Source organism: Akebia trifoliata, chromosome 1 (assembly GCF_017979445.1).
Source record: "Akebia trifoliata isolate Shusen 1 chromosome 1, ASM1797944v1, whole genome shotgun sequence".
Taxonomy (NCBI): domain Eukaryota; kingdom Viridiplantae; phylum Streptophyta; class Magnoliopsida; order Ranunculales; family Lardizabalaceae; genus Akebia; species Akebia trifoliata.
The window spans coordinates 19,720,067-19,781,264 of NC_141375.1; the positions used below are offsets into that span (position 1 = coordinate 19,720,067).

At 34.3% G+C, this 61,198-nt stretch overlaps 3 protein-coding genes across 10 annotated transcripts; 1 reads left to right on the forward strand and 2 right to left on the reverse strand.

Moving 5' to 3' along the window:
* Nucleotides 1–10,683: 10,683 nt before the first annotated feature.
* LOC147410851 (SAUR-like auxin-responsive protein family) lies at nucleotides 10,684–11,473 on the reverse strand. The gene has a single exon (XM_086447022.1). It carries the CDS (start codon nucleotides 11,308–11,310, stop codon nucleotides 10,939–10,941), a length of 372 nt encoding a protein of 123 aa, XP_086303148.1. The 5' UTR covers nucleotides 11,311–11,473; the 3' UTR covers nucleotides 10,684–10,938.
* Nucleotides 11,474–37,035: 25,562 nt separating this feature from the next.
* On the reverse strand, nucleotides 37,036–54,494 carry LOC147410852 (GTP-binding protein-like protein). The gene is made up of 11 exons (XM_086440888.1): nucleotides 54,192–54,494; nucleotides 49,364–49,552; nucleotides 49,165–49,218; nucleotides 46,193–46,303; nucleotides 45,249–45,311; nucleotides 44,841–45,095; nucleotides 42,994–43,140; nucleotides 42,879–42,906; nucleotides 42,476–42,546; nucleotides 40,452–40,511; nucleotides 37,036–37,361 (listed from the first exon to the last, which is right to left on the reverse strand). Exons 1-11 carry the CDS (start codon nucleotides 54,417–54,419, stop codon nucleotides 37,293–37,295), a joined length of 1,275 nt encoding a protein of 424 aa, XP_086297014.1. The 5' UTR covers nucleotides 54,420–54,494; the 3' UTR covers nucleotides 37,036–37,292.
* A 1,020-nt stretch (nucleotides 54,495–55,514) lies between these two features.
* LOC147410853 (protein SHOU4-like) lies at nucleotides 55,515–60,734 on the forward strand. Of its 8 annotated transcripts, none has more exons than XM_086440908.1 (7): nucleotides 55,542–55,880; nucleotides 55,974–57,352; nucleotides 57,620–57,653; nucleotides 57,987–58,124; nucleotides 59,479–59,663; nucleotides 59,739–60,321; nucleotides 60,431–60,734. In XM_086440908.1, the coding sequence occupies exons 4-6, from the start codon at nucleotides 58,092–58,094 to the stop codon at nucleotides 59,944–59,946; spliced, it is 426 nt and encodes a 141-aa protein (XP_086297034.1). In that variant the 5' UTR covers nucleotides 55,542–55,880; nucleotides 55,974–57,352; nucleotides 57,620–57,653; nucleotides 57,987–58,091; the 3' UTR covers nucleotides 59,947–60,321; nucleotides 60,431–60,734. The 8 variants fall into 8 exon arrangements, 7 of the variants coding, with proteins under 7 accessions (XP_086297070.1, XP_086297057.1, XP_086297067.1 ...); XM_086440926.1 differs by having other exon boundaries at nucleotides 57,235–57,352; XM_086440944.1 differs by lacking the exon at nucleotides 59,479–59,663 and having other exon boundaries at nucleotides 55,515–55,880; nucleotides 57,235–57,352; nucleotides 57,997–58,124; nucleotides 59,774–60,321.
* Nucleotides 60,735–61,198: the final 464 nt, after the last annotated feature.

Below are 61,198 nucleotides of genomic sequence, written 5' to 3' on the forward strand. Positions count from 1 at the left end.
CTGCTCGGACCCCGTTTTGATATGAAATTTGTATTTTTTTCAATATTATTGATAAAAATAAATTCTTTAGTTGGAAAATGTGATTTAATATTCAATGAACTCATATTGAGTTGATGAATATCAGAAAATGGATGTTTTATTGAAGAGATTGAAAATTGTAAAAAAAAATCGGAAAGAGGGAAAAAAAAAGGTATGAAACGGTAAAATGTCAGAGTCACACCCGAGGGGTGATGTCTGCATTTTACGTTGTTGTGTTGTGTGTAGGTTGGTGAACAGATATCCAGGGGTAATATTATTGGTTGCATGTTTATTTCCTTTCTGTTAGCGCGAGGCGTTGTTTACGTTTCCGTTATGTTATTTATTTTAGGCCGGGTGGCCACACTTGCATGGTAGGAAACTGGATATCCATTCTCAACCTTGTATTGTTAATTTCTCTTTTATGTTCAAATGAAAATAATATACATATGTAGCTATTTTGTAAGCTGTTAAAGAGTTTGTGAATGCCTAAAGGGATAGTGCGTCATATCATCCGGAGTGGTGTACTATCCTGGGATGTACGGTAGGGACCACCAAGCTCATACGTGGTATGGGACGCGTATGAGAATGGAGTCAAAACTGGAATCCGGGTTTATTCCTCTCTATCTTTACCAGTGAACTTGTAATGTAAAGGTGGTCGTATACGAATGGTTTGTATATTTGGGAATCACATGCACGCCTGATAGGCATAGACGAAGATGATTAGTCAGTGATCACTAACAATCTATAGTAGTCGAACGTTCTGACACATCGAAAAGAGACCCATTGCTTACGGTCACATCAAACGGCCAGCCTGAGCCGGATAAATGGTCAACCAAGCGTGGTAAGTGCAGCGACCGGCCACAAAATCAGGAACTAAAAGCCAGAGAGAAATTGTAACATCATGTCCCGACTGGGAGCGATCCAGTCGTGAATCCCAACACTCTAATTCCAATACTCCACCATTGTGTATTATGTATCTGTTGTTTATTTTGATATATAAAATGAAATCCATGTTTATTATTTCCCTTTGATCAATTAGATTTGTATAAAAAGATAATGTTATAGTGAGTACTGCTGATCGATGTAATGTGAGTTTTGAAATGTTTAGTTGTTCATCCCTGGCTATATGTACCAGTTAATCGTAATTTCTTCTGTAAAACTTTGATTATTTTAAAATGATTCAGTATGCTTATTCGTTCATGTTAGGAGGGGTTATTGGCAGAAATTGTTTGTTTTCCTTCTAGGTAACCATTGTTACTCACCCTTTCCTTCTCCATTTTTTTAGTTTCAGATTCAAAGCTTGGCGAGGCAAGTATAGAGTATGAATGAGGATCATCTGGTTGGTCAGATAGACAACCAGAATTCGTCACTTGGTAAGTACTAGGGCTATACCCCCTAGTGGTGTCAATTCCCCCAAATAGTTTTATAGATTCTGTCTTGAGTGTTAGGATTTCTGTTAGAGTGAGAAATTTTGTATAATCCTGTATTCTAGTTATTCTTCCGCACTCTGATCTTTCGTATGTTATTAGACGTATATAAGCTTCCGCTAGTATTATATTTTATATATGTATGCAGGATTGTATGTCAGTTATCAGGTGCAGGTTGAACGACTTGGAATGCTAACATAAACAGAGGAGACCATGCCGAAATTTCGAGGTGTTACATAATACCTCGAGATCTGACATGGGGATTTGTGTTAGCGTTCGGCGGGACGCCACATGTACAATTAGAGAGGAGTTCAAACTTTCTTTGATAGTTATGTATTGTACCCTTTGGATGAAGTGTTTTTAATTCTCTATGTGGATCAACACAATCCCGAGTTCCAAATTGAACACATAAGACTCGAGTAAACTGATCCCAAAGCATAAGTCCTATAGTGCGACTCATCCATCGAAACCACAAAAGGGCATCACTTATATGGTGAATCGCAGCCATCTGCATCTTCTGATTGTCAGATAATCCATTCAATTGTTGATATTGCTTGGCACGAAAAACCCAATCATCCAAATCATCATTTTCAAACTGAGGAAAATCAATTCGAATTGGTCGTCCATATACTGCTTGTTGCTCAAGATTGGGTTGAATTGGATGCTAATATTGAGAACCAATCAATTGCTGATGACCATGAAGTTGTTGATCAATTCACTCTTGGTGTGGCTGGTGGAGGAGGGCCAAGAACTTCATGCTATGGTTGTGCAACTCGTTTCTTCGGCTGTAGTGATGTACATTTTACCCATAACCCGAAAATCCAAAAACTAGATCGAAAATTAGGACCATACTCATTTGGGTTTGAACCGAATCGAACCTAGTAAAAAATTGTTCGAATTTGGTTTTACCTCCCAAACTAGATCTAACCCAAACCGATCAGAACTTGATTTCTGGAACGTTATCCTAAACCAAACCAGGATCGAAATATCAAAAATTAAAAAAAAAAAAAAAAAAAAAGTTTGAATTTTTAAGTTTTTCCCCCCTCAACGGCCAACCTGAACCCAAAAATTAAATTTCTTCTATGGGGCAAGATCAATTGATCAAATCGACACATGGCACGATCAACCAATCAAAATCAAAATTTTGACATTAAGGTGTAGTGATTCTAAATTTTTTTCTTCATATTATCTGTAATAGCTTCTCCTCCTTTTTTTTTTATTTTTTCTCTACTTTCAAGTAAAGTCTAATTAACTTCTATTAATTTTAATTTTAGTGTTAATTTTTATATAATGAATCTTCAAAATATTAATATTGATGATTTTCAAAATTGTGATGATTCTTAAAACTTTAATTCATTTACTTTCGGGATTAGTAATGAGTCGGAACCCTTTAATCCTAATCTCCCAAAAAAATTGAAAAGATTTTGATTAGAGGCATGGCAACATTTTACATTAATAGATGTTGTAAATCCGGACAGAAGTAAAATATAATTATTGGGATAAATTTTTTATTTATTTTAGTATAACTACTAGAACGAGCACAATGAATAAACATATAAAAAATATGTGTCCAAGAAAAGAACAATTTGATATTACTCAAAATCTACTTAGTTGATCAATTACAGACGAAATAAGTACATGGTCATATGATGTTAAAAGAATGCAATGAGAAATCGTTAAATTTTTTATCATGAAAGAACTGTCATTTCTAGTAATTAAAAAAATACATTATAAATAATTTATTTTAAAAACATAATTTACTAATTTTTAAAGTATTTCTAGAAATACGTTAAAAAGAGATGTAATGAAAATATTAAAAAAAAAGAAAAAATTAAAAATTATTATAAAATACACCTAAGAAATTATGCTTAACTTCTGATTTATGAACTTCAATTCAAGGTATATCATATAAGTATGTTACAACACATTTTATAGATGAAAATTGAAATTTAAATAAAAGAATTATATATTTTTCTTTATCAAATGCTAAACATACCGGCTTAGTAATTTTTGAAATTTTGTAAAATATTTTATTAGATTATGAAATTACTAATAAAATATTTATTATTATCTTAGATAGTGCTAGTAGTAATAACATTGTCGTAACTTACCTTAAATATGTTTTATTTGATGAACCAATTTTAAAAGAATTATTACATGTTCGTTGTACGGTAAATATTTTAAATTTAATAGTACAAGATTATATTCATTGTATAAATAATATTTTTGAAAATATTAGAGAAATTATTAGTACTATAAGAGTATCACATATTAAATATAAACGATTTGATAAATATTATGTATTATTCGACTTACCACCCACTAGATTATCATTAGAGTTGTCACATCAATGGAATTCCACTTATTACATGTTACAACACGCGATTTGTTATAAAAAAATCTTATAAAATGATTTTTAGAAGACACATGTACTGAAATACAACTAGTAGAAAATGATTGGGATAATACATCTAATATTTATTATTATTTTTAAAAAAATTTCGCAATTACAAAAAATATTTGAACAAAAATATGTTATATCCATCAAATTTTGCGTGCAATTAGCTCAAATTAAAGAATTTTTAAATTTGAGTTTGAATAATAATAATGTTATACAAATGAATCACTAATTTAATAAATATTGGAAAATTATTCCACATAAGTTAGCATTTTCTTCAATTATGAACCCTAGATTTAAAACTAAGGTTTTAGAACTTATTTTTAGTTTAAGTGGTGATTTTGATGTTGAAGTTGAAATGTAAAAATATTATTTAACTTTTTTTAACATTTATGAAATTAAGTACGATTTAAATAATAATACTACTAGTAGGTTTCATAATGTAGTATCATCTTCTTTTGGTTTCAAAGCTATTTTTCTTGAACTTTTATAAAGAGTACCTATAACTTATAACAATAATAAGTCAACATCCGAATTACAACGTTATTTGGATTATGATCTCATAAAAATTGGGGATAAGAGTCATTATAATGTTTTGAAATAATGAAAAAATTATAATATGCAATATTGCGTGCTATCTATAAAGTCACGTGATCTACTAACAATTCTTCTGTCTATTGTGATTTCAGAATCATTACAGATGGAAGGATTTTACCTTAATATAGAAGTCGTTTAATTTTGGATACATTAGAAGTTTTAATTTGTTTGAAGGATTGGTGGTTAGGTGAAAGAGAAGAACAACAACACAAAGAAATACAATTAGAACAATCATTGGAGGAATTGCAAATTTTATTTTATTTTTCATTATTTATTTGGATTGAGTTGTGCATGTGATAGATAAAATAAATGGGTGCAACCTAGTTGGGATGTATTTAAACTATTTTGATGCAATGCCTCCCCATTTTATTAATTGTAAGTAGTATAATATTTATAATTTACTTTTATACTCAATGTAATTTACAATTGCATCAATAAAAGAGTTATGGTTCATTTTTTAGTTATTTATTTTGTAATATATTTATAAGTGTAATTATACAATTATTTATAAGTAATATAATTTATATAATTACAAAAATAAAGTATTTATATAAATACATATTATAGTTTATAATTTATATTTTATAAATAAAATTTTTATATAAATATATCAAAGTTACATAAATATATTTAAGTTATATGGTTATTTGTAGTTTAGAAGTTAGTCATGTAGGTGTATCTGCATGTATAAGTAATATAATTATAAAGGGTCCGTTCAATGGCTAACTTTTTGGCAAAACATGAGTTAGAAGTTTTGGAATGGGCTGATGTTTTGTGAGGATGATCTCTACTGTGGGGAGATCATCATCACCAAAAATTAGCCCATTCCAAAACTTCTAACCCCATCAAAAATAGTTTACAAAAAATGGACGGTCCACAATTTTTCAACTTGTAAACATGGGTTAGAAGTTTTGGAATGGGTTGATTTTTGATGAGGATGATCTCCTCACTGTAGAGATCATCCTCACAAAAAATCAGCCCATTCCAAAACTTCTAACTCATGTTTTGAAAAATGTTTTGCCAAATAGTTAGCCATTGAATGTGACCCATATATATAAGGTGGGGTTCCTACGACCCCCATTACGACACACCGTTTGTCTTATATGGGAAAAAATGTTTGGAATGGGCTGATTTTTTGTGAGAATGATCTCTGTGATGAGGGGATCATCCTTGCGAAAAATCATCCCATTCCAAAACTTCTAACCCCATCAAAATTGATTTACAAAAATTGGACGGTCTAAAAATTTTCAACTTGTAAACATGGGGCTAGAAGTTTCATAATGAGCTGATTTTTGGCAAGGATGATCTCCTCACCATAGAGATCATCCTCACAAAAAATCAGCCCATTCCAAACAATTTTGCCCATATAAGACAAAATGGTGTATTGCAATGGGGGTCGTAATGGGGCCTACGGAACCTGACCCATATATATATATGGGAGCGGTTCGGCGGCCCTAAAGTGTAACAACTTCTTTGCCAAGTTTTTTGAATCATTAGATTTGACGAGATCCAACGTTCTACAGTTAATTTAACAACTGTAAAGCTTTTCTGACTTTTCAGCATAAAATTTAAAAATTAAAAATAAGCCCCTCGAAATTTAAAAACAAGTCTCTTTCTCTCTTTTTTAACCTCCACATTTCTCACAATCATTCTGTCTTGTACGCAAACACAGAGAGTCGAAACCCTCTCACATTCATCTTGTATAGATGGAGAAGAGAATTCATGTTGTAGGTTGGGAAAAGAAGCGTAAACCAGTGGCTGAAGGTCAGAACTAAGAACGGCCTTGCAAATCAGTGATTGAAACTCCTCTCTCTCTCTCTCTCACATACACACACATACACACCCCTTCCGTTAATGTTCAGTTAAATTGAATGGAATATCCTACTGTTAAGCATGACAAGAAAGAATTCTTTCTCATAACAATTAAATTAAAACAGGAATTTGAAAAGAATATTTCATCCATTTTGAGAAAATTTTAACAAAAAAATCACGATTTTTTTTTTGGAGTTATAATGGTTGTTTAGGATAAGAATCTGCTTTGATATGATATAATTACCTCTTTGAAAGTAATGAAATTTGGTTCTTTAAAGAGAATAATTGATTAAAAAAAAAATCAAATAAGCAGAAATTTGCAAGGACTTGTATATATTCTTGTAATTTTTGTCTCTTCATGTCGTCCTCTCATTATATAAGCAAATCCCCCAATTTTCTTCCTTTTGAATGTTATTTCAATTAGATTCAGAACTCTCAAATGACACATTTTCACAGCAATACTCTTAATTTCTTCTTGACTTAGTTTTCCTTCCAAGTTTTCCCATTAAGATATCTGGTTTATTGGAGGAAGGATTCATCAACAACTCGTCATCTTCTTCACCTCCACCTCCTTATTCATTCCCATCTTAGCCTTTTCAAGAGATTCCATTTCCAATTGATGTTAAAGTTTTTCAATATAGTGATAATGGAAACTCTGTAATTTAGAAACAAAACACATATTCATCATCCAAGGTGTTTGATCTTGATGTAGGTGATCAAGTCAATCAAAGGGAGACCACTCAGACATGCATATTGATTGATTTCTTCTCAATCCAAGGTAAATTAGTCAAAATTTGACTTGAATTCTTGTGAGAGCAAGAAGAGGTGAGTTAGAGAGGGCAGAGATTTCTATAGAAGACAAATATGAGAGGGTTTCCACTCTCGCTGTTAGTGTGCAAGACAGTGAATGTGAGAGAGATGGGGAGGTAAAAGTTAAAAAGAGGGGTTTATTTTTAATTTTAAATTTCTTTTTCTGAAAAGCCGGAAAAACTTTACAGTTGTCAAATTAAATGTAGAACGTTGGATCTCGTCAAATCTAATGATTCAAAAACTTGGCAAAGAAGTTGTTACACTTTAGGGCCCCCTTTCCCCACCCTAAGCTTTACCCTACACTTTAACAAACGTGTTTTGTCCTACATGGGTTAGAAGTTTTGGAATAGGCTGATTTTTGGTGAGGATGATCTCTATGGTGAGGAGATCATCCTCATCAAAAATCAGCCCATTCCAAAATTTCTAACCCCATCAAAAATGGTTTACAAAAAATGGATGGTCCACAATTTTTCAACTTGTAAACATGAGGCTAAAAATTTCGGAATGAGCTGATTTTTGGTGAGGATGATCTTCTAATCATAGAGATCATCCTCACCAAAAATCAGCCCATTCCAAAACTTCTAACCCATGTAGAACAAAACACGTTTGTTAAAGTGTGGGGTAAAGCTTAGGGTGTTGAACATTTCCCCATATGTATATATATAAATATGAGTTATTATTATATATTAATTGTTATAACTTCAAATACAATAACTCCCTTGGCTTGTTGGCAAGGAATTGTGAGAGTTGTAGACATCTTTTGTTAAGACCTCTAAACCCAATTTTTGTAATTATATAAATTAATTTCAAAATTTGGATTTACCCAACTATTGGACTAGGAACCCGGACCAACAAATAATGGGTTTATCTCGATTTTAACTATACCCAGAAGCTACTATACCCAGAAGCTGAAAATTTGGGTTTACCCGAATTTACATTCCTACTCGGTTGTTGTTGGATAGATTGGACATTCAAAGTGAGATCATGGATGGACGAGTAGATTTTTTGAATCTCCCAGTGCACCATATGATCTTGATGTTGTTTGTACTCGAAAAGAAATTGTTCAAAATGATCATATAATTCCTTTGCCGTCACCATGGCAGAGATCGAAAATCCATCACTGATACCAGATGGTAGGGCCTAAACCCAATAGAGTTGATTCAATTAGAAGGGGAATCGTTCCTTATATAATAAACTAATTTGTTATTGAAATTTTTTGCTGGAAAATGTATTACAGATCCTCTGGAAATAAACAAAGACTCCTACTAAATAGAGATTTCCTAATAAGAATAGAAATAATACTTCTATTAATTAAATAGTATTCAAATAAGCAACATACTCTATAGATAATTAGTAGGAATCGGGTTCCTAACAGATAGAGTCAAAGATTTGATTTCAATTCTCAAAGAATATATATTGTATGATCTTTTCTTTAGAGAATTGAATTAATCAAATCAGACCAACACCTTGTACTAAATTGCTCATGGATTCAAGCATGATCAAGAGACGTGAAGAATCAATCAGAGACTGTTCATGTACAGTATTTTGCTTATCAGGAGTTTCCAAAGTATGGGACTCTTCTAAATAGTGCCTTGAGAGAGGAATTGATTGGAGTGTACATCGTATTATTATCATAGTGTACAATAGTACCCTAATGTGAAAAAATGGAATAGAAGAGCAATGTTACTCAAAAGAGAACACTTAGTCCTGTTTTTATTTCGTTGAGCAAGTTGCCTATATATAATATAATTACAAGATAGAAATCCCTAATCCTAGAGATGCACAAGTCAGATACGGTGATCCATATTCTAGATATATGTATAGTTAGGTCCAGGTCATACACGGTAAATACATGGTATGTATACGCGGTAAATCGTCTAATATAATAATGTCGGTTCTATCATTATTACATCATTGATTGTTAACCAATTTTAATACATTTCTTTAGAGAAAAACAATACTGATAATTATCAAGAAAAAACAAAGGGAAAACGTAGATAGTGGTGATTTTGGGTTCCTTTCAGGAGGATTAGTATGAAAAGGTTAGTGTTCTTTAACCATCCCTAGAAATTTGTACTTTTTCCCTTATTTTTGATAGTTAAAACATTGCCATTATTTGACTGTGGATGTTTTCCCAAATCGGGGTTTTAGCATGTTATAATAAAATCTTATTGTGTCTCTTGATTGTGTGATATGAGAAAAGGTTGCATGGACCGAGGTCCACTTTTGAGCCATGTGGACTGTCACGTTGGTCTAAATGACGCCTCATCCCTCTTTGATTTGTGGTCTAGATTGGGTATGAAAAACATCTTGGATTTTTTGTTCTTTGTTTGAAAGGATGGGGCATGATTTCCCATTTAAATCCAACGGGGAAAAAAAATCATTTTTTTCAATTTTGTTTTTTGGGAAGTTCCCTGTTCTATATACATGTGGAGGCCAATTTTGTAATAAATCAAACTTGATCATGATTTCGACATTTAATCCACAAAATAATAATAAAAACATGGGAAAATAGGTAAGACAAAGATTTTTTACTTGGTTTGGCAAACGTGCTTAGATCCACGAGTTCGAGGAGCTGTTTCATTATAATCTTGCAGTTGCATGGCCTCTTTTCCCGCTCTTTTTCCTTCTCATTTTCTCCTTTTTTCCTCCCTTTTTACCATGGCCTCAAGGCCTTTAAATAGAAAAACTCTAATTAGAGTCTTAACTCTAATTGAATTACAATTGACCATATTACCTTTATCCAAATTAATAATTACATAAAAAAGAGGAAGAATCCTTTTAAATTGCGATTCTTCCTTAATAAAATAGAATACTCATTAAATAACCCCACATGTCTACCTCAATATGTGTGTTAATAATGCAAATGAACGATTTAGATGAGATACGATTTTTTCTCTCCACAATACACATGGCACCAAATGGTGGTTTTGGGCACATGTTGGCAAGTGATCCATAGAGATAGATGGTCCTTCGGTCCACATAACCCCCCATCTTATATATATATAGGTAAATTACCATTTTATGAGTCTAATATGATGAAATTCCAATTCCGGCTAACTGTTCATTTAATTCCCAAAACATCAACATGCGAGATCGTAGGTTTTGCAAGCGATGATCTCACTGGTTTAAAGTGACAATCATGCTGTTTTTTTTTTTTTAAAGTGACAATCTCGTTGGTTTATATAGTGACAATCTTGCTAAAATAGCAAACCTACAAGATCGTCACTTCTATAATCAGCGAAATTTTTACTTTGGAAAAAAAATATCAGAGAGATTGTCACCTTAGATCTGTGAAATTGTCACTTGAAAACCAGCAATCTTGCACATTTATGTTTTGGGAATTAAAATGAACAGTGAACCAAAATCAAAATTTAGTGAAGTTGATCAATGTTCCTTGAATACAAAATTGTTTGGTTTGTTCAGTGGTATATATAAGCCATACATACTGACCTAGTGGAAAGGGATTTGTTTTTTAAACCACGAAATTACCTCAATAAACAATATGAGATGTGATGAGAAGTCATGATCAGACTATATATAATCAGTAAATATGAGAGATTTTAGAGGATTAATCAAAACAAATTTAATAGAGTTAATATGAATTACTCAACAACAACATTAATCTAATCAACCCATTAATGAATTTTACATTTATTTTTAAGGATCAACAAGGATATATTGGAACACCACATAACAACATGAATTAATGCACCGATTTATTCAACAAGCTTTGGAATTAGTCTTCATGACTGAATAAAGAATTTATAAAAATCACGAAACTGTTTCAATTAGCTATTTAAGATGCAATGAGACTTTGCGATCTAACATAATTAATGAATCGAACTTTTGCATAATAATATTGCCCCTAGAGATTCAATTATATGTATAGAGTTCTGCAAACTCCTCTAAAGATTCAGAATTGAAGTCGGGATCGGCGTTCTCTAGCATCCACAAGAGGTGATCAAAGAGAACAACTTCACATTTCACAGAGATATTTTCACCAGGTTTTTGCTTAGATCTTTGGATGAGAGCATTCAATAGTGGATGGTTCAAATGCTTGGAGCTGATCATATAAGGCTTCCTCGAGCTTCCGACGAATATTACTTGGCGTTGTTCCTTGTCTGTTGTGTCACCCCAGTAATCTTCTCTGGTAGACTTGGACCTGAGACTACTGTAGGATGAAGATCTACTCAATTGCATTGAAAAGCTCTTACACTTCTTTATTATCAAATTGATCTTCTTCATCCTTAAAGAGACTCCAGAGAGAGAGAGAGAGAGAGAGGCTTAGAAGAAAAACACCAAGAGAAGCTTAGAAGGAACACATCACCCAAACATACATTCCTGGATACACACTCTGAGACAAATTAATAAGAGCTTTTCTAATCTCAAATGATGTTTGATGCACTCCATCAAACATATGGTTGAGATGAGAGTAAGAAAGGCATGTTTCCTAAAAGATTGATGCTTTTCTAGTTATAAATCTTTTTCGAGAAGGGTTGTTGGAATCTCTAGGAATGATCTCCAATCTCATCTGTTGGTTTGAGGAGGAGCGTCAAACACTGTTTGACGTTTGTACCTTCCAATGGGTAATGAAGAAAGGTGGTTGCTCAATCGTTGTATTTGGGTGATAAATGTGTGGGCCCATCATAATTGAACTGACTCAAACAAGAAATCTTTTTGTATTTTTTCTTTCTTTCCAAACATGGGGACACACAAAAGTGGTGCATGCGTACGTGCCAAGGAATGCCATACGGATGGCTACCTATTTGCTTGGTTGCATGGTTGAAGTTACTTGTACTTTGACTCATGGTTTTAAAACGAGGGATTTTACTCCTTCGGGGGCAAGTTAGAAAATCACATATTCACACTCTAAAGTATTTACCTGCTAGAATTTTTTTTTCGTTAAATATATTTGGTAAAGAGAGATTCTATTGCCACACCAACTTTTATTGAATATTTTTAAAATAAAATAAGTATTTTGTGATTTATTGATTTATTTTTCCTTAAGTTAGATTTTGAGATTTTTGTATATATAAGGTTTAGTCCCACATTGCTCACAAGTAAGGAAGTGGTGTACCTTATAAGTAATAATCAACATAGTTAGTTGTATTTGTATCACACCTTTAAGGCTTTGTTCCAGTGCTTCGAAGTGGTACAAAGCACCACTCACGTACGTGCGAAAGAGTGATTGGGCATTTTGAGGTGCATTTTGCATTTCGTATCGTTGTGAGGAATTTTAAAGTTTTTGGGATACGAAACTATCCAACGGATGTGGTTGATCCGTCACTATATATATATATGGGAAATGTTCAGCAACAAACATTTTGACAAAACATTTTTCAAATATGGGTTAGAAGTTTTGGAATGGGTTGATTTTTGGTGATGATGATCTCCTCACGAGGAGATCATCACCACCAAAAATCAGCCCATTCCAAAACTTCTAACCCCATCAAAAATGATTTACAAAAATGGACGGTCCACGATTTTTCAACTTGTAAATTGGGGCTAGAAGTTTTGGAATAGGCTGATTTTTGGTGAGGATGATCTCCTCACCGTAGAGATCATCCTCACCAAAAATCAGCCCATTCCAAAACCTCTAACCCATGTTTTGAAAAATGTTTTGCCAAAATGTTTGTTGCTACCCTATATATATATATATATGGGTCACGTTATTACGACCCCCTTTTGGACCCCCTTTGCGACACACCTTTTTGTCTTATATGGGTAAAAATGTTTGGAATGGGCTGATTTTTTGTGAGGATGATCTCTATGGTGAGGGGATCATCCTAGCAAAAATCATCCCATTCCAAAACTTCTAGACCGTCCGATTTTTGTTGAAAAATTATAGATCGTCCAATTTTGTAAATCAATTTTGATGGGTTAGAAGTTTTGGAATGGGATGATTTTTTGCCAGGATGATCCCCTCACCATAGAGATCATCCTCACAAAAAATCAGCCCATTCCAAACATTTTTGCCCATATAAGACAAAAAGGTGTGTCGCAAAGGGGGTCGTAATAACGCGACCCTCTATATATATATATATATATAGAGAGAGAGAGAGAGAGAGAGAGAGAGAGAGAGAGAGAGAGAGAGAGAGAGATTTGAATGGGTTTTTTTATTTTATTTTAAAAGAATCAAGATGGAAGATTGGCAATTTTTGAATTTGGTTGATTGGGGGTGTGGTTAGTGATTAAATTTGTATTTAGTTGGCTTATGGTTGTGGTGGGATTTGTGTGAGAAGGGTGTTGAGAAAAGGATTAAAATGTGGATTTGAGGGTTAGGCCCTTAATTTGGGAAGATAGGCAATTTTTGAAGGTTTGGGCCCTTAAACTCTTTTTGAGTTAAAAATGTAATTTTTTGACCTTTTTGCCTGGAATCCGTTCAAATTAGGGTGTCTATAACATGAAAAACAATAAAGTGAAAGAAAATACAGTAAAGTTAGACGGGTGAAGAATTGTCTGTTCAGAAATGTTATGTGTAAAGTTATTGTTGCTGAATCAACTTACTGAAACTAAAATAAAGTAATTGATGTTGTTTCTGAACTAACTTGTGAATTAAGAATATTATTTGATTATTTGTTGTTTTGGATTTGCTGAATGAATTTGAAAATAATATTTTTATAACAATTAATTAGATTATTTATCATATAAAAATTGGATTTGTCCTACCTTCAAAACTAAAATCATAGGTTTAGACTCAAATCATCTAGGATATCCATTGAATGTTGAGTCAAATCTACAACTCCTAAGTCAACTCTAATAAGTAGACATATTCAACCTTCAAAAATAGTTAAAAATGATTTTTAATATTTAAATAAGTTAAAAACTAATTTTTGTTCCCCAAAAAGTATTTTGTATTGTTGAATAACTTGACTGACTTTTTTACCTCACTGGTTGCATTTTCAAGTTAACTCAATCAAGTTGATTTGGTGATTTGCCGTTTTGGGGCTAGACATCTTGAAATCCAATCAAGTTGATTCGGCCAAGACATCTTGCTGTATCAATCGTCACAATGTGAAAAAAGCCCAAATTTGATGGCCTTGGGCCATCAAATTTCATAAAATTTGACGGATCAAGAGGTTGAATTGGCGTCAAATTTTTCATTGTCAAATTTTATTTTTCGACAAGCCGAAATTGTCAAATTAATGAAAGATGAGAGAAATTTGACAGCTCTAAGCCATCAAATCTGGGACCATCAAGAATTTTGACGGTCCTAGACCGTCAAAATTCAGTTTCTAAAATTCGTGGGCCTTGGCCTGTCAAATTTTTATGTTAAATTTTCCAGTTTTCACATAGTGCGTTAATTGAAGTTAGGAAACATTTTTCAGTCAAATTTTTTTTTTTTTTTTTTTGCTTTTTTAAAATGGAAAAACTCTTTCCTTAGTTAGATTTCAAAACTTACTAAGGATATGGTGGGCCCACATGGATTATCACACAACTTTCTAGATTTCATGGAAATAGTCATATTCAAAAAATAATAATAAAACAAATAAAAAAATTTTAGTTTTGAGCTTCATCAAATTGTAAGGTTACCAAACTCCTAAACTCAAAATTCAAATTCAAGTGTGAAAAATAATTTTATCTTGAGTATTGTTTTCAAAGTTCTTAAAATTTTGTCCTCTACATTCGTATTGCATTTGATCATGTTTTTGGATGAGGTTTTCACATTTAGTAAGATTTGAAATCTAACTAAATTCTTTTGGATAAGCTTATGTCTTCATGTTTGAAAAGAAACAAAACCCCCTTTTACAAGATTTTAGCCGAGTGTTTCAGCAAGATTTTAGTTGAATGTGCATGACATTGAGAAGAAAGTCCCATGTGTCAAACATGTTGAATGTGTTGGATGACCACAATTGGCACAAACGGCAGCGTGCCACAGTGAAAACAAACAGAGTAGACGAAATACAATAAAGTGGGTTTCACAAAAATTATAACTCAATGGGATGTCCATTGTTCCCGTATGTAAGATCATTATATTACACAATTTAGTAACTTGCCCTTTCAAAACTCTTCTAAGATCAAGACGACTTGGGCAAGTCATCACAGTTTTTAGGCGATGGTGATTGGTGAGATGGCCAGTGTGAAACATCCATCATATTGACTTAGGTCTAAGTTTACTTGTCTTGTATTTAGAATAAGAATAATTATAGGGTCAGGTTCTTATGACTCAAAAATAATTATTCATGGAAAAACGACCATTCTAAAATGAAAAACACAAAATCCAACAAGTGAGATTTATCCTCGAGAAAAGTATCCTTAAGATATGTATTACCAAGATATGCATAAATTCCAACCATCCTTGATATATTCATATACACAGGTCAGGATCAAGAGACAAAATTCTAGAAAAAAATGTTTTGTCCTTTATGGGCTAAAAATTTCGGAATGGGTTGATATTTTGTAAGGATGATCTCTATGGTGAGGGGATCATCCTCACAAAAAATCAGCTTATTCTGAAATTTCTATCCCCAATTTATGAGTTGAAGAATCGTGAACCATCTATTTTTATCGTTAGTTTGCAACAACTTTTCATGGAGTTAGAAGTTTCGAAATGCGCTGATTTTTTTTTTGTGAGGATGATCTCCTCATCATAGAAACCATCCTCACAAAGAAAACAACCCATTCTAAAACTTTTTTGCCATGTGGGATAATACTTTGTCTAGAATTTTGTCAATTGAATGTTGTCCAATATATACAACCAAAATTCGACAACCTTTGTCCTATATGGTTTATAAGTTTTAGAATGAGTTGATTTTTGTGAGGAGATCATCCTAAAAAAAAATTAGCCTATACTAAAACTTCTAACCTATCAAAAGTGGTTTATAAATTAATGATAAAATTTTATAATCCCGCCATAGAGATCATCCACACATAAATACTATAAAGTCGTGGTTGAGTTTTGGAACAAACTCGTAGCATTGTCATGTCAAATAAGACAAGTTAACACGGTTATTTTCCAAGTTGACTTGGTGAGTTAGTTCCATTGAGTTTGGTTGAGCCCCCTTGAAATCCTATTTATGTTGAGACATCTATTGAAGTATGGCTCAATAACAATTAGGCCTAGTCCAATGTGTGTATTTTTTTTTGTCAATCCAAGGTAATTTGGGTTGAGCTTGTAACTTATGTAAGTGACCGACTTATATGGTGCTTCTAAAATGGTTTTTGTTTTCTTCTGTAATAAATCTAACTTCAAATATAAGTTTTTCTAGAGAAGAGAGTAGAGAAAGAGAGAAAACCCAAGAGAGGAGAGGTTGAGAGGTTTGGGAAGACTGAGATCTAAAAGAATGTGAAGTTAATGATAGAGGTAACTCCTTGTATCGATTTGACCCATTTTATTCATAGTTAAATCGAGCTCCAACGCTCATACCTTCCAGAACGTAACCTTTGGGTAAAGCACATAAAATCTCGTATTGTGGGTATTGTGTTCTTACTTTTTTTTTTTTTTGTTTATCTTCTTTGCATTTGCTACTATTAGTTGAGTTATCCTTCATTGCCATGTCAAACAAGGTCTTGGAAAGTGGGACATACAAGGTGTTTGGTGAAATGCCCAATAGGTGTTTGATCAAATTACTAAGAGAGCTTCACAAAGGTGTTCACATACACCACAAGTGGTATCAAAGCCTAGATTATTTACAGTGTTTGCAATGATGAAAAATGGTACAACGATAACCAAAATTTTCGATGTGGGGAAGTTTGAGGCGAAACATTTTTATGAAAAATCAAATTTTATATTGTGGCAAAGGAAGATCAAGAATATTTTTATGCAGCAAGGGCATCATTATTGCATTTGAGGCATTGAAGCAAAGCTGTAGAGCATGTCCAATGAGATATAAGAGGAGTTGGATTGAAAGGCTATTAGGTCCATTGTGATGCATGTTTTTTATGAAGTCATGTATAGTGTCATGGAAGAAAAAACCATAAAAGGAACATGGGATAAGCTTGAGAATTTTTATATGGAAAAACCTATGTCCAACAAATTATTCCTTAAGGACCAACTCTATGGTCTAAGGATGGAGAAGGAACAAGAAATCATGGAGCACTTGAACATGTTCAATCGGTGTTTTAGTAATTTGTTGAAGGTAGAAGTGAAGTTTGAAGAAGAAGACAAATCATTGCTTTTATTGAGATCACTTCCTAATTCCTTCAAACACTTCTGAACTACACTTATGTTTGGTAAAGAGACTCTAAAGTTTAAGGAGGTGGTTCAAAATCTTATTTCTCACATGACTATGAACAAGTCAAGTGAGAAGGATGCTCAAGGGCAATGACTCATTGCAAAGGGTTCAAGTGAACAAGGTTGAACAAAGAAGGAAAATCTGAAGGAAAAAAATTCTAAATCCAAATTTAGAAGTAAAAAAGAAAGGGACTACTATTATTGCGAGAATAAATGACATTACAAAAGAGATTGTAGAAAGTACAAAGCGAATGTAAAAGAAGGAGAGCTCTTAGCGGCATATTCGGGTAATCTCACCTCCGACTCTTAGATTTTAGATTATGCGTGTAAATAGACGATTTACGGTTCTTGAACTGTTTAAGTATGACTAAAAAAAAATTAGGCACGGTCCAAATGCGTGTATTTTTCAAGGTAATTTGGGTAGGGTTTGTAACTTATGCAAGTGGCCCACTTATGTGGTGTTTTTAAAAGGTGTTTTGTTTTATTTTGTTGTAAGAAGTCTAACTTCAAATGTAAGTCTTTTCAAGAGAAGTAAGTACAAAAAGAGAAAAAACCCCAATAGAGGAAAAATTGAGAAGTTTGGAAGATTAAGTTTTAGAAGAAGGTAAAGCTAAGTGATATATGTGTTTCCTTGTATCGATTCGCCCCATTTTCTTCATAGTAAAATCGAATAATATTTGGGTGAATCGCATAAAATCGCATATTGTGGATATTGTGCTTTTACTCTTTCTTTTTGTGGTTGTTTATCTTCTTTGCATTTGCTACTATTAGTTGGGTTATTATTCATTTCCATTATCAAACAAGGTCTTGGAAGGTATGGCATTCAATATATTTAGTGAAATATCTAATAGGCGTTTGATCAAATTACTATGTGAGCTTCACAAAGGTGTTCACATACACAATAAGTGGTATCAGAGCCTAGGTAATCTAGGATGTTTGAAATAGTGGAAAAGGCTACAACAATGATTGAAAGTTTCGATGGGGTGAAATTTGAGCTGAAGCTACTTGATGGAAAACCAAATTTCATATTATGGCAAAGGAAGATGATGAATATTCTTATCCAACAAGGGCTTCATAATTGCATTCGAGGCATTGACGCAAAGTCGGAAAGCATATCCAATGAGATATGGGAGGAGTTGGATTTGAAGGTTATTAGTTACATTGAGTTGCATGTTTTCAATGAAGTCATGTACAATGTCATGAAAGAAAAGACTGCAAGAGAAATGTGGGATAAAATTGAGAAGTTTTACATGGGATAGACTTTGTCCAACAAATTATTTTTTAAGGACCAACTTTATGGCCTAAGAAGGAACAAGATATCATGGAGTACTTGAACACATTCAATCGGTGTTTTAGTAATTTGTTGAAGGTAGAAGTAAAGTTTGAAGAAGAAGACAAAACATTATTTTTATTGAGATCACTTTCTAGTTCTTTCAAACACTTTTGGACTACACTCATGTTTGGTAAGGAGACTCTCAAGTTTGAGAAGGTGGTTCTAGACCTTATTTCTTACTTGACCATGAACAAGTCAAGTGAAAAAGATGCTCAAGGGTAAGGACTCGTTACAAATTGTTCAAGTGAGTAAGGCCGAATAAAGGAGAAAAAAAATTCAAAGGAAAAATTCTAGATTCAAATCTAGAAGTAAAAAAAAAAAAAAGTGGAGTGTTATTATTGTAGGAAGAAATGACACTACAAAAGAGATTATAGAAAGTACAAAATAGAGGTAAAAGAAGGGAAGAAAGCCGAGTCAAACTTCATGGTAAGCATATCATCATAAAATAAGGGAGAGCTCTTAGCGGCATCTTTAGGTAATCTCATCTCAGATTCTTGGATTTTAGATTATGAATGTACTTTTCATATGTGTTCCAATCGTGATTGGTTTTTTTTTCATGCATTAGTTGTGGTAAGCCCCAAGGAATACTCATTCTTTTTTCTCTTTCACTTTTTTTTGTTTTTCCTATTGATTTAATCTTGTTCGTTTTGCAAGGCCAGCACAAAATGCTCAAGCTTGGTGATTCTCAAGACTCCACTATCTCTAACAAAGAAAACGTTGAGGCTATCGACATGAAGCTATTAAGGGGGATGGATGACTTGCGGGCCTAGGTTAGGAAGGCTAAAGATGAGCTTGACGTTGTAAAAGCCAAGTTCCAAGTGACCACCAAACACTATGAGAGGGCGACTAGAAGCCTCCAACTGCTAGGGTGACTTGATCGCTCTTAAGGGGAAGTTAGCCGACATTGAGGGCCCAAGGAGGGGGAAAGACAAAAAGCTCTAGCCGAGCAACTAGCCAAATCTCAAGTCGAGATTGATGCCTCCAAGACGACGGGGAAAACGGTCTATAATAAACTAAAGGCCAATCTTGATAATGCCAGGAAACTTGCCTCTCAGGTCGACTAAATCCCGTCTTCTATTACGATTGATTCCCCTATCCCAATTCCCCCTATTGTGATGGAGTTGAATGTTACAAATGACGACCTCCCCCCTCCAACGCTACTCAAGACAAGGAACTTCCTGTGGAGACCCCCGTCGACCCTACCATCCCTAAAACTCCCAATATTGACTTCTCAAGCTTCGAGGCGGTGAATGTTGAGTTGGTTAAAACAGATCCCTCAGTTGACCCTACCTATCGAGTGTAAGTCTTGTACTCCCCCTTCTTTTTGAACCCCCCAATGTACTTTTATTTTCTATATTAATTAAAATTTCTTTTATGAGTTTTATGTCTTTTACATTATTAGTATTGTACTTTGTTAGCCCTACCTCCAATACTCCGAGTTTTGATCTTCCTTTTAAACCTTTTGAAAGCCCATCTCTAATGATTTGGTTCATAAGCAAATCTTCCCCCCAGTAGATGGGCTTAGCTTTTAAACAAGTTAAGACTTTTTATTCATCCCCAGTGACTTGTTTTGGTTCTCAAAACAAGTCAAAACTCTATTAGTTTCGATCCCAAATGAGCCAAAACTTTGTAAGTGCCGACCCCATCTGGTCGAACTTGATTTTCAACACAAATGAAGCCGGACCAATCATAAATGACCAGGCTTGGCTCCCAAACAAGCCAAGACTTTGTAGGTGTCGACCCCATATGGTCAAACTTGGTTCCCAACATGAACCAAAAAATCTACCAAAACCAACGCCAAACGGTCAAACTTGGCTTCAAAATGAGCCAAGAGTTTATAGGTACCAACCCCATACGATTGGACTTGATTCCCAACACGAACCTAGACCCTGTTGGAACTTACCCCAAATGACTAAGCTTGACTTCCGAATGAGCCAAGATTTTTCTTGTGCTGACCCCATACGGTTGAACTTAGTTCCCAGCATGAACCAAGATCCTATAGGAACTGATCCTAATCAACTAAGCTTGGCTCCAAAATAAGCCAAGGCTTTGCATCCACAATTAAGAAAGTAACCTTTATTCAATAAAACTTATTGATAGTAAATTTTTAAATTATAAGCATTCAAAGGTGATTCTATTACATCCCCAACTCTAATTCTAAGATAATAGGCTCCGACCTTTCTGCGTCTATATATGATATATGGTCTTTCTCAATTAGCTTCGAGCTTCCCGTTGTTGAGCTCTTGCATATTTTTAAATACTTTTCGTAGTATCATATCGACTAATTTAAAGAATTTTCTTTGTACCTTTAGATCTTACACCATTTTCAACTACTATTGAGATCGCCCAAGTTTCTTTAAGACTCTCTCTCGAGTTTCATCCAACCAGTCTAGGTTCCGAGCAAGTATTTTTTCATTTTCCTGGGTGTCTATTACTTGGGTTCTCATGGTTAGGATCTATCTTAGTTGGTATAACGACTTTGATTTCATAGACCAGAATGAAAGGGGTAAATCTATTCCCCCTTCTTAACATCGTTCGGTATGTCCATTAAACACTATGTAGCTCGTCTACCCACTTGCCCTTATGCTCGTATAGTCTTTTCTTCAAGTTGTCCATAATGGTCTTATTCAAAGCCTCGACTTGGTCGTTCCCTTGGGGGTACCTAAGGGTGGATTGTAAGGAGTGTATCCTATAGGTTTTGTAATATTTGAGGACTCGATTACCTTTAAACTAAGACCCATTATATGAAACAAACATGTATGGGACCTTGAACCAAGTTATAATGTGTTCCTAGATGAACTTTATCACTTCTTCTTCCTTGATCCTAACTAGAGGGATAGTTTTTATCCACTTTGTAAAATGGTCTATCATTTCTACGATAAATTTCTCCCATTTGAGCCTCGAGGCAATGGTCCCACAATATCTATCCCCCAAATTGTGAACAACCATGGGCTCACCATCAGATGTAATTTTCCAACTGGTTTTCAAATCATTCGAGCATGTTTCTATTGGTCATACTCTTTCACATAGTTTTTGTAATCCTCCTGCATTCGTGTCCAGTAGTAGCCCTGAGTCATCACCTTATTTGCCAAAGATCACCCTCCTAAATGGTTGTTTCATATTCCTTTGTGAATTCCTTCCATGATGACCTTGGCTTCCTCTACTCGTAGACATTTCAAGTGTGGTCCCTCGTAGGAAATTTGGAACAATTCTTCTCCGACCATAACTTATCTGGATGCCTTTCGGAGTAAATTTTGAGTTTCTTTGTGGTTAGTCAAAAAAGTTTTCCTCCTTGTAGATATCTAATGTAGTTGTCCATCCAACTTGGGCTTGGGTCAACCTACATGCATTATTCCATCTATTCGCCTATGCTATGTCTATGCTAGTATTCCATTGGATCTCTTGAGATTCTGAATTTCCAAACATGGATGTGACATAAGCTAAGGAATATGAATGCTATAGACACCCCATTTCCGTACTCACCTAATTAATCAACTCGTCAACCTGATTGCGGTGGTTCCCAATGAAGGATGAATATTCCAATGTTTTTTATTTGTTACTAGATATGTTTCAGAAATTTCGATAAGGTATCTCAAGTAAGCAAAACTTTAGAAACCATGATACGTTAGGAAAATATGACCCAAAAACATAGAAATCATCATTATAAGATAAAAAAAAGCTTTACGAGAAAAATCGCTAAAAATTGATCAAATTACCAAAATATCTGTAACGTCAAAACATCCCTAGAGACTTTATTACGTTTAGGAAAATCTTTTCGAACATATAAAACAACAAATTAAAATCAAATAAACTGCTTTGCCAATTTTCACAAAATTCAATAAAATTACGAAAACACCCTCATAGGGTCCATGACTACTTCATGCCAAAAACTCATAAATGACACGAACTGATAATTCTATTGAATTCCTTATGAAAAATTGATTTCAAAACATCCCAAAATATCAAAAAATGACTTCGAAATGCAAAAGCCCTCTTTGAGGGCAAAACGATAATTTTTCAATCCTAAAAATTCAAATTTTCAAAATTAAGAGTTAAAATATTAATAAACGTAAAGTGAAACCTTAATAAATTAAATTTAAAATTTTAAATAAATAAAATCAATTAATTAAGTCCATGGGCCAGATTTTAAGTAATAGCCCACTTGTTCAAATGGAACCCACCTGATATTTATCCTCTCCATTTGGGGGCCCAAAGAATTAAAGATATAATTAGGGGGTTCTCCAAAAAACTTAAAAAATATTCTTTCATTGTACGTAAGAATTAAAATCCTAATTCTAAACCTTAATTCACCTTATCTAAAAGAAACCTAGTCAAACTTAGAAGCTCCCAAAAAAACTTTATAAATAAGAGCCTCTACAACCTAATCTCGCAGGTCAAAATAAACCCTAGGAAAGAGAGGTCAGAAACACTCTCCAGCCTCCCCAAAACCCTAAATCTGAAGCTCTAACTCCCTATCTAACATCCAAACCCCAATTTTTGCTCAAAAAACATCTATAAACCTTCCAAAAATACTTATAAACTATTCAAAAATACACACACAAAATTAGAAAATACTCAGATCTAGGAGGAGGATACCTCATCTTGGAGATTAAAAGTGGATCCAGTGACGAATAAAAATTAGGAAAACTCACATGAGGACACTCTCCGCCAGCTTTGAGGGAACCAGTTGTCGCAATCATCTAGGTAATTTTTTAATTATTTATTTTTAGGTATGTTTAGCAATGTAACTTTTTTGAAAAAAAAGTAGAGATTGGCATTTGCCGGGCGGGGTTGGTGCCTAACACCTACCATCCCTGTAATGTGATCCCTAGATCCGTTCTTTTTGTAGATCAATATTTTTATCTATTTAGAGTCAATATTCAGTTCCTAGATCATAATAACTTGGTGGCGACTCCCAAACACCAAAAAAAAAAAATGGATCCACAACCTGCGGATCAAGGGCGATTTCAAATGCATGTTATCATCGCAGGGAATTCTGGTTACCTTGACTTCTTCAAGCACAGCTACCTCATCTTTCACGAAGGTTAAGTATCAAGCCATCTTTTCATCCTTTCCCATAACCCCCCATTGTTCTGGTTTGTTACTAATTATGAGTTGGTTAACAATTGTACTCTTTGCAACCCAAGCTCTCTCGTCATTCTCAACCCTGTAATAATTGCCTCGTATTTGGCCTCCTCGTTTGAGGCCCCAAATCTAAGCTTTACAACCTTTTCCAACTTGTCGTTGCTTAGAGTTATGATGACAACTCCAACCCCTTGAGCCACTCTCATTTGTCAACACATCCACAAATATCCTTCACCAACATATGCTCTCTAGATGTTAATCTCTACAGCTCTTCTTGTTCTACAATTATTTATTGCCAGTTCGGATTATCAACTGGAAAATCGTTTAAGAAGTCGGTAACTACCTGCCCCTTTTAAGCGACCCTTTTTTCATAGGGTAGATTATACTCCTTGAGCATAACAACCCATTTTTCCATTTGTCTCGACTTGTTGGATATTTAATTACATTTCTTTGAGTGGATAGTTCGTGACTACTTTGACTCAGTGTGGCTGGAAGTAGAGTCAAAGCTTTTGTGTAGAGGTGTAGAATAGACCAATGTTAACCCAATATTTTTGGTGTACTTTACCTTGGACTCCCCGAAGGTTTTTCTAAGCTGGTAAATTGGATACTCCCTCCCAAGGTCCATTTAAAATAAGACCAAGCTTAGTCGCAAGATATATGCCCAATTATTCTTCATTCTCAGAAGTACCCAATATTGGGGGGTTGCTCGAGATACCTCTTCAGGTTCTGGAATGCAACTTCATAATCCTTGTTCCACTCAAATTGTCTTCTTTTCATCAAAAGCTTGAATAATGGTCGACACTTATCCGAGACTCGAGAAATGGACCTGTTGAGAGTTGCAATTCTGCGTGTAACTTTTTAAACATGTGTCACAATCTACGAACTCGACATTTCAAAGAGAACTCAAATTTAATCTAGATTCGTCTCAATTCCCTTATGTGTGATCATGTACCCCAAAAATTCCCCCAATGATATGCCTAAGGTGCATTTCGCAAGATTAAGTCTCATCTCGTACTTTACAAGTCGATCAAAAATCATGTCGAGGTCCTACAGATGATCTCCTGCCCTTTTTATCTTCACCAACATATCGTCATATAATCCTACATACTCTAGTCTATTAAGTATTTAAACATCTTTGTCACCATCCTTTGGTAAGTTGTCCCAACATTCTTCAATCCAAAGGGCATAACTGAATAACAAAAGAGCCCTTACTCCGAAATGAAAGTTATTTTCTCTTGGTCATTGGGGGTCAAAAGTACCTGATTGTAAATAGAATAGCCATCCATGAAGGATAGTTTCTCATGCCCTGAAGTTATATCAATAGTCGACCAATCCTCGAAAGTGGAAAACTATCCGTTTGGGCAAGCTTTATTCAAGTTGGTGAAGTCAATACATACTCCGACCTTCTCATTCTTTTAAGGATTGCAACTATATTTGGAATTCATTTATGGTATTTCACCTCCTTGATGAACTCGACATTTAAAAGTTTGCCGACCTCTTTATTTATCCCCTATTGTAAGTGTAGAGCCAATCTCTTCAATTTTTGTCTCTAGGGCGGATTGTCGGGTACAAATTTAGCTTATGTCATGTTATTTAGGGATCAATGTCTAGCATATCTTCAAAGAACCAGGAGAATACGTCTTTATTGGCTCTCAAAAAATGCATCAAACGCTTCTAATCTTCTCTTGGTAATAATCATCTGATGAATGTCATTTATTCTCATCCCACCCCGAGATCTAGTGCTTCCACCTTTTCTATTACTACCACCTTATTCAACAGTAACGCGTGTTGTAATTACTATAACTAGGTATTTTGAGGAGGCCCTTTTTTTATTTTTCTGGGCTTTGTTCCCTCAGATCTTGTATTCATTTTAAGTGAATTTGCACAACACCTCTGTAACATCTCCTGTTCTCCCTGAATATCTATTGGTCCTTCCCTAATTAGAATCTAACTACTTGGTGGTAAGTTGAAAAGACTACTCTAAGGTTGTGCATCCACTTTGTTCTGAGTATAGAGTTGTATGTCGAGTCTATGTTCACAACGACGAACCCGGTCATGATGACCTTAGGTCCTGTGGCAACGGGTAGGGTTATTTCCCCAACTCGAGTGGTTGATGAGCCATTGAATCCGAAGATTGTGATTTGGGGGGATCCAAGCTATCTATTACCCCCATTTTCTCTGTCACATATAAGAACAAGATGTCTACCGTGCTCACCACATCTATTAGTATCTCACTGGGTGAGTGACTACTAACGAATCAAAATGGGGTGAAGCCACTCTCTCGAGATCCTCCTACGTGAACACTATTGCCTTATCTCCCCATATTGATTTGGTGCTTGTACTATATTGGTCCCTATATTCACTTGATTTGCTCCAACCTCATACTTGATTTTTTATTTTTACTATAGTTCAAGTTGAGTTCATTGGATACCTTCTTGAACTATATTCCCCAACTATTGCGTGAGTAACTTTTCATTCTACCTGTGGTTGTTTGTTTTCTTCCTTCAAAGAAGGAAGAAGTGGAAGTTGCATGTCATCTCATAGTCAGACCCTCCTCTCCTTGGTGGTTGCTACAACGTATCTTGTTAGCTTCCCTTCATCCATCATATCCTGAATGATTTGTAAAAGTCAATAACAATCATCGGTAGGATGATCCCCTACTCAATGATAATCTCAGTAAGGTATTCCTAGCTTGCCTCGATACTCATATGAAGGTGGTACATAACTCATATCATCTTGTGTGTGCTTCAAGATCTTTGAAAGGCTCTCATTCAAGGGCGTGTAAGTTCATCTTGTTTTACATATCTATCTGGCTCTCGTATCCTGACATCTCTCTCCATTTTAATCTCTGCACGTGTGTTTGCTTTTCTACTGGCACCGACTCGAGCTTAACCATGTTGACAAGGACGGTCTACATCGCTTGCCCTACCCCTTCATGGATTTTTCACTAAGATATACTTCTCTACTTTTACATAGAAGTCTTCCTGTCTAGTAGGCTCATATTTTATCAATAATTCATGAAACCAAGTCCCTGGGATTTCGATAGTTATGTATGCCGTACAAACCTGCATCTCATCCAGATCTTGGATGGTCAAAAACTTTAATTTAAAGTAAGCTGTGAGCGATCGGATAATCTCCCCATGTTCCTATTTTAGGTGCAAGAGGGCATTCACTCTGAGTTTCACTTCCAGTTGTAGATGAATTGGGCGATAAAGTATTTTTCAATCTCGACAAAACTCTTGATCGAGCTTTAGGGGAGTTAGTGGAACCACATGATTACGCCTTGCCTCAATGTAAGGGGGAAGAGTTTATACATTAAGGGGTCATCCCTTTGATACAAAACCATCTAGTTCCTATAATGGAGTAGATGATTTAGTGGGTCCTTGGAACCATTAAACACCTCGAACTTCAATAAGTGAAATACTCTCGGGGGATCCGTCCCATGATCGCCTTCGAGAATGGAATTCCTCTGAGTTCTTGAATCATATTCTGAGCAATCCTATTAGTGTTAAATACTTAAAAATGTGTATTTTCCTATTGTTTTATAGAGCACTTAACCATATTTTTTAACCTAGATATATAACTTTTTCATAAAATCATACATAATAGTTAATTCATCATAAATTACATATTACTGATTAAATTGTATGTACTTTCACAGATTTCGAGGGTTTAATTATATGTTCATTTCTTACAAGCAAAATAGATGAGAATTGAAGAATTAAAAACTGGAAAAACTACCAAAATCAAAGTTCAAGGTCAAAGTCAAAGTCAAAGCACAGTCCAAAAGATTTGATGGTTCCAGATTGACAGAATGAAGTTCTAAATCTGCCAAATCATACCATTTTGCCTATAACTTTTGACTTATTGAAATAAGTCGAGAATCTAAGATTAGTAAATTGATTAAAAGGATAACAAATTCTTATTTCACAAAGCAAAATTAATTTGGACTTCAAATTGGTCAAAAACATGAACAAGTCAGAGATTCCAAGTCTATCACGTTTAATCATTTTGGACATAACTTTTGACTTGACTATTAAATAGGGCACAGTCGGTAAGATTAGAACTCTAATTGAGAGGGGACATATTTCTATTTCTCGTAGAATATTAAATTTAGAAGAAAAATGGCGAAAATATGTTGTCAAAGCAATCCAAATTTTTGTCTGTAAAAGATATCAACTCTCTAAATTTTTGGGATTCTCTTTTGGCTTAATCTACTATCTCCCTCTCCTCTTCTAATATTTTCCTCGTCTCTTTTTATTTTAGGTTTTTGTTATTATTTTCTGCAAATTGGAAAATAAGCATTTGTTGAAGATTTATTTCAAATATCAATAAAAGATAAATTATTTTTTCATTTATTTATTTGCTAATTTTCTAAAATAAGTCTTTGATAATCTCCCAATCTAGGGCGATCAATGAAGCCAAGATGTTTAATTAATTTCAATTTTTATTTTTAAAGTTCTTGTAATTTTTCAAAGTTCTTAATGGATTTCTCTTCAACAAATATTATTTCTATAATCAATTATTTATTTCTCAGATCCTTCATCTTGGGTGTAATCTATTACTATTAGGGATAACACATTATATCGGATGCTTATTGTGATGTAGGATTATTGGGTGATAAAACTTTTGAAGAAAAGGAAATCTTAGTCAATTATTATATTTATAAAAAAAAAAATTGTTAAACTTTTTGAAACAAGAATCTTTATCGATTTGTTTATTTGAGCTATCCAAAAGTAATTTGATTTAAATTAATTATCTTAGGTGGATTTCATTTCCTTAGATGTTTTCCAATTCAGACTTTTTTACTTACTTTAATTAGTTTTTAGTTTGGTCTCCAAAATCATTCTTTTTTTTTTAGATTTCTAAAATCTGGAATATTAGTCCCCTAATCCTCAGTGGAACAATCCTAATTGTCAATTTAAAGTAGATTTTTAATTTTAATTTTATATTTTGTTCTTGTCATTTTTACATTATGAGAAACCCTAGCCAACATTTCTTTTCTAGGTGTTTTCATCATCCCTCATGTGCAGCAAATCCTCAACCTCCTCCTTGCTCTTGTGCCGCAGTGTTCTACTAGTAGTTATTTTTCTCGAATTCACTATTTGGTTTGTATTCACGGGCTCAACTTCATCCACTTGGGACCTCCTCTATTGGTTTCTATTATCTAGATCTTGGTCATCTCCACCCTCTGTTCCTTCAACAACCTGTTGGCATAACTCTTCATTCTCTCTTCTTAAAGTTTTTATCTCAGCATTGTGTCTTTCGAGACTTACTTGCATGTCTATCTTCACTTACACGAGTAGTTGATGCATGGTTTGCATATGATCTTGAGGGACAACAGGGGCTTGGGGTACATCATTTTCATTCCTAATTTCTTCTTGCCTTATTCTCACCATGGTGATCATTTTCTTCTTGCAACATTTCCCATAGACGATGACAAATTGTAGTTGTAATAAATTGCACTACCTCAAGATACTCACGAACTACTGGATCTCTACAACTTTTCAACTATTAGTTGTACTTGCAACACAACCTCTCTGACGCCTAAATCAGGTTTAATGTAAAAAATAGTAGAATAACAGTAAGTGAAAGAGATCATACCTTCTTATGTGTTCGGCCATGTATTTATAGGGGAAAATCCTAGGGATCTCCTTTATCTTGTTACCATCTTCGTCCTTATCCCAATTAGGAGGTAGAACTGGATTTGGAATGTATCCAACCGAGATTATGTCCTTATTCACTCCTTTAATTTAGGAGCTTTCCTTTATTTGAAACGACTCCTAATTTATTCGGTTATTAACAAATTGTATCTTGTCCAAGATGCCTAATATTTAGGGATCTAGATCGTGTATTGTATTTATGTTTCTACTTGGAATGGCTACTCAAGTCTGGAACTACCGGCCTTGATTTTCTAAGGGAACCTACTCTCTCGGGCTTTGATTATCTCTCAGAATTGGTGAATATAGTCAGATCTCATGGTGCCATGCACAATGTGAAAAAAACCCAAATTTGAAGGACCAAGGGGTTGAATTGGCATCAAATTTTTCATTGTCAATTTTTTTTATTGGCCGAAACCAACAAATTAATGAAAGATTGGGGAAATTTGACTGCTTTAAACCGTCAAATTTGTGAACATCAAGAATTTCGACGGCCTTAGACCATCAAAATTCAGTTTCTAAAATTCATGGGCCTTGACTTGTAATTTTTCAATTTTCACGTAGTAACGTTCATCATCTGATGCTTTACAAAAATATCCTCCACAGATATCTTGTCCAATTCGTCAATCATTTGAAATGTTCAAGTGGGGTTTTCAAACTTCCCATAATCGAAAAAAGTGGGATAATGAACTAAGTAGTTGTCTTGTGTGTTTAGGGACTCCAACCACCTATTAAATTTAGCATCAAAGAAAACGGAAAGTTATGTCTCTTACACACTACCTTCATGACAAAAACATCAATACAAAACAAAACATATTTACTCTTTTCCTCGTTCAATATTTCCATATGATTTTTTTTCAAAGTTATTTATGATTTCTTTTATCTACTGGAGTACACAACCTCGATTCAATGACTTCTTTATACAGTGTGATAGTAAGTATTGAAGTAGATCGATCGAATCTTGGGAGGAACAATGCAAGTGGTATCATATAATTACGAGGTACATGTTGTTGATGAAATTTAAGAATTTGCACATGGGTTGTCCTAGTTTTTAGTGAGTTTGTTTACCTAGTCATATGAGTTTGTTTTTAACGTAGGATAATGCCTATTTTCATGTTGCTTTCAGTTATGTATTAGCCTATTTATAGGTTGTTTGTTTATCAATAAAATAAGCAGAAAAGTATATCCTCTGCTTCCTACAATTATTATGCAAAATGTTTTCATCAGGTTTCATTGTTTCTATCAGTGGTATCAGAGATAGTTCTGAGGAGAGTCAAAGTGAAATTGTTGGCTTCCAAAAGTTTTGTACAACCAACCATTCCACGCTTTGATGGTCACTATGACCATTGGAGCATACTCATGGAAAAATTCTTGAGGTCCAAGGAATATTGGATGGTTGTTGTTTCTAGAGTAGCAGAGCCAACAGAAGGTGTTGTGCTGACAGATGTGCAAAAGACAGAGCTTGAAGGATCTTAAAGCAAAGAATTATCTCTTCCATGATATTGATTTCTCAATCTTGGAAACCATTCTTTGCAAGGATACCGCCAAGCATATTTGGGATTCCATGAAGAAAAAGTACCAAGGTACAGTAAGGGCTAAGAGGCAGCAGCTTCAAGAACGATGGCAATCATTAACAATATGTGAATCCATGACGACAAGATAGAGGATGTTCTCATTGTTGAGAAAAAATTTAGTTTCATGACACCAAAATTTAATTTTGTTACTGTTCTATAGAAGAATCTAATGATGTTAGTTTACTTTCAATTGATGAATTACAAAGTTCTTTGTTGGTTCATGAGCAAAAAATTAACCAGCAGGAAAAATAAGAACAAGCATTGAAGGCCTTATCAGAAAAACACTCTGCACCTAGTAGAGCTAATAGAGGACGAAGAAGAGGTAGAGGAGGCAGAAACAACAATGATTGTGGGAACCAACAACAAAATCATCATCATCAAGAGAATCAATTTTAAAGAAGAGGCAGAGGATGTGGAAGCCACTACTCAACAACTTATATATCAAAGTCAGCAGACAAGTCCAATGTTGAATGTTACAGATGTCATAAGTATGGCCATTATAAATCAGAATGTCAAACTGATTTGAATAAGCAAAGTAAAGATCAAACTAACTTTGCAGAAAAGGAAGAAGAGGTGTCTCATTTGATGGTGTGTCACGTGAATGAAGAAACTCAACAAAACATGTGGTATTTAGATAGTGGCTGCAGCAACCACATGTGTGGAGAGAAGGAGGCATTCTCTAACTTGGATGAATCCTTTCGTAACTCTGTTAAGTTTGGTGACAACTCCACGATTTCTGTTATGGGAAAAGGAAATTCCACCCACACTATTATTGCTAATGTTCTTTTTGTGCTAGATTTAAAGATCAACTTGCTTAGTGTGGGTCAGTCACAAGAAAAGGATACGAGATTTTTATCAAAGATGGAGTATGTCAAATTCAAGACGCAAAATTTGGCTTAATTGCACAAGTTAACATAACGGCAAATCGTATGTTCCCACTTTATCTCCACAATACAGTTCATTCATGCTTCTCAGCAAAATTGAAAAATGAGGCATTGTTATGGCACTTTCGCTATGGGCATCTGAATTTTGGCAGATTAAAAACACTACAACAGAAGAACATGGTGACAGGCCTTCCTCAAATTGCAACTCCTTCTCAAGTTTGTGAAGAATGTGTTGTTAGCAAACAACACTGTAATCAATTCCCACAAGGAAAATCTTGGAGAGCGAAGGCAGCATTGGAGCTTGTTCATTCCGACATTTGTAAGCCAATAACACCATATTCTAATGGAGGTAAAAGATATATAATTATCTTCATTGATGATTATAGTCGTAAGATATGGGTTTATTTTTTGCAAGAAAAATCTGAAGCCTTTGTAGCTTTTAAAAGCTATAAAGCACTTGTTAAGAAAAAAGGGGCAACCTAATAAAAGTTCTTCGCATGGATCGTGGTGGAGAATATAACTCACATGAATTTGCAATTTTTTGTGAGAACCTTGAAATCAAGAAACAACTTACAACAACTTACACCCCAGCAGATGGTGTATGCGAGAGGAAAAACTGCACTATTATGAATATGGTGCAAAGCCTTTTGACAACAAGTGGTATTCCAAAAAGTTTCTGGCCTGAAGCAGTTAATTAGAGCATTCATATATTGAACAGAAGTCCCACACTTTCTGTTCAAAATATAACACCGGAGGAGTATGGAGCGAAAGGAAACCTATTGTAGATCATTTTCGAATTTTTGGGTGTATTGCCTATGCCCATATTCTAGATCAGAAGAGGAGGAAGCTAGATAACAAGGGAGAAAAATGCATTTTTCTTGGTGTTAGTGATAGGTCAAAAGCTTATAAGCTATACAATCCTAGCACCATGAAAATTGTTATCAACTGTGATGTGGTAAAGGCACCTGGTCATGGAATCAAAATGGTGTTAAAAAAATATTCCGGTAGATTTTGATGATGATGAGAAAGGGCAACAATCTATGGAAAATGAGCAAGAAGAGGAAGTCACTCAAAATGTTCTAATAGCTGATCAAAACCCACTTGCAGCTGAATCACAAAGGCCACAACATGTTTGAAGAAGACCAACATGGATTACTAATTATGAGGTAACTGGAGTTGACCAAGGTGATGACCCATTTACACATTTTGCTCTGTTTTCAGATTGTGATCCTACCATTTTTTAAGTGACTGTCAAAGAACCAAAATGGAAAAAGGCTATGGATGCTGAAATTATAGCCATTGAAAGAAATGATACATGGGAACTATGTGATCTTCCTAAATGGCAAAAGACAATTGGTGTAAAGTGAGTTTACAAGACAAAGCTAAAGGAGAATGGTGAGGTTGACAAGCACAAGGCACACTTGGTAGCTAAGGCCTACAAGCAAGAGTTTGGTGTTGATTATAAAAAAGTCTTTGCTCCGATTGCAAGGCATGATACAATCAGATTGGTGATTGCAATGGTAGTCCAAAACTCATGGCCTATCTTCCAGTTAGACGTGAAATCAGCATTCCTCCATGGAGATTTGAAAGAAGAGGTATTTATCAATCAACCTCCTGGTTATGTGAAATTTGGCAATGAGCATAAAGTGTATAAGTTAAAGAAAGCTCTATATGGATTAAAACAAGCTCCACGCGATTGGTATAATCGTATAGAAACTTATTTTTTGAATGAAGGATTTCAAAAATGTCCTTATGAACATACACTTTTTATAAAGATTGAAGATAGAGGAAAAATGCTCATTGTTTGCTTATATGTAGATGATTTAATCTACGTTGGAAATAATACAGTTATGTTTGGAAGTTTTAAGAAATCCATGATGGCTAAATTTGAGATGTCTGATCCTGGCATGATGAATTATTTTCTTGGCATTGAAGTGGTGCAGTCTTCTATTGGAATTTTTATTTCTCAAAAGAAGTATGTGCGAGAAATCTTGGACAGGTTTCAGATGAAGGATTGTAATTCTGTAAATACTCCATCTGAGTTTGGAGTAAGCTAAACAAAGATAATAGAGGAAAGAAGGTTGACAATACTCTTTACAAATAGATAGTGGGGAGTTTAATGTATTTGACAGCAACAAGACCTGATATAATGCATGTTGTAAGAGTGATTAGCAGGTACATGGAATGTCCTACAGAGATTCATCTCTTGGATGCAAAAAGAATTTTTCGGTAATAAAGAGTTTGGGTTGTTCTACAAGAATGGAGAAAAGTTAGATCTATTTGGCTTTATAAATAGTGATTATGCAAGAGATTCAAATAATCGAAAAAGCACATCTGGGTATGTTTTTATAATGGGGACAAGAGCTGCTTCATAGTCATCAAAGAAGCAACCTATTGTCACATTATCATCCACTCAAGCTAAATTTGTTGCTGCAACAGCTTGTGCTTGTCAAGCTATTTAGCTAAAGAAAATCTTTAAAGAGTTGCATTTCAAAGAGGATGGACCTACTCAGATTTATTGTGACAACAGTTCAGCAATAAAGCTTTCAATAAATCCAGTTTTACATGTTCGAAGCAAACATATAGATGTGAAGTATCATTTCTTGAGGGATCTCACAAATGATGGAATAATTAATCTTGTTTATTGCAGAAATGAGGACCATATCGCTAACATTCTAACCAAGCCTCTCAAGTTTTCTGCATTTCAGAAGCTCAGGAAACTACTTGGTGTTTGCACATGGAGCTTCAAAGTTTAACTCTAATTAAACTGAATATTATGTCTGGACCATCAGTTTAAGGGAGGGATTGTAAATGAAATTTAAGAATTTGCACGTGGGTTGTCCTAGTTTTTAGTGAGTTTGTTTACCTAGTCATTGGAGTTTGTTTTTAACGTGGGATAGTGCCTATTTTCATGCTGCTTTCAATTACGTATTAGCTTATTTATAGGTTGTTTGTTTATCAATGAAATAAGCAGAAAAGTATATCTTCTACTTTCTCTATATTCTCCACTTATTATTGTGCAAAACGTTTTCATTAGGTTTCATTGTTTCTATCACATGTAAATTCCTTTAGGACATCGTGCAAGCATGAGCCTCAATCATAAATCCATAAGTTAGTGTCAGTCTCCAGCCTCCCCGTAGGCATGATTACAACAATCACGTCACAATAGGGTGGTTCGTGGGTAGATCTAGGCTTAACTCAAGTACCAGAACCCTCAACCTAAGCTCATTTACCCAAGCTCAACCAGAGTTTAGCTTGAACTTCTAATCTTAGGTTGAGCTCGAGCTCACCCGAGTTAGGTAATTTTGGGTGGGTTGCATGGATTTGTTGAATAAGCCTAATTTATTTTGATTAGCAAAGAAATTTTAAAAAATAATTTCAATTAATATAAAATAAAATTTTAATATCTTAAAAAATAAATAATTTAAAAATGAAAAAATATATATATAATTAATATATATTATTATTGTATAGCCTCGCTGTCAGGTTGAATTGGGTTGTATGAACCTTCTACCCAGAGGTTGGCTTGAGTTATTCTAATCCAAGCTCAACTCATTTTCTGCATAATTCATCCCAATCTCACCCATCAATCACATTGAGCTCGGACCAGCCCGCCTAAGTTGTAGCCCTACGTCATAGACGGACAACTTCTATCATGTGCATGCTTTAAGAAAAATAATATAAGTTAATCTCCTGATTAGGAGGCAATCTTTTTTAATAAGGGCAAATTGGAAAAGGTATGTAAATTGGTGAACCCATTTCACCTTTCTTAACATAAATATTACCCTGGATTGTTAATTTTAACGTTCCATCACGCCAACATGCAAATTAAGAACCTGAACTTTTTTTTTTTATCCTCTGATAGTGACTGATTTTGAAGATAAACTAGAATAGAATCCATCCACCTTAGATGTGGATAAGCTCGGATTTCAACAACACTTTATAATTTAAAGAAAAAAAAATTATTTTCATTTTCATAAAGGACCTAAATCTGATCCATTTTAATATCTCTGGATTTTGATTGGATCAAGGATTGGGGTTCTGATAAGGATTTGATTTTAAAATATCGAATCGATTCTAGATCAACCATATCCTTACCTAATAGGGTTCCAATCTGATAAAATGTGAGAGAGTATGTAAATTATATTTATTTTGTATATCAAATCAGATTTGATCTAATTTGAGTCCAATCTGCGGTATCAGATCAGATTTTGATAAAAATCCGATTCGACAACGATCCAATCCAATTCCCATCGGATTGGTAATGAGGTCTAATCTGAAATCTAAACATTGACAATATCAATTGATTAGAACAACATCAACAACAACAATAATCCACAAAAATAAAAAAAGTTATTCTTATCTTACTTGGCATGTGATTTGCTTTAATTGAATCTATCCAATTAATTTCAACCGACTTTAAAAAGTATATATCACTACCAACAGCAATGGGGACGGAAGAATAAAGAGTAAGAAACATGTTGGGACTTGGGAGAGGATTGAGCCCCATTAGCGCCTGCAAACATCTTTTTTCAATTTTTTTTTTTTTTTTTTTTTTTTTTAAATCTAAAATTTTGTACCCCACAAATGATTTATGGAAATCTTAATTTGATACATAGAGCCCACAAGTGTTAGATTCTTGCAAATTATTTGTACTACATATGATTCTTGCAAATTAATTTGATACCTCTCCTGAAATGACTAGATAAAATGATAGGATGGATAAAACAAGAGAGTTACTATAGCCACACCAACTTTTACTAACGCCACACTAACCGTTCAATTCTTTGAAGATTTACCTAGGAATTGGTGTGGCATTAGTAAAAGTTGGTGTGGCGATAGGAGCTCTCTAAACCAAAGTAGCCAATTATTATATATATATATAAAAAACGCTTCACCAGAAAGGAGTGGTTGAATGATAGAGTAGAATCATGATTTACATTTCTTTTCCTTATAGAAAGGAAGTTTTACTCATTGTAAGGTTGTTCAAAAGACTTTGACTACATTATGTTAGTAATTATTGTTGCTTACATGGGAAAATGTATGGTAAGATCAAAATTTCATTTCCAACACAAACAGACCCAAAAAAAAAAAAAAAAAGTTTTGTCGTTGAGGTCATCAATCAGTTTTTAAGGAATTTAGAGTGATTTTCTTTGAAGATTTAGGGTCTTTCCAGCATTAGAGTACTTTTTGTAGATACACCCTTGATACCCAAAATCTTCATAATCAAGAAGAAACAAGTCGACAAAATCAAACCATGTATCTCAAGAGATATAACAGTCCATTTCTCTTCAATAATTTTCTTCCATTTTAAGAAATATAACCCAAATTAAATCCATGTGAGTAATAATTATTCTACTAGAAAAACCTTTGAAGAATTTTTCTTGGACAAAAATAAAATAATATATTTCCATTTTACACTGAGCCCTTAGCAGTTGCTTCCTAAGTGATCTCGATTCATCAAAAAAATTTGTGCCCATTCTGAACAGGCGGCCGCATCGAAGGAGAGCAAAGATATCAGACGTTGAAGCGGAAGAGCATTACATCTCCTTCCTGTACTACATAATCTTTTCCCTCGGATCTCAGCTGCATTCATATACAAACAACTCATATTAATTAATTCCCATCTTTTAATAATAATAAAAAAAATTGGGTTCCATTTGAGGTACAATACAATATATGCATCTTTTAATAGTTTGACTTTGAACAACGAACCTCCTCTTATTTAAATACACTTTTATAAGGATAATGTGAACTTTACTTTTCTTTCTTTCTTTCATTTATATTTTTTTAGAGCACCCCAACTTTTACTTACTACACCTCAATTTCTTAAATTATATTAGAACAAATTCAAAATACTTTTACAATTACGATTAGGCTCATTTAAAATCTTAAATCTAGCAAATAAAAATCTAGACATAAAAGAAAGAGAGGGAGTTTGTATTGGCACCCCAACTTTTACTTATTCTTGGCCATTGACATTTTTTTAATTGGAGTGCGATATGTAAAAGTTGGGGTACCGATAGCAGCTCTCTCTCTTTGGCTGAGTTTTGTGTTATATTTACTATTATTTAGTGGAAAATAAAAAATAAATGAGAATTATTATGGATTTTCAACAAGTTAAACATATAATTACTTGACTCATCCTAGTTAACTCGCAAGCCATCACGTTGACTTGACTTGATGTACATCTAAGTCCAATAGAGTTTTGTTCTAGAACATAGGTTATGGTAGTTGATTTTCCACAAATCTATTAAGGCAGAACCCTATGGTTTCGGTAAAAAATATTAAAATCAACTTGACCTAACTAAGCAGAGTCTTCGTTTATTAACCATCTGACTAAATATAAACTTATTCCTAATATTGTGACCAAAATATATCAAGGTATTTAAAACTTATCAAATTGAAGAATTATTTACAAAGTATCACTAAAAAATTGAAATAAATCCCACCAAACCTTACTTTTTCAAGTTAGTTAAAAATTCTCCAAGCACAAACCATTTAATTTTTAATGAACAGATTACCCCTCTTTGCAATGATTGCACATATATTACAAAAGGCTAATTATAGTGTCCCAACACCACAAAAATATTCTTTTTTTAAAAGACAAAAATAACCTTTACTTTCAATCGGATCATTAAGATTGCTATTTGTATAGAGTTACTTTTGCCACACCAACTGTGCAATTCTTTGGTGATTTACATAGGAATTGGTGTGGCATTAGTAAAAGTTGGTGGTCAAATAGCAACTCTCATTTGTATATTATATACCCAAAAATTCTTGATAGACTTCCTTGCTTTTTTTTTTTACCTTTTCTCTTTATCTTTGGTGTTTCACCATGCACTCTAAAAAAAAAACCATAAAAAAGAGACCAAAAAGGTTATGTCCTACCCAATTCAAAAATGGGTTAATGAAAAATCTGTTTCGGTGATATTTTTTGTATTTTTGGGTTATTCAAAAACTTGATTGTGAAAAAAAAAAAGGTAAGGGAACTTGTCATGATCACAATCTTGATGGTGATAGACATTCTTTTGTCTACAATATTGTTGTGATACTAAAATTATCTTCCATATTTTTTTATATCTATAAAAATAATTGTACCGCACCCACTGCAAATGAAGGGCGTTTTCATCCCTTTTTTTATAAAAAAAATTATTAAAAAAAATAGTATTTTCAGGTATTAGATATTGTGTCCAACACCATTTTTTCATCTTTTTTGTAAATAAAAAAATAGCAATTTAATACTATTTGATATTATGTTCAACATCATTAAAACAGTACGTTTTTTTGATCGATACATCATTAAACAATATAACTATTGTTTTATAATTCATGACCAAACGTCATAAATGAAAGGCAATCTTGTCATTTGAAAACTAATGGTTTATGAAGGTAAAATTTATTACCATAAGTTGAAAAGCGAAGGTTTGTAGGGAATTGTTTCAACTTTAGGGGAGTACATGTAAATTTCATTTTCTTCTCAACTTGTGTTTTTTTTACTACATTTTTTTCTCGAGTGTTTTTCTTCTACAGTAACGTTTTACAGATGTGTTATGCATTGGTTTTATGTACATATGATATATTTAAACAAGATTTGTGGATAAATAATTATGGAAAACTAATTTTGGCACTCATTGTTTTTACCTAAAACATTCATGTTTGTGTAAGATGTGATCATATGTGTGTGTCTGTGTGCATGGGTGCATGGTTGGTGAGTAAACATAAAATACTTATAATAAAAACTCTCAATTATCAATAATGGCATGCAATGGGTGAATCCATTAGGCATAATTGTAAATAATGAATAAAAATAAATCTAAGTGGTCGATCATCTACTTATGATCTTATTTGGTTAGTTCAGAATTAAAGAATATATAATATGCAATAAAATTAAATAAATTAGAAAGCCTCAACCATAAAACAACAAATGCATGAGCTTATGATATATTCTAAAGCTTATTAACAATAAGTTTGTGGTTATGACCTCCTTAGGTCATAAATCATTGTGGTTTTTTGCTTTCATGTAATTAAAGGACATTATTTTGCATTAAAAAGGAAGAATGAATCCCCCTCTCCCCACCCCACGCACACAAAAAAAAAAAATACACCTAAACACGTACTCTGGTGTGGTATGAGCTCTTGTTGACTGTGCCATCCAGGACCACCCTTGAAGAGTTTCAAGAGCAAGGCAACTCTATACCATTCCTACGTAGGGATCACTCCTATCTATATAATAAAACACAACGGTGGATCCCACTCTCTTTGTTTCAAGATTTATACCTCATAAACAATGTATATCTCGAGGAGAGGTTTTACTTTTTACCTTTACTCTTCTTCCTCTTTCCAAAAATGCCCTAACTTTATTCTCTTTCATCTTCTACCCTTTTTCAAGATTACCCCTCTAACTCTATTCTCTTTCCTCTTTTACCCCTTAACCCCAATTTTTTTTTAATAATACCCTCCAACTTTATTATTTTTCGTCTTTCACCCTCTTGGGCAAACTCTAGTCTGTAAATCAACTCCAGCAGTAATTTCTGTATTACATATACTTCTAGATTAAAACATATGCAAGCCTTTGTGAAGAAATATGATAAAGTCTGAATAAATGCGGTAGATGCATGAGTGCATGTCATTGTGTGAATGAGAATGTATGTTAACAATGGGAGACCAACTCACAAGTCCTTTCTCCCTTGCAACGGCAAGTGAACCACATGCAACGAAATCATTATATGATACCTGGATATCAAAAATACCAAAGGCACCATGGTCAATAAACCAGGATTTAAAGCCAAGCATTAGCAAATCATGAAAATAATACCTTCAGAATTGCAAATAAACTTCTAACATGCAAGTAGACCATAATATGCACTCTGTTAACCAATAACCGCTCATATAGTAGAATCAAAGCTAGAATCCAAGGTGTTTCTGATTGCTTTTCAATTTACACTCTTGCAATATTCAACTAATATTTAACTTTTCTATCCACACAACTTCAAATACATTTTTTTTTTAATATTGGTAACTGAAACAACTAAAGCTAAATGCAGGGAACATATGGTGTTTAAAGCAATTCAGATTTTCAAGACGTTCATGTCAAATTAAGGTACCGTTTGGATGGAAAGTAAAAATTAGCAAGGAAGAAAGTAACTTCGGGAAAAAGTTGCTTTTAAAAAGTAAAAAGTAGTTTCCTTTAGCTTTCTAAAAGGTTAGGTTTTTTTACTTTTTAAAAGTAATTTTCTAAAATGAATCCAAACAAACTTTTTAACTTTATGTGTATCCAAATGGGCTCTAAATGACGTAATGCTTTCGACTGACTCGGGTTTCTGATGCAGGAGTCTCCCTTCTTGCAAGAGCAGTAGCTATGCAACTAATCGAGAGAGAGCTAAGCTAATGTAGAAAGAAGAAAACCAATTTTTTGGCATTTCATTCAATTCTTCGCTAGGATTTTCTCCTAAGGTTCTAGGTTTACAACAGAGAAGTGAAGATTTTCTAGCATGAATTTAGAATTTCAATTGTCCATATTCTAGCCAACTTAGGGTCTGACTATAAACCAGGCATTAAAATAGGGTTTTAGGAAGTCTTGTGTCAATTGTTTGCTTTGAAATTCTCATCTTCACAATTATTCAGGTTGTTACACAAGTTCTTTCTATCATTCAAAAACAGAGAATGTAAACTTTAAGCATCTATCATATCTACCATAAGTTACCAATATATCATCTCAGCCCAAGAGAGAAGTATTAAAGAGTTCACTGAATGCATTCATTACAAAGATACATAGAATTGTAATGAATGCATTTCTCAGGCGCAAAGCTCCTAGTAAAACTGGTGATCTTTGAAGCTCTTTTTTTTTTTTTGGCAGAACTCAGCTTCATTTCTTGAAGAAATATAACAATGGACTTGTCCACACAATGTCTAATTCATTTTATTGCTTTAAGATAGTAATTATTCATTTTACCTAAGGGTAAATTCTGTATAATTCAATTCTTAAGAGCTCTGTGTTAATTCAGTGAAGATGAGGGTTCAATCCCTCTAATCAACCATTTTTAGAGGAACTCTAAAAACATTCAACTGTTTTCTCTTTTGGCATCAATCCTACAGATATTCCACTCCAACATTAATCACTATAGAAACTAAGCCTTCATTCCTAGGCACAAAGGAAACATAAAGCCATTGTTCTCAAGAGTTGAGTGTCAGGCTCATCTCTGTAAGATTTGACATTGATCATCGTATAATCTTCTATGACTTAACCCAAAGCAATACTTCCACCTTAACTGTCAAAAATGAGTAAGTCTAGTCTTACTAAGGGTCGTTGACCTCACCTTGTGGCATCTAAACACATGATCAGATGCCACAGGGATGTTGAGGACAAAATTCTATGAACTTTGAGAGAAAAATAAAAATTTTAAAAAGGTTACTTTTCACTGTTGAATTTTAATTTTAAATTTGGAAGTTTGGTGGGAGTTCAATAGCTGTCCATTTTCAAAACCTTGGATCAAGCCCAAAAAAATTTATTTCTCTGAATTTTCTTTTTTGGATTTGAGTTTTTCCATGAAATCTAGAGGGCTGGGGTGTTGGATTGCCAATTTGCCAATGCATTTGAGTTCAATGACCCTTAGTAAGATTTGAAATCTGGATATGCAAGGACTGCAATATGAGAAATGCTCGGAATGAAAGTTACACAATCTGTTGATGAATCTTACCGTCTCTGCTCGAATGAAGCCTTTCTCGAAGTCAGAATGTATAACTCCAGCAGCTTGTGGTGCTGTCATTCCTAAAACATTCCAAAAATAGAAATATGAGACTGAAAAGGTCTACCAATGGTACACAATTAGGCTTCTGTAGAAAGGACAAGTTTATTGTTTGAACGATGTCAGATTTACACATAAATTTTATTGAACCCGTGTTCGTCTGACACATAAAGATACAGGTCCGAGCCAAAACATAATTAGCAGATTCAGTCCGAATCTAATGAATTATTCATCGGTGTAGACTTATCTAACCCTGAGTCATGTCAATCCACTAGGGGTCTTCTGACAAGATTCTAAATCTTCTTGTTTGATGCACAGACATGATACCATGGGAAAAAAACAAAAAAGGACTAACCTGCAAGTATCGTCCATGCTTTAGTTTCCTGTAAGAAAACAATGAAACGTTTTCACTATTTGAAATGAATTCATGAACCTATTATATATCACATTTGAGAATTGCTTAGCTTCACCTTTTCTCCTGATGTAAAGTAAGTATGCAACCCCAAAAGGCCATATGTTGCTCTAATAAGATTTCCAAGCCCACTTTCACTTACACCAAGAGAATTCAAGAACTCCGTCCGTTCTTCAGAAGGAAGTTCGGTTAGCTCGGATTCGACCTACAATTACATAAATGTGTAGTATGTTTGGCTTATTGGTTAATAAATGCAACATAATGTCAGCTAAACACACATAGCAACAAGTTTATTTGGAAGAAAAAAAAAGTTGCTTAACATCCTCATTATCAAAGCCTTATCACAAAAATTTGTGTTTAATTCATTAGTAGAGAGAAATTTCTTACTTATCAGGAAAGAAAATAATCATTATGGAGGCCTTGTCTCACGAATTTGGGATCGGCTAAATAAATTGTGTTCCTCCCTTCAGTTATGACTAGAGAAATATCCTATGTTAATTCAAGTGTGTTAATTTCCATTCTCACTAACACAATCCACATCATTTTTGGTCTTCCTCTCTCTTTTCAAATCTTCAGGTTCCACCTTTTCCTTCTAATTGGTTCGTTATCAGTCATTGTTACAAAGGACCAAACCATCTCAATTGACTTCCTTAGTATCATCTATTAAGGCTGCTACACTTTCAAGAATGCAATCATTTCTAACTTATCTTTTCTTAATCTTTCCACTAAAACATCTCAGCATCCTCATTTCTGCAATCCTCAATTTATGAAACATGTATCATGATTGCCAAACATTCTGCTCCATAAAGCATACCAATCTTACTGTTGGCTTATAAAAAATTCCTTTTAATTGACAGAGCAATTGAGAAAGTAAATTTCATTAGAGTTGTGGCCAAACCCAAAATGCATAGGAGAACACAACCCACTACAAGGCTTCCCACCATTCCCACATCGTGAAAGAAAAAACTAACCTTTCTCTAAATAAATCCCTGAACCACCAGTCCCACAAAAAAACTATTCCCATAACCATCGATCGCATCAGTCATCTTCTTCCAAGTCAAAATGGTCACATTAGTTGGAAGTGGTGAGATGGGTATGATAGAGGAGGTGATATATATATATATATATATATATATATATATATATATATATATATAGAGAGAGAGAGAGAGAGAGAGAGAGAGAGAGAGAGAGAGAGAGAATGAGGGGAATGGGCTTTTAAAAATAAGTAAAATAGAAGGGTAATATCACCATTTGTAATCAGACTTATCAAACTGAAGGTCAAGGGAGGTACACTAGATCTTTTGAATCCAGGGAGACGTGTCCAATATACCACATTTAATAAGGGAGATATGTCAAAAGGCCCTAATGAAATTATATCATGGTTTCAAATCTCGTCCGAGATCAAGATGACTTGCCCGAGTCATCTTGGTATCGTTCAGCAACGAGACGGTTTTACACGATGTCTCAGACTTCACACCATCTCACAAGATAAATGAGATTACTTAGACGTTTGAAAATCTCATCCAAGTCAGTAAATCTTGGACTGAGTCAACAGGGGTTTTGTATATTTGATTGAAATAATTTTTTCTTTTTTTTAGAATTTAAATGATTATTATATGAATAAAACATGATTTTATGTCTAAACATCTTCTAATCTATCTTATTTTATATATAAAAAATTCTAATTATTTTCATATGAATAAATCATTTTAAACCAAGTTAAATGATTTATCTCGTCCGAGACAACTTGGTCTTGTCCATGGATGAGACTTCAAACCAAGTTTTGAAACCATGAATTATATACACAATGGGCAGTCTTGCAGGTTCAACAGAAGAAAACATGGAAACCGATTAGGAGAGTAATCATGAAATGAAGAAGTTCAAACATGTAAAAAGTCATACCTGTGCTGAAACTGTTACTAGTCCAGACTGCAACTCAGTTGCAAGGTTCATCACTTCTTTTACATGAAGATTATTACCAGGCTCAGCAAGATCAGATTCTGCTACATTAGCTATGTAAATGACTGGTTTCATAGTGAGTAGACAAAGTTGCTTGATAGATTCCTTTTCAAAATCAGTCAAGGTAACTGATCGTGCTGGTTTTCCATCCATAAGTGCAACCTGAATTCTTTCCAAGGCAGACCTTTCTGCATCCTCCTAAGATTTACATAACATTACGTTGAAATATTAAGGACCAATTTAATTATTACACATTATTAAGCTTATAACATAAACTAAACTCAAAAGAATGTAGAATTGTGGGCTGAATGCAGTGTATCTTGGAATTCACAAGTAGTAGTAGTAGTTAACCTTCAGTTTTGATTGTGAATCTTTCGATTTGCCTTTCTTGAGTTTCTCCATTCTTTTCTCAATCTGCATTTCTTGTAAGACATAGAATTTACTTTTATTAGTTCACCTCATCCTCACACAATAATATGGAATAACAGGTCAATATAGAAGATGAAATAATATTTAAATAAACTAAAACAACAAACTACGAATGGCACAGCAATGCATGTGCACATGGAGTGAAGAACATCTCAATAGCTCTTACCTAGGAAAAATCAAGCCAATTGTTTGAGATTAACCATCTTACATATTGCATTCTTTACAATGTCAGGAAAATTTGAGGAACCGTCCATAAAAAGGGCAGTGGACGATTACTAATAATATATAAACAGGTAATTGTTGGTGTGGCACTCCTATATAGGATCCACAAAATGGTGCTCTCCCCTTGCATGCTTAGTGACAAAGTCGGGATTTGGGAATAATTCGGCAAAAGATTGATAAAGTTAGGAAAACATAGGATAAATTAAAAAATAAAAATAACTTTTTTAAGTTTAAAATATATGTATTTTATATATTAAATGATAAAATAACACTTAAAAAAATACTAAAAAAAATAATCTGAGATTTTTTTCAAAAAAATGTTGATTAAATCATTTTTTGAAAAATCAACGATTTTTTCAAAAACTTCGCTAAAAAAATCGTGATTCAATCGACAACATTTAAAATCTTGATTTAATCGCAATTTTTTCCAAAAAGTACAGATTTTGGTCACTATGCTTGCATGAACCCCATGTAATGCTATAGAGTCACCACTAGGAAGATTCCCCATGCTTTACTTGGCTAGGTACTGCTATGGAGTCAGAACCAGGTAGATTATACCTCAGCTTTACCTGACTAGCGACATTTAGAATGTCAAAAAACTAAAAAGGATCTTTCGTTGTGTAGGACAAGCTCCAAGTGCGTACCTGATCCAAATCTGAGAAAACTAGCTCTAAGTTTATGACATCAATGTCTGACTTTGGATCCACTTTACCATTGACATGAACAATATCCCTATCTTCAAAACACCGTACAACCTGAAGCATTAAACAATTATCTGGATAAGTCGGTCAAAATGGAAACATTGAAACCATAATAGCTGTTTTATTTGTCAAGATTTTGCAGGGTTTCAAGCAGGGTTTTGACTTTCGACAACTTCAAGTCTGGATGATTAAGGACAAAATAAGTAAGAGTGATAAACATGCAAATTCTAAAACAGAATACCAAAAACAACCAAATAATCAACTAATGAAGTATAATAATGGTTGAATATTTCATGGATAACTAAAGCCTTCAGCCTTCCCTGATCAATGAAATTTGAAAAATCAAGTACACTTGCTGCAATCCTGTCACTAAGTACTCCAAGTCCACTGTTGATAACAAGAATTTCTCCACTGCAACTTCGAAGTGTTTGGGGGTGCCAATAAGGCTATAGCATGCGTGCTTAGATGTCAGATTGAAGTCAAGTGATGTGGTTCCTATTTCTGCCTAAACAGAGTTGATGAGGCCATTTGATCACCGTCATGTCATTAAGTATTCCAATTACCCATGATGCATCAACTTATTTCCCATGAGTGACTTACACAGATACATTTGTTGCCAGAGGAATGGTTTCCCAGTACATTGCTGAATACTAATAACGCGTCTTTCTCTTATGCAATTTCCAAGTGTATGGGGTGCAGAGAAGTCTATGTGCTCGTAAGTGTACACGTAAGATTGAAGAGTTTGGATGAGGTGCCTCCAATTTCTGTCGAAGCTAGGTTAACAGCCATTCACCATTGGGTTGAGAGAGAGAGAGAAAGTTGAGTCTAATCCAGTATAGAACCAAACTCAAAAACCCTTTTCAGTAACCTCAATGGCCCAATTTATTGAAGGAAGAGTGATGTGAAAGGACAAAGACACCCTGAGTCAATTATGGCAAATCTCATTAGCCTTGATACATTCATGGACTTACACATAGTAAATTTAATCATGCCATTTCTACTTTTTGAATTTTTTTCATGCCGACAGTTGTTGGGACTTAGACCCTCCTCAGCATGGCACGATACTTCTAGACATGAATGAAGAAATATCATATGATATCATCAAAGTCTGTCTCAATTGAACACAGTAACCATTGAAAAGTTGAACAAAACCTCTACTAATTTTGATGAATCAAGTGACATTAGACAACTCGGACATCATACATGAATGATTCGAGTACTAGAATATACAAATTAATCCTTTCTTTCCATTTTAAAATTCTCACGACTACTCTGAGACACATAGCATTATTCTATCAAATTGAGGCACCAATTATTGTCTTATTCCTTCATTATTTTTATTCAAGTTCAGGTTATTGGTAAAAATTTTGGGCCTTCTATAAATTTATAAAGGTGCTGGATCTATGCACCAATTTATCCTTATCCTTTTTTTCCTTAATTATGAATACAAAACTACCTATGCTTGATAGGTACTCAAGCATAAAACTAAACAACATGGAATAAATTAAGGCAAGCATAAAAATAAACGAAGGTCAAAAATCGCATCAAGATACCCTCCTAAAGACCATCCTGATGTATATAAACAACATAAACAGGGGAACCAAAGCGACTTAGGTATGTCGATTATCAAATAAGAATAAAAAAAACAAAAGGAGAAGAAAGAAACTAGACACCATGGCCAAGAGAAGGAAATTTATCCAAGGCTATTATTTCACCAAAGCATGAGAATACCCGTGTGGCCAAGAAAACACCTAGGCAAGCCAAGATCCCTTCCTAGATATACCCTCCATTGCAACTTTCCCAAGATATAATAGACCCTTTGACTATGCATTCACATAGGGACACAGGGTTGACCTCATGAGAAGAGTAAAAGAAATATTACAGCTCACATCTTGTGACACAAGGTTCAAAATATCAAGGGTGAATTTCAATATAACCAAACTACTTAGCTCCACCTTATATATATAAGGAAGCAAATGAAAGGGGCAAAGGAGTCTTTCTCCCTTTATCAAAGGAGGACAAATCACAAGCCTTCTTTATTAAAGGCCACCCAGAGAAACACCCCCTCCCACCATGAACTCTCTGCCTCCACCACTCCTACATACTTAGTGGCAGACCTTTTGTTCAACTTTCACCTTGGGTTGTTTGTGGATATTACGCAGTCATTCATCATGTTTTAGACAATATTCAGAGTTTCCTCCCCAAAACTAGTACAGTGCCTAGACTCAGGATCAATAATTCTGGTCATCCCATGACACCCTTTTCATAGCACAATATAGAAACCCTATTCATGAGTTTCAGAGTTCACCATCCAGGTCAAATAACAAAGATCATTTCAACTAATGCTACATTGAGTTGAGGACTAGCTGCTGAGAAGTTAGGAAGTTTTTTGAAGCATTTGAAGTATGATATACGATTTGTGCCTTCTGAACCATATTTGAATTGTCATGGAGGTTACTAAGTGGTTCCTTCCATACCTAAGTAGGGAGCTAAGAAAGGTATTGTTGATATAAACATTCCACTTATGTAGAAGAGCAAAGAACAAATGGTCACGTAATCAAATTGTAACACTCAGTATAAAACAACAACAAGCCTTATCCCAAAGATTTAAGATCAGCTGATATGAATAGGTTCCTATTGTGCTAGGAACTATGTCCAAAATGTCTAGGTAGAAGAGGAGCCAAATAGGTATAATGAGTGGTCCAACATTTTCTATAGATAATAAACAAGTAACAATTTCCAAAACTTCATTTTGGCAGTTTCTTCTTGGCCTTATATCAAGTAATCACCAATAGAGGAAAATAATAAAACTCAAGTCCTCGTAAGAAGTCTAAATATAAGATGTTGTAGACACAGAAAAGTAAACAACCCAGTTTTTTGGAGAATACCTACAACTTATCAAGAGACGCACAAACCTGAAGTATGGAGTCCACCTCACGGATATGCGACAAAAATTTATTTCCCAAGCCCTATAATTGGAGAGAACATACCTCAAGGTTAACACATGGTAATCTAAGGGAATGGAGAAAGAACATACGATGTTTGCAAGAAACTACAGTAGTAAAAATTCAATAACATGAGAAAATTCTCTAAAGAGATTTGAAGATGCATCACCTCCCCTTGACTAGCACCTTTGACGAGCCCAGCAATATCTACAAATTCTATAGATGCAGGGACCACACGTTGAGATTTGCTGAGATTTGAAAGCACATTGAGACGTGAATCTGGTACTGCAACAATTCCAACATTGGGTTCTATTGTACAAAAAGGAAAATTGGCAGCTTGAGCTTTCCCATTCTCAACCTGAATATTCAGTAAAAACCATTAACCATTAATATGATATCAAAGAAATAAGGAAACATCATCCGTGCAGGCAAACACATTTATCAAAGGCAGTGCAGCTATAGTTATATAAAAATAAATAAATCCCAGCAAATGTTGTACTTGGAGAGAATTTATTACTAAAAATGGACGCATAACTAGAGGACAGGTATCTTCAAGAAAGGGCTGCTTCTTATGGAATAAAATTCATGGAACTGGGGCTTTTTGGTTGGATTACGCAGATAATGTGAAAAAATGTTCATTGGACACATTGAAATTCTTAATCTATGGACAGGAATTGTTTTAACAATACAGTAGTGCTTCATTCCAAAAAAAAAAAAAAAATCAGTAGAGTGCCTTCGATATTAAAATTCAGTCAGACTATCAATATGATGTGAAAGTTATTTTTAAGAAGATATGTGATCCTTGGAAGAAAATGGTATTGACTTGAGATATATGAAAGATTCTTCTCTTTGGATGTATGGAGTATCAGGCATATTTGGAGGGAGAGAAACAAGGCAGTGGACCACCATCTTAACTAATCATCATCAAATCCTTATCCCAAAAGGTCGATCAAAACACACGATGTTTCTATCTAAAGTCATGCCTTCTGTTAATTAAAGTGTGTTCATATCCACTCTGAGTACCTCAATCTAGTCAATTTTGGTCACCTCTCACCATTTTGGAACTTTCAGCTAGCATGTTCTTCTTATCAAGGTTGTGATTGGTCCTTGTTGTATATGACAAAACCATCTCAATCCACTTCCCTTAGTTTATCACCCATTGGGAATACTTCATTTTCACAAATCCATTCAATTATAATTTTGTCTTTCTTAGTTTTTTCAGTCATCTATCTTAGCATCCTCATATCTGATATGCTTAATATGTCAAAATGTTGTTCTTGATTGCGCAACCTATCACACAAGCCAGAGAATTTTGTCAAAAATTTGGAGAAAATGGTTCAAAAGGGGACCAATAAGCCAAAAGATCGTCAATTTTTCATAAAATTGTCACATTTTTCATAAAAGTAACGATTTTTTTGGCCTATGCCTCAGCTTGATTTTTTTAGGCCTACCCCTCTACCTGAAATTATCCCCGTTTTTTTTTCTTTTCAAAAACTTCCCATATTTATCCAAATTAACTGAACCGAAACTCCACTCAATAATTACCAAATCCGAACTTGGTTACTATGTGCACAACATTTTGCTTCATAAAGCATAAACAATCATGTTTTCATCTTATACAGTGTCTTTTTAATGTGATTGGGATACATTTGTCACATACCAGTGCAGAAATAAAACCGCTCTGTAACCATCCATCATGTGTTCACATATCGTGCCCCCAGTTCGACCCGTGACCCTCTTATATTCATAGTTGTGGTCAACATGGTATCATAGAGCTAGGTTCGTATAGGTCACGGGTTCAAGTCTCCTTGAGGGAATTTTCCACCCTTACAGGTGAAGGGAAGTGTTGAGTGTTGTGTTATTCGCCTCCACTCCCGGGTGTCACATGCTCACGTATCGTGCCCTAGTTCAACCCATGACCCTCTTATATTCATAGTTGTGGCTTCCCCATCGGATCAGTCTTTTGGGGTAAATGGTTATCAACAATCCCAAAGTCCTCGGCCTCCAAAACAGCTCTCTAGAGTTGTATTTTGTGTTAATTCCCTCCGTACTAAGACTATGTCATATGCAAATAACATACACCAAGGATCATGCCCTATGATATAAGCAGTCCTTAACTACTTTATTCAAACTCACCAAATTCAAGAACCTTTGCCTAGCTCTCGTTGCAATCTTGTTGCACGTTTTAGTTTAAGGAGACTATGTCAAAAAAGTAGCATATAGCAAGGTTGAAATTCATCTGCCACAAAAGCTGGGCTTTATCGTACACCAAAGTCTGATTTTGGAATCTCGACCACCGAAGTGGATACCCATATTGGTTGTACCACATCTTCAATTGTTGGTGGCAAAGGTGTTCTTTGGGTAGGTAAGCTACGAGCTAACGCTACTAAAACTACAACGATTTGTTAGTTGTTTTGGGCATCTTCAAACATAGGATCCGCAATTATCGAAAGAGACTAAACCATTTGGGTTGAGGTCCTCAAGAGGGTTACTAGAATGTTGATTGTCTCGTTTTCTTTGGTCTCTCCGGTGTTACCCAAAAGCTGGTCTCTGGTAGTAGTCATTATTGATGTCAACTCCTTCACGAAGTCACCAAAATGTAAGATGTGCAAATAAGGACTTTTCAAACGTTGGACATCAAGCAGGCAAAAGAGATGATGAGTAAAACGGTGAACATGGCAGACTACTTAAATCAAGTCAACGATTGTTCAATCATTGTAAAAAGTAGGAGAATGCTTGGAGTTGGAATGAGGAAAATATACAGAGATGACAATAGTTCAGAGGGGGGGGGGGGGGAATGGGGATCTTCTAGGAAGAGAGAAGTCCTCTAAAAAGGAAAGTCAAACCCTCTTTCATATTTTCTTTGAGCTTCTCTATCAGTGTTACCTTAGCACTCCTGCTTTTGGAATTTTTGTTGTACTGACACTTAATCACTCCTTAACATAGCACAACACTTCTAGAGATGGATGGGGGGGTGGGGAATGGGGATCTTCTAGGAAGAGAGAAGTCCTCTAAAAAGGAAAGTCAAACCCTCTTTCATATTTTCTTTGAGCTTCTCTATCAGTGTTACCTTGGCACTCCTGCTTTTGGAATTTTTGTTGTACTAACACTTGATCACTCCTCAACATAGCACAACACTTCTAGAGATGGATGAAAAAAGCATCAAACGATATCATCAAAGTTTGTCTCATATCAACACATTAAAATGAAGTTTTCCTTTAGGAAAATTTGTAAAGCATCACAACTTATTAATAGTAGTCAGGGGCAAAGCCAGGGGGTAGTTGCCCCCCCCCCCCCCCCTTCAATCTTTCTCGAAAAAAAAATCCTTGATAATTATAACCATAGAGACATGGTCAAAATGTTCTAGCCCTCTCAAATTTAAAAAAAAAAAAAAAAAAAAAAAAAAAACATTGGATAAAGTAATTGCCCCCTCAATTTTGTTCTAAAAACCATATATAAAACAGTAGTCTCCACCTTTGTTTAAACCTTTATGTATAAAATATGTGGAATGTCTTACATATTATCAAAAATATGAAGGTTACATTGTAATTTAAAAAACAACCAACTCAAATTTGCTTATAGCCTTATACTCTTCCCCCTATGAAAAGATTGAGGATGCCTCATATAATAACAAAGAAATGAGATTTGATCATAATTTATAAACCACCTCTTCTCAAATCTGTGGTTTGACTCAAAATGGGAGCAAACCTAAAATTGCGACTAGGGCACTCAATCTCCTCTCTTTCTCTCAATCTCCAATATGAATCTTGAATCTGAACCTTGATTCAAAGAGCCTCTCGACTTCCCATCTCTCAATATCCATTTCACCTCTCCAATTTGAATCTCAATTCAAAGATGCATTAAACCTAACCTAACCTAATTTGACTAACCATCTCGCCTCTCTAGTTCAGCTCTTATCTTGTCTTTGCGAAGAAGATGGTGAGAAATAAGTAATACTCTGAACTCTCTCCATCTCTCAATCTTATGATTTATAATTTATCATCTATAATTTATAATTTATAATTTTCTATTACTCATTTCTACTCTCCATTGTTTTTCTTCTATTTTTCTTCTCATTATGCTTTCAATCTTCTCTTGAAAATGTTGAAATTTAGAAAGCAAGCTCGAGTTAAACAATTACATACATTGGTGCATAAAAACCGCTTAGTCTTACTATCTTTCACTTAAAACTTTCTTCTTCTATTGACTACTATAGATCTCTTTATATGTTCCTAGAAGTTAGAATGTCCTCATGTCTATTAAAAAAAATTTGCTTCCACATCATGTCTCATTTTTGTGATTTTTCTCTTGATGTCTTTAGTGATTTAATTTAGAATGAAAGAATGTTTAACAGTATCTAGTTTTTCTTCCGTCGTTTAGCTCAATAGAATATCTTTCTTTTTTTCCATTTGGCCATTTCTTCTCCAACTTCCTTCTTCATATTCTTAAGTACCACTTTTTTATATTCACTCTCTTCTTCTCAAATAAGTCCTTGGTAATTTAAGTTCTATCATGTATAATTGTATGTCATTATACAACATATAATTTCAAGGACATGGATGATAAAATGGGAGATGATTTGACTTATAATTTCTTTGAGATTTTCTTGACAGCAGCACTAGTAAAATAATAATTTTTTAGTCCCAAGGGCTTTTCTTGTCAAAGCTAACAAGAATATTATGTGAAATGTATTAGATTAAACATAATGTTGACGATTCAATCTTTATTTTTGTTGCAATAAGTTATTTTGCGGAGCTCTTAAAAGTTATAAGTACTCCCTTGTAGTCTAGTTCCTAAATATTATTATTTGAAATGTTAATAAGCTCTTATTTTTCATTCCTAGTCTCTTATAGTTTGAATCACAATCCTCTAAAAGGTTCCAAAAAAAGTTTAAAAAAATAAGGCAAATTCCCAAATATAATGAACACAGTACAGATGCGCATCTAACACATAATAGAACAAAACCAAAAACCCTATAAAATCGAGAGAGCGCTTACAACAGCATTAAATAGAGTTGATTTTCCAACGTTGGGGAGTCCAACAATGCCAGCTTTTAAGCTCATGCTTATCTTCGATGAAGAAGAAGAAGAGGAGAAACGACTCCAGAAGCCAAAAACACTGCCCTTACTTTCATCTTTGAGGTTTCTCCATTGGAGAGACAGAGCTGGCCTTCTTAAAGAAAATCCGAGAGACGGAACGAGATGATAGGAGGCCAATTTCGCCATTGTTGCTGAGAAAGAACTTGACTGAGAATGAGAATGAGCACGCGACCGAGTTCTCTCTTGAAAAATCGAGAGAAATGAAATCCACTCACTGTATAGGTCTATCTATGTTTTCCCAAAACTCCCTCTCTTAAAAATATTTATATAACGAGACCCTGGAAAAAATAGGAAAATTACTTAATAGAACCTGTGAAAGAAGTTTTTTTTCTAAATAATCCTTAACTTTTGGACGATTTCTTGATAGTCCATTTAATAAAAATTTTCTTTCTTAATGGTCCCTCAATCTCATTTCTCGTTATCATACTTCTGACAGAATCTGGATCTTATGCACTCACAGTGGGAGGATTGAAACCCTCCTCCCACACCTCAATACATGGGCAAATTTACACTAGGGGCAATGGAGGCACTCGGGCAGATTTACAGTGAGTACTTGCCCCACAACAATTTTCAAAATATATGGATTAGTAAGTTATTATAACAGATTTTTACAGCGGATAAAATAATCTGTCACTATTGCTGCCACAAAAAAAAAAATTCACTCCTAATTACCACTATTGCTACTACAAAATTTCACTAAAGTAATCACCTGTCTTAATTATAAACATTGCCAAGGACGAAATTTTTTTGGGATTAGAGAATGGGGGTATGCTATCTTGTACAGATAGATCACGTCGGGTGGGCATTATGAATTCACAAATGAATCAAATCAATTCTTAATTGTTGAGTAAAAACGGAGAAGAAGATCAAAGAGTCGCATTAATCGTAATACGAATATCAAGGAGTGAGATACTCAAAAATCCCCCATAGTGCATGTGGCCAATCTCAAGAGTGAGAAGATATAAAGTATCAAAAGTCTTGTAAGTGATTATATTTTCCTTTCTATTACTATGATTTTTCTTCTTTGTAATTTTCTTATTTTAATTAATTTTGCAGACAAGTATGAAATTTATTAGGATATTAGTTTTACTTTTTTCTCTCTTATTTTCTTTATTCTTTGTGAATGTTCTTATGTGAAGGAGAAATTGATCCATCAACGTATCATAATTTTATTTTTTTTTCCTACAAAAGTTGGACTTATCGCAAATCCTAGAATTAATAAATCATAAGTTGGACCCGTTAAGTTTATGCCCAATAATCTATAGGCGTGTGTTATCAATCACGATATACGCCATTTGAATTTGGTGGGTCTGACAAAACTCAGATTTCACTACAGGAATTTAAATTTATAACAACTAAAATTAGTGAGGATCACCCCCAGCCATGGTAGTAGAGTAGTTACCAACAACTTGATGACTCAGTTATCACTATAGTCAGTCAACCTCTCTCTCTCTCTCTCTCTCGAGTTTGAGGTTCAAACTCTATTTTGCTGTCACCATTGCCTCTCTCTCATTTTTGTAACTCTCTTTCTTTCTTCGAGGTTTGAAGTGTTTGCTGTCACCATCGCCAAAAAATCCTGCAAACCAAGTAAGAATTTTTTTATTTTTTCTGTCATTCTTCTCTATATTTTTTGTGTTGATTTTGGATTGTCTCCAATTTCTCTTTTGTTTCTTCGATCAGTAATCTCAGAATCTTCGCCATCATTGCCACTGTCTCAAACCCTAAATTACATTAGAGTTTTAATTTTTGACTCACGTTGTGTGATTCTCGACAACAATCTAAGTTAGAGGGATGGATTCAATAAACCATTTCGATCTCAAAATAGAAAAATTTTCTCTTATAGGTATGTGATTCTGCATTAAAAATGTACCTCTGTCACACTTAATTGAGCTTTAACGCTTAGATTTCTTCATGATTTATACCTTTTCCAGTTGAATTTGAACTCAGATATTTATTTTTTCAGTCAAACCAATTAAGTCAATAACATTACTGCCCCTGTGGCTGAATCTGTGATCTTGATTACGAATCCAAAGAGTTCGAACATGTATTTGAGTTTAGAGTGAAGTTTCTGGTTTGATTTTAATGCATTTGTTGTAAAGTTTAGAGTCTTTACGTTTAAAGTTGATTGCGAGAGTTTATTTGATTGGATTTGATTCAGTGTTGTTTGATCTGAAATGCATGTGTGAAGTTGACAGTTTATGTTTTTGACTGAATTGAATGTAAAAAAAAAGTAGAATAGTAGCATTTTTTTTTCTATTTTTTGTGAACTTCGATCAGAGCTACGAAGATCCTTTTTTTCCCAATTTATTTCTAAATGTGATCGATTTTATGCGGACTCCATTAGCTTTTCCAAATTTAAGTGAAGCTTTAATGGATTCAAGACCATCCACTCATTTTTGCTTGATCCCCAATCAACCGATATTAAGTACCAATGTTTGCCTCTTATTGAACAATATAGAGGCTTTCTTGGTTTATGTTGAGACCAAAGGTGGGCTCACTCTTACTAGATCAAGTGATGGAAAATTTATTGTGTTAATGTTTTTCTTTTGATGTTACTTGACATGTTCTTTTTTAATGGTTGATGATGGAGCATTTTGCATTCTTTTTTTTTTTTTTTTAATTTCACTCTTGGTGTTTGGTTTATATTCTTTTAATTCATTTTTTTAGTAGAATCTAGGTGGTGGATCAGACAACCCTAACCTCTTGAAGCCTACTCTTCCCTACTATAAGTAGCATATGGTTATTGCATATGATGGCACTAAATTTTCATGGTTTTTTTTAGTTTCCTAGTTGATTCTTAATTTATGGTACAATTTTATGCCATATATGGTTATTGCATATGATGACAATAAAATTTCATGGTTATTTGTTGGGTTTATTGGGTTTTTGTTTGTTGGGGTCCTAACAAGTGGATACACTAAAGCAACAACACCCATGATAGGAAATTTCAAGTATATGGAGGAGATAGAAAGAGAGAAGCATGTTGTTTATCCAAATTTGGATGTCATTAACATAAGCAAGAGAAGTGTTCCTAATGGACCTGACCCTATTCATAACAGGTGCATATATCCACTTAATAAACATCTTCATCCATGTCTACATATGTTCACACACACACACAGATAAATCTACCTATGAATGTCTATGTGGGTGTATTTAATTCAGAGACATAATTTTGTCTGACTTGGCATGTGCACCATAACATTTTTTTTGTTTATAAAGAAGGGCTGTCCTTGTTGTAGTTAAGAAAATTGTTAAGCAGACACGTTAAAGAAAATAAAATTTTCTTTCTTACTTATAATATCACTTTCTATTTTGTGGACCAGGACTTTGGAAACATAATAGACAGCAACGATATAGGTATGTTGTTTCCTCTTTTATGATTATGGAAATGTCTAATCTTATAAAAAATAAAGTTTGATCCTACCCTTGTGATTAGGCCTTCATTTCTTTTGTCAAAATGGTTATACATATTGACTTCTATGACTTCTTTCATTTCCTTAATTCATAACATGCAAGATGCTGGAAATGAGAATTTAAAATTATTAGTAAATGCTAAAACACTCATTCAGGTATCCATACACCATTTTATCTTTTTTATCTTTCTATCTTTCTGCTGCAGTTCAATAGTTTTATTGTTATCTATGTAAAATATATCTTAATTCTACTTCTAAAACTTCCCTTGCATTCAAGGACTTTATAGGGGCACTCAAAATAATGAGATGCGCCTCAGAGTTTGTTCAAGAACCAATGATGTTGTGGAACCGATGATAAAGCCGCTACAGTTTGTTAACTGTAATGGAATGGCGAAGGAAGCTCTTGATCTTGCAGGTTTGTCTATCTCTCCCTATCAGAAAAATGCACACTATTTATCTGTCAAAAGTGTTCTTCTACAAGCTTCTTTGAAGTCCTTTAAAGGCAATAGGGCTAGTTAGATTAGCCAAACATGATTAAATATCAGCCCATAGATATTTGTTTGCCTCAATTGTAGGTTTGGGACCCATTTAAACACATTAGAATAGTGTTTCAAGAGAATTAGATCTGGTTTTAGAAGAAGAAAAAAATACTCGAGGAAAAACTTCCTTGTATCCACGGTCCATAGCTGTCAATTGGCAATGAAGGGTTATCATAAGTGTGGGATTTCAAATGCTAGAAATTCTTCCTTGGACCAATCCCTAATAAGATGGATGTAGTTGGGGATGAACCATACTCATATCTGGTGAAAATCTCATAGTGGTGATTGCATACCCAATGATACTTGAACAACAATATTAGAATATACAAATCAAAAAAGATCTTTATTCACTGTTTCCTTTGCTCAAGGACTCACGTAGGACAAACATAGGAGATACATACTTAGTACTAACATCTTTAATTCCCTCAAACTAGATGGAGGGCATTTAATAAGTATGAAGTTTGTCGAAAGGGTGGTGATAGTTGAAGTCTATTAGAAAGACAAAAACGAAAAAGGAAGAAAAACAAATGGATCATAGGGTCAATATGCTACTTCTAAGTACTTGTATTCAAGTAATCTACAACTTGAAGTTGAGTTCCAACGATTGTTGTCAAACCCATTGGTAGATATCCACTTGTTGTGAATAGTAAGATTGAACTTTGACCTTTATATGTATTTCCAATGATTAAGGGCCTCTTTGGAACTTCAGTAGACTTTTGCTTCCATGAATCGTAGTACAATTAATGCAATCATAAGTGCATTTGTATGAACACCTAAAAGGTGCTTATTTGGAAACAACATCTTTGATAGGTGATATAATTGACTCAAGAACTAATTCAAATTGTAATTATGTAAATGCGTACTCCAACAATCAGGATTTGTTTGTCATCATAATACATACTCATGTTCCATTGATATTTTTCTCGACTTACTATTGTATTTCGAACTTACACAGTCACGATTGTGTATTTTTTTTTCTTGAATCATTTTTCTTGAGCCAATGGAACCCAAGCCTTAGATTACATGTTTTGGTTTTTTTGATCATTTATTTTACATTTGAATCAATGTAGGAGTATTTTTAGTTACGACCATATGATTTATAACCATCTATTTACTGACTGTTTTTAGATTGTTATATACCCATGGATGAAAGTCTAGCCCCTGACATGCTTCCAGTTGTTTGGGCTTTGTATCTTGATTGGAGCTTTCTATTTTATGTTGTTTTGATAGAGGCATGTAGCCGACTTCTATATCTCATTGGTTAAGACTAGCTATCGTGTGAGGGTGACTCCTTATGTGGATGAGTCTATTATTGACGTCAACCCGTCAAACGAAGGTTTGTCTCCAGAATTCATTAGGTGGTTGAAAGAGGGGAACCTCTCAAGTCATTACCTTATAATGCACTTTTATGAAGGGTAAGCATTATGACTTATCTATAGTGCAAGTATTGTAAACTTGATCCAATTGGATTAATTTAACCTTCACTGAAGAGTTTGTTTATGCTTGTGTGGTACATACTTTAAAGAAGGCAGCACTGTCAGCGTAATGGGAGTTGTACAGAGGAATGATAACATGCTTAACAGGATGCTAGTGGGGCAAGTGTATCCTACCAGCAAGCCTCGAGGGTATAGAAATAAGATGCAAAGATACCTCAAAGATCGATGTGATACCAATGTATTAGATACTACAGGAAAATGAATTTTTAGCGGCACTTCGTAGCAAGGGCCCTGTCCTGACCGTCGTTATATGCTCTTTTTATAAGCTTGTCTATGTCTTCAAGACTTCCCTCCATCTCTCCCTCCCTTTTAAGCTGTGATCGTCTTCTTCGAGACTTACTCAAAGTCATTTTCAAGGCTTCCTCCATCTCTCTCTCTCTCTGACTTTGATGGTTCCAAAGGATTGTTCATTGTTTCAGATCTCACAAGACTACAAAACCACTTGAAAATTACTACTTGTGGTCTTAGTATTAAATCGAAGGACCCCATTATCAACATCGATGCCGTAGATGCGAATGATCAATTGATAGCAATGGAGTATGGAGAAGATATCTACAAATTTTACAAGCTCACAGAGGTAAAATCTCATTTAATTTCAATCCATACTTCTTTATTTATCAATCTGTTTATATAACTTATATTGTGTAGGGTTGTTCGGTGATGGATTTGGTTGTCACTAAATGTAGGGTTGCTCGGCGTGTTTGAGCGAGGAGTTCGTTTCTTAAAAGATAACAACTTCTTTTAATTATTGATTCGGGATTTGAGTTTAGGTTCATCATGTGGCAAATAAGAGACCTTATCAGTATAAGTGAATTTGTTTACTAATTAGTGAAGGTGCAAATTGCTTGTAAAACAGGTTGAAAACAATTAGGGGTATTTGGGTCTTTTCATGTTGGTGGCTGGGGTCGAGGTGGTTGTCATCAATTTAAAAACAGGGGTATCTCTAATATTCAGCAAGATGTGAGAGATCATGTCATCAATTTTGTAAAATCACACTATTTTTTTAAGTTTTATTTATAGCGACGGACATGACCGTAGCTATAAACCTCTAAAGAAAAAACAGAGATCTGTTATTTCGACATCAACTTTTACTTTTGCCACATCAATTCCTTTATTAATTATCAGCGACTTGCACACAGTAAGTGTGGCATTAGCAAACGTTTATGTGGAAATAACAATTCTTTTTAAAATAAACTTGCCCTATAATGACAACCAGTGGCCCTCGTTGAAGCCTAAATTTCACATGCATTGTACACCATTGTTATAACGATGGTATTTTTATATGTGGCCGTTGGTAATACATTTTGCTACAAGGAATCTTGTGACAGTGTCCAACGACTAGGCTAACTGTCGTTGTAGGCTTCAACGGCATTTGTTGTAGGCTATATCTATAGCTGTGGCTGTTGTTATAAGTAGAATTTGTTGTAGAGTTTAGAATCCCCAAGCTCCATCAT

Excerpts from the sequence above, each read along its gene's own strand:
- LOC147410852 (XM_086440888.1), bottom strand. The coding sequence starts at position 54,419 with ATGGCGAAATTGGCCTCCTATCATCTCGTTCCGTCTCTCGGATTTTCT. Across the intron at positions 49,219-49,363 it reads AAGGTGCTAGTCAAGGGGAG|GGCTTGGGAAATAAATTTTT; the intron begins GTGATGCATCTT and ends CTCCAATTATAG. Across the intron at positions 42,907-42,993 it reads ACTTTACATCAGGAGAAAAG|GAAACTAAAGCATGGACGAT; the intron begins GTGAAGCTAAGC and ends GTTTTCTTACAG.
- LOC147410851 (XM_086447022.1), bottom strand. The coding sequence starts at position 11,310 with ATGAAGAAGATCAATTTGATAATAAAGAAGTGTAAGAGCTTTTCAATG.
- LOC147410853 (XM_086440931.1), top strand. The coding sequence starts at position 58,092 with ATGGAATGGCGAAGGAAGCTCTTGATCTTGCAG. Across the intron at positions 58,125-59,478 it reads GGAAGCTCTTGATCTTGCAG|AGGCATGTAGCCGACTTCTA; the intron begins GTTTGTCTATCT and ends TTGTTTTGATAG. Across the intron at positions 59,664-59,738 it reads ATAATGCACTTTTATGAAGG|AGTTTGTTTATGCTTGTGTG; the intron begins GTAAGCATTATG and ends CCTTCACTGAAG.